The sequence below is a fragment of the Neoarius graeffei genome, chromosome 3 (assembly GCF_027579695.1).
Source record: "Neoarius graeffei isolate fNeoGra1 chromosome 3, fNeoGra1.pri, whole genome shotgun sequence".
NCBI lineage: Eukaryota > Metazoa > Chordata > Actinopteri > Siluriformes > Ariidae > Neoarius > Neoarius graeffei.
This window is the reverse complement of record NC_083571.1, coordinates 62,957,030-63,029,118: the sequence shown is the minus strand read 5'-3', so window position 1 is coordinate 63,029,118 and position 72,089 is coordinate 62,957,030. Positions and strand designations below refer to the sequence as shown.

At 41.9% G+C, this 72,089-nt stretch overlaps 2 protein-coding genes across 2 annotated transcripts; both read left to right on the top strand.

The window, feature by feature from the left end:
• The first annotated feature begins 174 nt into the window (after window positions 1–174).
• Window positions 175–16,355, top strand: plrg1 (pleiotropic regulator 1). The gene is made up of 15 exons (XM_060917107.1): window positions 175–280; window positions 4,414–4,520; window positions 10,085–10,221; window positions 11,592–11,645; window positions 11,730–11,823; window positions 11,914–12,004; window positions 12,261–12,362; window positions 12,698–12,790; window positions 13,032–13,181; window positions 13,359–13,460; window positions 13,585–13,687; window positions 14,201–14,309; window positions 15,517–15,656; window positions 15,800–15,993; window positions 16,222–16,355. The coding sequence occupies exons 1-15, from the start codon at window positions 272–274 to the stop codon at window positions 16,279–16,281; spliced, it is 1,545 nt and encodes a 514-aa protein (XP_060773090.1). The 5' UTR covers window positions 175–271; the 3' UTR covers window positions 16,282–16,355.
• A 7,982-nt stretch (window positions 16,356–24,337) lies between these two features.
• dchs2 (dachsous cadherin-related 2) lies at window positions 24,338–68,460 on the top strand. The gene is made up of 20 exons (XM_060915958.1): window positions 24,338–26,047; window positions 36,081–36,272; window positions 36,390–36,621; window positions 36,750–36,986; window positions 37,423–38,445; window positions 39,748–39,923; window positions 40,254–40,353; window positions 41,606–41,763; window positions 41,862–42,681; window positions 43,265–43,504; window positions 43,623–43,757; window positions 44,624–44,833; window positions 51,497–52,345; window positions 52,620–52,733; window positions 55,313–55,524; window positions 55,686–55,837; window positions 61,290–61,420; window positions 61,543–61,829; window positions 62,040–62,181; window positions 65,966–68,460. The coding sequence occupies exons 1-20, from the start codon at window positions 24,338–24,340 to the stop codon at window positions 68,458–68,460; spliced, it is 9,615 nt and encodes a 3,204-aa protein (XP_060771941.1).
• The last annotated feature ends 3,629 nt before the right edge of the window (window positions 68,461–72,089 follow it).

Genomic DNA, 72,089 nt, shown 5'->3' with positions numbered 1-72,089 from the left:
TTGAGCGGATACGACCGTTTAACACACAAACCAAATACACATGATGTGAGTGGTAAGATGGCGGCCAGATGGCTTCACTCAGGACTCAGTGTTGTTTACCACGTTGCCATGATTTTATACAGAGTTCAGCGGTGTCATACGAAGAAATGACGAGCGCATGCCGGAAGTAGAATACAATCACTTCCGGAGTATTGTGTTTTCTTCGCGCGGTGTGTTCCCTTTTGATTTCAGCTTCAAGTTACTGAGTTGAAGAAGGAGAACGACATCAAACATGACAGAGGTTTGATATTTCTTACATTTGAGTGTGTTTTCTTACATTTTTAAAAACGTATCTTCGTGAGTTAGTGAGTTATAGCTCTCAGGCTAACTCAGATAGCTAAGCTCATGTTGAGAGAACAGGAACGCAGTGTGCGCTGGAAATGCCTTCTGATAATCTATAGAAGAGTATTGTATGTTAATATAGATTAAAAATGATTATTCGACAACAATTTGAGTGTATTTGCGTGTCATTTATTTTGTATTATCCCTTGTTGAACCTACATTCATACACAGGTTTGTTAGTGCTCTGGTTTTAACCGAGTCTGTGCCCAAACACGCACTATTTGGACAGGATTTAGTTCCTCACACAGAGAGCTGTTGTCATGGAATTATTATAGAAATAACTACAGGTTGGGATGGATTTCACAAAGTCGTGTAGGGAAAAAGAGAGCTGCTGGGTTTTGTGTGGAAATACTGCAAGACTGGACAGGACAGGAAGTGCTCACAGTTTTGGATGGCCTGCAAAACTGAAACAAATTATTCGCCAGGTTTAAAATTCAGAACAACAATAATATAAGAATATAACTTCACGATGAAGTGTATTACAGACATATGTTTCAGATCAAGATGTTTTGTTCGCAGCATTCACAGTTCTGATGGTCCAGGGAAAGAAACTGTTTTTGAGCAAAACAAACAGACTCAAAAACAGTTTTTCCCTGGACCATCAGAGCTGTGAGTGCTGCGAACACATGGCTCGCCTCCTCATACATTAAGTGCAGTAAGAAAACAGTGCAATAACTTTTTTTTTTTAAATATATTTTTTTCTGATTGGTTTGTCTTATAAATGTTATGTCTGTCTCGTTTATGAATAATTTTTGGTAATTATTTTTGGTAACTCATGAAGATACGTTTTAAAAATTGCAATAATTATTGGTCTGATTTATTTATTTATTATAGATGATTACTTTTCAGCTATTTCATTCTTTTAAACACTCTTGAGTGCTAATGTATTTTTTTTAATAACTTGGTTTTCTTTTCTTTTGTTTTTACAAAATGTAGTGCTTGAGTGCTTGATTTGTGTATTGTGATTTTAATGTTTAATTGTTTGAATGTTTCTGGTGAAACTGAAGACAAATTTCCACATTGTGGACAATAAAGTATTCGTATTTTTTTTTTTTTTATCAAATGAAGCACTTCAATTTTGTTGTACTGTGCACAATGACGACAAAGGGATTCTAATTCAGATACAAGATTCAAAAACGATTTCTATCCCAAATCTATCGCCATACTCAACTCTGCTCTGAAGAGAGACAAACGCAAATAACACGCCAATCTACCCACATTTTGTGCAATATTTATATTATGGTTATTCATCTGTTTACTTCTTCCCAAGTGCAATATCCTTCACAAGTGCTCAGTTTGACTTTCCTCAAGCATATGTTGAGTTATGTAAATGTTGTTTTGTACATTTTTATAAATTTTGAATCTTATGTAGAGCTCTAGTCTGTTATGTCTATATCATCTGAGGACCCTTTTGTGGGCTGAATTTCGTTGTGTGTCTTACACAATGACGACAAAGCAATCTTGGATCTTCCAGTAGTAGAATGCAATCCACGTCATATTGAGGTTTTTCACCCACGTGACCAAGTCATGTGATGCATCGTTAGGCTGCCATTTTGGACGTCACGGCTCGAATTAGGTGGTGTTTACATTAGACCGTATCAGCGGATCATCAGATTAACGTTTTTAAAACGATTCGCCTGCACACAGCAACGCCAATACACGATTCACGTGCACACAGCAACGCCAATACACGGATACGCTAATCACATGACTAATTAGACGGCACGTCACATGATCCCAGTGCATATCGGGCATGCGCAAGTCACTCACCACTTGCAAGTGGAAGGATGGCAAGCGAACACCTTCTCCAGCAGATAAACACACCTGGCTGTGATGTTCATGTTCTCACTGAGTTTAAGCGCCTGAAGGAGGTAAATAAGTTGAAATGTGTAAATAAACCTCAGTGCGGCTCAGCGCTTCCTCCTGCGCTCCAAATCACTCCGCCCTGAACAGCGAGTGCCCTCTGGAGGGTGCGCACTCCGGCCCTGCGCAGCTCACAGAGCACGCGAGTGAAGCGCACGAGCAGTGATTCGGGACTGAGCCGCTGTGTGTCGTTTCCTGTAGTCCGCATCGTTTTTCAGCAGTCGCGTCACATGACCAATGCCAGCGAATCAGGAAGGTGGATGTCACAGTGACGTTGTCCAATGACGACGTCAGCTAGAGCTCAGCACTGCGTTTCCTCATTCCTCAATGTTTACACAGCACCGGATCAGATACGAACTGGGTTGAATACATGGGCCCTGGCGGATTCAAGTTGTTCCGCCTGTGGAGTCGTTTCCCGGCGTTTTAATGTGCACGGACAGTGCATCCGCGACGAAAACGAGACGGATACGGTCTAATGTAAACACCACCTCAGTTTGAATGCGAGGAAGGCGACAAACGAAAAACATAAAAGAAAAAGGAGCGAGATGCAGAAAACACCTTCACTATCCAGCGACGTAGGGCATTTACAGGGCGAGCAGAGGGAGAGGTATTTGCAAAAATTGAGGTTAGCAGGCTTAGAGAACAACGTTTACCTGCTTCCACCAGGATTGTTCACTGACGTACGGAAGTACACGAAGCCCTCGTCTTTACCTGACTTCGGCCCACATGATCTGTATACCTATGTCGTTAAAAACCCATCGCCATACACAGGTATTGATCTGAAAGCGTATAAGAGTTTGGATGCCTACAAATATTTTGTGTCAGGCTGGGTAACATGCCTACATCAGCGGGTCGTCCCTGGAGCCGGTGGTCGCCATCTGATTACAGCTAAGGTTTGTTCACATTTTCATTTACTTTCGGTCCTCAGGATAAACAAAATGTTATTAAATGTCATTGAAATAACTTCTTAGTCTGTTGAGACATGGCCCGTTATAAATTTGCTGTTACCAGGCAATGACCAAGAACTGTATTATTAGGGTCGGTGTCTGTGTTGTAGCAGTGTACTAGCAGCTAGCTGTTAGCACTAGCTAATGTCAACAACATAGTAGCTAATATGTTACTGTAGCAATGTTTACGTTCGGTCATTTGGATGACTGTTAAAACCTTTCAGTCTCAAGTTTTTCCTTTACTGTATTTAGTAGTTTACTGTAATTATGATCCGGCAGCTATTTACACCGGATCCAGTGTAAATAGCTGCCGGAGCGCGCTCCGGCTTGCTCCCCCTCAAATTAAGCAGCGCGCTCCGGGAGCAAGCCGGAGCGCGCTGCTTAATTTGAGGGGCAGCAAGCCGGAGCGCGCTCCGGAACCTCAGCCAGAGCACTCCGGGAGCAAGCCGGAGCGCGCTGCTTAATTTGAGGGGGAGCAAGCCGGGGCGCGCTCCGGCAGCTATTTACACTGGATCCGGTGTAAATAGCTGCTGGATCATAATTACAGTAAACCAGTAAATACAGTAAAGGAAAAACTTGAGACTGAAAGGTTTTAACAGTCATCCAAATGACTGAACGTAAACATTGCTACAGTAACATACTAGCTACTATGTTGTTGACATTAGCTAGCTTGACCTTCAAAATGGCGGACACTGGGGCGTCACGTGACCTGTGACGTCAGGTGAAATACCTCAATACATACAGTACTGTGCAAAACTCTTAGGTGTACCTTTTTTTTTTCCCTAAGTACAAATCTTGGTATAGAGGTTTATTTTATGACTTCTGCATTACTGAGTCAGTACAAAAACATTTTACGTTTCCAAACATTACTTTTCCAGCATAAAAAAAGAAGCAAGTGCAGCAGTCAGAATCTCCAGAAGACCTGAGTCAGATTCTTTAATGTGCTCAATAAACGTTCCAGCAAATTCTCATAAAACTTCACAAAGTTTACTTGAGACTACTAATTAAAAAAAAAAAAAAATGCACAACAAATGGTTGTCGCATCAGATGTTGATTTTGTGTTTAGTTTATTACTTTACGAAAAAGAAATGTTTAATTTCATCATCTTTAAAGGTCTCTTTGCTTGACAGCATTTCTTTGCATGCGCTTAAGACTTTTACACAGAACTGTATAAATCTGGAAAACTCATCCTGTCGGTCTAATTTTTTTTCCTCTCATTCAGGAGGTGCAGAAGCACTCGGTGCACACGCTGGTGTTCAGGTCTCTGAAGCGCAGCCATGACATGTTTGTGTCTGATCACGCCAAACAGGTCTCTTTGGACGAGGAGAGGTGGGATACAATACAATGATGTGTATAAAGTAATATTTATCTTGCCAAATAACAGACTTGGAGAATTCATATACAGTATATACGAGTCAGTATTACTAATCAGCTGACTGCTTGGACAAATGTAGAAACGCACAGGAGAATTTCAGATTTTCTGAATGTATTTACAGTTGAACTTTATGCTATACAGATAGCAATACAGTGGACCGAGCAGTTTGAAAATCAAAATGTTGGTGTGCAGTGACTGTCAGCTATTAATAGTATTGGGGCGGGTTCATCTAGGAGTCGGCAAGACCTTGCTTAGGATGCTCTTTTGGCAATCAGGGCTGTGTTGAGATATCATTGATGTGGGTCCTAGCACACACAGGTATTCCAACAAATGAAAAGATTGATAAGTTGGCCAAAAAAGCAGCTAAAAGAGAAAAATACAGATGTCAGTATAAACCTTTCCAAGACTGGGGGCAAATGTATTGTGTGGAAGGAAGGGAATTAATGTGAAATGGCAACAGCCCTGGGAACAGGAAAGTAAAGGGAGGCATTTATTTTCATTAACTAGTAGAGTGATTGATTCAGTAAATATCTGCAGAAGAGGAGTTTGGAAAAGAAAGGAGCAAGTCTTTATTTCTAGAATGAGAATTGGTCATGTATATCTCCTCAATAGTACACTTTACATTTTGGGAAACCATCAAGATCGACTATGCTTGGAGTGCCTATGGATCGACTGCTTGGTGCAGTAGTTAGCACTGTCGCCTCACAGCAAGAAGGTTCTGGGTTTGAGCCCAGTGGCCGACAGGGGGGCTTTCTATGTGGAGTTTGCATGTTCTCCCGGTGTCTGTGTGCTTTTGCTCTAAATCTGGAGCTTAAACTGTGCTTAGGTTAACATGGGTCAGCCTGGGCCTGAAGGTTGGGCTGAAGTGCCCTTGAGCAAAGCACCGAACCCCCAGCTGCTCCCCAGGTGCTGTCACATAGCTGCTTATTGCTCACTTGTGTGTGTGCACGTGTGTTCACTGCTTTAGATGGGTTAAATGCAGAGGAGGAATTTCACTGTGTGCTTGAGTGTATGTGTGTGTGATAACTTGTTCTTATTTCGTGCAGGAAGTATATCCGAGAAAGAGAAGTACTGTATTTAGAGCTCAGAGAAATAGGTTTGGAAGAAATATCAGTTAATAGTATTTTAGAAGTTGGGTCAAGTGGAAGGGGGAAATGTTGGCTTTTTAAATTTCTGAAAGACACCGGGCCAATAAATAGGATTTAGTGATGTAATTATGGACTGAGCCAGAAGGTGGCAGCAATGCAACTGTTATGGCCCTTTTCCACTACCCTTTTTCAGCTCACTTCAGCCCGACACGGCTCGCGTTTCGACTACCTCATAACAGCACGACTCAGCTCGCTTCAGCCCTACCCAGCACCCAAAACTCGCACGGTTTTGGAGTGGGGCTGAAGCGAGCCAAACCGAGCCGAGTGGGGCTAGGGGCGTGAGGAGACACTCCCCTGTGCACTGATTGGTGAGGAGGAGTGTACTCACATGCCCACACACGCCCCGCGAGCACGCTGGGATCTGTAAACACCGTAAACCCGGAAGAAGAAGAATTACGAGAATTTCTGAAGCCTTATGCGCCTCGCCTCATCTATACGCTCTTGCCAGTATCTGTTGGCGTTGTCGGTGACAACAAGCCACAGCACCAAGACCAGCAACACTAACGACTCCATGTCCTCCATGTTTATTGTTTATTATCCGGGTCGTGAGACTACCGCTTAAAAGCTCACTGATGTCACTGTTTGCGCCGCTTAACGACATCACGTGACGTCCACCCACTTTCGCTAACTCCACCCAATGTGTCCACCCACTTCCAGCCAGCACAGTTCAGCGTGGTTGTAGTCGAAATGCAACTCCAACAGCCCCACTCAGCCCAACTCAGCACAGCACGGCACGGCTCAGCCCGACTCAGCCGCGTTTGTAGTGGAAAAGCGGCATAAGGATACCGGCTGCCGTAAAACCTCGAAAAAGAAGACCAAATGCACGTGAAGGTTTTGACCAATCGCAGTGTGTCTTAATTGGCCTGGTGTGGCGGTGGTGGTATAATTATCTCTGTGTGAACCAAACAGTGGCGCAGTCTAAGCTGGTGAAGTTTTTTGGGCAGTCTTCTTCAAGCACTAAGGATGATTTAAGGAGTGAAACAGCCACGGGGGAGGCACACTCAGAGCCCCTACCGTCCCCGAGCACATCAGACAGTGTCAGTAATACAGGGGTTGGTATAAAAACACGCCAAAGTGAAAGTGCTGTCAGCTGGCAAGCAACTGTAGGGAGCTATGTTTCAGGGGGCGTAGCGTGTTGAGCTCACGTGCCGAACGCATGATGAAAAATGTGGTGTCATTCTGTGTGCGGTTTGTAAATCGACAGGACATTCGGATTCCGTCACTGCTGGTTGTTCCAAGATTCTTTTCAGCTCTGTTCAGTTTAAATCAAGTTTTGTGTTGGAGTCAAAGGTCAAGGGAGTCCTAATACTGCTTTTGAATAATTCCATTTGCCCCCTTCCCAAATCCCAGCATGCATTGTGCACTGGGAACTTCTAGTGGCCAGGCTCATGTTGCTGATAAGGGTACAGAAAGGAGTATTGGGCTATATAATCAGTTACAGTGTTCAAATATCGGATGCAAACTGAAATGTGATTGCCTTTATTTTGTCTAGTTACTGCTTCCATGGTATTTTTCATCAGCACAGAAGCTTTTAATCGGTCGTTCTTGTATTATCGCGTTGTCTTTGGCTCTGACTGGCTGCATTGCCACTGCATTCTGCCGACTCCACTCACTGACTGACAGTCCAGCTTTCACCCGTCTGTTCAGTCAATGTCACTGATGAAATTTCTTTGAACATTTCTACGTCAGACCAGCAGACTGATAAACATCTGATGTCGGTGGGGTGACGGGTGTAATGGTATCCAAGAATAAATGTCTGAATTCCGGTCTGCTTTACACCCATACAAATGGATGAGATCTCTTCAGTTCATGAAGTGAATCATCAGTAATTACTTTCCAAGTATTTTATTCACCACCGTGGATCACTGGGATAAATGCAGAATGTTCCTGGTTGCACTGGAAAGCAGAAGCGGTAAAAGGCGTTAAATTGGAGTCAATTGTACAAGCAGCTAGTGGCTAAGAGGATTGTTGCTCAGCCTCAAGCATGCCATGTCAAAGGCAAACCTAGGTTAAGCATTAAATGTTTAATAAAATCTACATCATAGGATTTATTTCTCACTTGATGCCTGCTGGTGCAGTTGGACTATAATAGTGAGCACCACAGAATGCAGTGGCAGTGCAGTTAGTCAGAGCCAAGGACAATGCGATAATATAAGAATGAAGAAGCTTCTGTGCTGACGAAAAATACCATGGCTCCAGTAACTAGACAAATAAAGGCAATCTAATAAGATCACATTTCAGTTTGCATCCGATATTCGAACATCGAAAATGATTATCTCATCTCATTATCTGTAGCCGCTTTATCCTGTTCTACAGGGTCGCAGGCAAGCTGGAGCCTATCCCAGCTGACTACGGGCGAAAGGCGGGGTACACCCTGGACAAGTCGCCAGGTCATCACAGGGCTGACACATAGACACAGACAACCATTCACACTCACATTCACACCTACGGTCAATTTAGAGTCACCAGTTAACCTAACCTGCATGTCTTTGGACTGTGGGGGAAACCGGAGCACCCGGAGGAAACCCACGCGGACACGGGGAGAACATGCAAACTCCACACAGAAAGGCCCTCGCCGGCCACGGGGCTCGAACCCGGACCTTCTTGCTGTGAGGTGACAGCGCTAACCACTAGGGTATTAGGCAGAAAAAGAAATTTACCAGTCAAAAATAATATTTTATATAATCCTGATAAGCGCCGCAGGTGCGAAGACGAGCGCTGCAGGCGCGAAGTCCCTCTAGGGGGGTCTGGGGGCATGCCCCCCCAGAAAATTTTTGAAATTTAGACTTCATTTCCTGCATTCTAGGACATTTTCAGGGTGAAATGGCGTGTAATTTTTGATCAGAAATATTGCATATTTTTACTTTGTATTTTTTTCAGTTTCACTCCTGAATGTATCAGATGTATGTATGGTGTTTGATTTGGTAACAAAAGTGAAAAGAAAATAAACAACAATGAATTGTATATAATCTTTTGATCTAGTTACAGTATTTAATAAAAAAAAAAACCAACAGTATTCTTTTACCATACCCCAATGAACCCCCCTTGTTAATCAATGTATCACACATACCTTTTCTGTCTTTTTGTGGAAAAACGAATCAGTTTTTGTCACATTCAATTTGGGGCGTTTGTTGGGATTCATCTTGATCCAGAAGAGTGAGTCAGCAAAAAAAAATGCGGTTCTCCCGCCAAGAAAGAGGAAACTACAACGCAGGGTGTTTGGCAATTTTCGACCAATCAGAATTCGCGATTTATTCAGTCCGCATGTTACAAGATTCAGTGCGGGCCAAAATGGCGGAAACGATGAAATATTCTGATTTTTCATTTCAAGTTTTCAGTATTTTTCGTATTAAACTGTGTTTCTTACGATTTGTAAATGACGGCGGAACCACACACGGACTGGCCATCGGGAGTAGCGGGAGTTTTCCCGGTGGGCTGGTGGTTCAGTGTGGGCCAGCGGAGAAAAAAAAAAAAAACAGTTGCGCGCTGGCCTTTAATATGATAAGCAATGTTAACAGTTTCTTTAACAAACTGTTAACATTGCTTATCATATTAAAGGCCAGCGCGCAACTGTAATAAGCAATGTTAACAGTTTGTTAAAGAAACTGTTAACATTGCTTATCATATTAAAGGCCAGCGCGCAACTGTTTTTTTTTTTTTTTTTTTTTTTTTCTCCACCGGCCCACACTGAACCACCGGCCCACCGGGAAAACTCCCGCTACTCCCGATGGCCAGTCCGTGTGTGGGCGGAACATAACTGGATTTATCGGATGACATGTGGGAGTATTCATGTGCGAAAATTTTCGGCATTATCGTCCGTTTCAGTATCCGTCTGTGTGTATACTTGCCCGTTGAAATCGGCAATCACCCGTCAAATTTACGGGTGGACGGGTCTCTGCCTAATACCTTACTAACCACTACACCACCGTGACGCCCGAAAATTATTATATAGCCCAATATTTGTTTTTGTCATGTTATTAGCAATGTGAGCCTAGCCACCGGAAGTTCCCAGCGCGCAGTGCATGCTGGGATTTGGGAAAGGGGCGAATGCTAAAATAACCTTCAGTAAGCTCGAACGAAAGAGGTTTATTTTAGCCTTCTTATTAGAATCAAGTCTTTCTTATTGGAGCCTGGAGTGGAGCCCAAATTTTGTGTGTTGTAATAGAGGCGCCTGTATAAATATTTGAATTGTGCCAGTTTGGTTAGAATAAACCTGTATTAAGTCCACTTTGGTAAGTCAGTAACTAAGAAAAAATACAGACCAAGTGAAGATGACTTTGACTTTTCAAGGAAAAAAAAAAGTGGAGAATATTTTTCAGAACCCATGGGTAACGCTGACCGTGTGTGTATTATGTGTTGCTGTTTCGCAGCCATAAGCTGAAGATGGCCGCTAAGCTGAGAGCGGAGTACGGCCCAGTGTTGCACATGCCAGTCCTCAAAGAAGGGAAAAGCAAAGTGCCTCCAAACGCCATGGATCCATACAGCACATTGGGCTACACGTCAGCCGGTGAGTGCTAATCGCTGAGCTCTATATAAAATCTGGAGAGCTCATAGCCTATTTCCCGCTGTAGAGATGAGTGAAGCCATCTGGCCACCATCTTACCACTCGCATCGTGTGTATTTGGCTTGGGCGTTAAACTGTCGTATCCGATCAAACCTGCCCCAAGAAAAGTATTTCTTGACTTTTTTTTTTTAAATCTCCTCATCTTTTTAGTGCTCCCCTTCACTGTTGTGTGTTTTATTTTTTTTTTTTTTTTTTTTTTTTTTTTTTTTTTTAAATTATTCCTTTTTCCAGTCCAGTGTCTGATCATTTTTTCTGAACGGTTCTTTTACTCCTATAATTGTTTCAGTGGAGGTTATTTCAGCTGTACAATACTTTTCTTTCTATTTTAGACAGTTGTTGAAACAGAATTATTTTCTCATGTTACTTGCTATTTTCATTTCATTCTTAGTCACGTCTTAACAGTATTTATTGGTTGCAAGCTGCATGAATATTGAGACAGTGAATTATGTGACCAATAAACACTGTTAGGACATGACTATGAGAATGAAGTGAAAATGGCAAATATGAGGAAATAATCCTGTTTCAACAACTGTCCTAAACAGAAAGGAAGTATTGTACAGCCGTTGTGGTGGTGGTAATAATAATAAATAGATGGATAGATAAAGGAAGAAGAACTATATGAAAGAGAAAGTTACACTATATAAGAGAGAAATAAATCTCCATTGAAATTATTATAGTAGTAAAAGTGCCGTTCCAAAAAAAAAAAAAAAAAGATCAGAGACTGGACTGGGGGGGAAAGTGAAGGACAGTGCTATAAAGATATGTAAGTAATGGGGGTAAAGTTGAGAAAATAAAGGGGGGGGGTTAGGAGAGACTTTACTTGGGGCAAGTTTGATCGGATACGATGGTTTAACACTTAAGCCCAAACACATGCGATATGAGTGGTAAGATGGCGGCCAGATGGCTTCATCCGTCTCTACAGCAGGGAATAGGCTACGAGTTCTCCAGATTTTATATAGAGCTCAGTGGTGCTAATCTTTTTACCTGCTTCTCACAAACACAGCACGACGTAACTGCTGTAAAGGCCCGTGACAGAGATGGGAAGTTCTTCAGTTAATTAGCATAATTGTGCTAATTAACTTTTTTTTTTTTTTTTGTCCTGTTGGGCTCGTTATAGTTCAGCACTGGATTGTTTTTGCTTCAGTCTTTTTAAATCTGCTGTCCTGTTTGTAAAGTCTGTGTTGGGTTAAAAATCAATATGCAGCAGTGCATTTCTGCCCACTGTGCTGTCACTGCTGGCGCAGCATGTCTACTGTAAAACACAGGAATGTTACAAAGAGTCTTACTGTGGGTGTCATGTCATTTCCCCCCAGAGACTGATCCAGAGTATCTCATCACAGGAACACACCCATACCCATCTGCCCCAGGTGTGTTCTTAACTCTGAGTCTAGTGGCTAAGCCTTACAGTGTAATCTCCTTCATTAACTGAACAGTGTGCTTATGATGTTCAGGAGTTGCCCTCACCACTGACACTCAGCTGCAGAAGATGCCCAGCGAAGCCGCAGTTCACTCCATGGCGCTGGCTCTGCCTCCGTCTCAAGCAAGGTACACACACAGACTTCTAGAAACTTCCCATGGGTGGAAAACCTGCTTTTTCTTACTATTGTGCGTGTGTGTGTGTATTGCATGTTGCAGGCAGGACATGGCTCGAACTGCAGCAAGCGTTGGAGATATCCACAGACACGCCGGGGCAGCAGAGCGATCCCAACCACCACAACACACACTGGTGAGCAGATCGCATTCATTTCCATGTCATCCATTCATTTTTATACACACACACTGTAGAGACGGGTGAAACCATACTTTATGTAAATAAATGTGCGTGTGTGTGTGTATGCAACGTGTGTGTGCGTGCACTTTTTTAAAAAAATAATTTATTTATAAATTATTAAGATGCACACATGGGCAAAATAAATAGAAAATAATACTTGGGATTCTTCACGATGATGCTCCAGGAATTTGATTTCTTTGTTTGTGTGCAGGCATTAATGGAAGGGGGAGGGACAAAGAATTCAACGCTGATTCCTCGAAAAGCTCCAACAATGCCCAAACCGCAGTGGCACCCACCATGGAAACTCTACCGGGTAAAGGGAGGGAGAGGGCGGGAGAGCTTTGAGTGGATGACAATCTAAAACTTGCATCTTTTATGATTTTTAAACTGCTCAACAAAGTAGAAGTAAAGTATGTTCTTTGCAGATTTTGAGTCTGTGCCTTCAAGAAAAGGAGCAAACATTAATGTGAATTGTATTATACTGGGAGTATATTCTGTTATTTAGGTGGCCTAAATAGTGCACACTTTGTCCCCGTGTAGAACACTAATACGAATGTCTGTGACAAAATTCACTTAAAATTTCCTCTTTAATCTTTATGGGTTAATGCAGGATGTTGTGTAGACATTTGGTGTGTGTGTGTGTTGCAGGTGATCAGTGGCCATCTGGGCTGGGTCAGGTGTTTAGCAGTGGAGCCTGGAAACCAGTGGTTTGTTACTGGATCTGCAGACAGGACCATAAAGGTATGGATTATGAATCATGATTAAAAAAAGCACTGTGGGTTTTGAATTTATTAAAAAATCTATACTTGTACCTTGAAGAGACTAAGTGAATGTTTAGAATGTGTCTTTGGGATGTTACGTGGTTATCATATTTTCCTGCATCAAGTAACGCAAGATTTTGGAGGTGTGTTATGTTGGGCTTCTTAAGCATTGAAGGTGTTTGAACAGGGAAGGATGGATAATGCTGTGTGTGTGTGTGTAGATCTGGGATCTGGCGAGTGGGAAGCTGAAGCTCTCACTAACAGGTCACATCAGTACAGTAAGAGGGGTGGCTGTGAGCTCACGCAGCCCATATCTGTTCTCCTGTGGAGAGGACAAACAGGTCAAGTGCTGGGATCTGGAGTACAACAAGGTGTGTATATACATACGTACGTACGTACATACACACATTTTATATATATATATATATATATATATATATATATATATATATATATATAAATAAAAATACACACACACAGTAGGTACAGAGCAGATGTCATTCCCGCATCAAGAAAAAAAGGTGACCTCTTATTAACTGTTTCTGCAGGTTATCCGTCACTACCACGGTCACCTGAGCGCTGTTTATGACCTGGACCTCCATCCCACTATTGACGTCCTGGTGACGTGCAGTCGTGATGCTACAGCCAGAGTGAGTCTCCTACACACTGAACATCATGTAGTCATTGAGTGATTGTGAAATGAGCTCTTAACAGGTAAAGAAAAGCATATTTTAAAACAGGACATTAATATAGTGTCATTTGTGTGTTTTGTAGGTTTGGGACATTAGAACCAAAGCTAACGCCCACACTCTGACTGGCCACACCAACACGGTTGCCACGGTGAAGTGTCAGAGTGTCGAGCCTCAAATAATCACAGGTGAACATGTACTACTTTTTCGTTTTACATACGTCTCTTTTCATCCGAGGACGTGGCTGTTTGTATTCAAATGTAGACTTTAGAGCAGGGCTGTATGATGATTGAGACATTGTCGTCATGCATATCGCTAGTATTCAGTAGTAATTTTTCTGCAAATATCATGCTTGTGGCTGTTAGATAACGGGTTGCCACTGCTTTGGTTCTGTTACGAAAATGGCTAAGCTTGTTCTGTGACTGCTTTTAAGGATAAATTATGTGTAAAGATACTGAGAAATTGAATGGTAAAGTAGAAATATGTAAGTCTTTCACTTAAAGTGGTGAAAATGTGGGTTAATAGTTCAAAACGTCGGTTGGTATCGTCTCTGTGGTGTAAAGAGTCAAGAACATGCTGTGCTAAACCCGTCTAAGTGAAGTCTTGTTTGTTAGACGTTTTAAGGGGTGTGTGGTCCCCCCTTACATTTATTTATTTAAATACTCATTAAACTGGTTGTTTTTGTTGCCGTGGTGTCCCAGGGAGCCACGACACCACAATCAGACTGTGGGATCTGATTGCTGGGAAGACGAGAGCCACGCTGACCAATCACAAGAAGTCTGTCCGAGCACTGGTGCTGCATCCGCGACAGTAAGTATCACGTTAATGAGACCGAAAAACCTGGATATATCAGTAATAATGTTATCGGTTTATCAGATATTATCAGAATATCTGTATATTGGCAGTTACTACTGTGTGGAAAAGATTTATCTCAGCAAAACAATTGTGAATGAATTATTCACAGCTGCTATTTTTTTATTATTATTATTGGACCGCTTGTGTCTGAGGTAGAGCCCTGCACTCCCGCGGGACCCGACACAAAGCAGTGCGGCGTGGGACAAATTTTGAAAGCTCATTGTGGGCGCGGCCGGGAGGGGGAGTGCACAATGTGGGCGCGGGCGGGAGAGGTGATAAGCTGCAGTCCCGCTAACTAAAAACGTGTTTAAAATAAAATTTATAAATTATTAATTTATGTCTATCGTATATAATTTGTGCTGGATATTTTATTTGGCATTAATAAAAACATTTTAAGATGCCTAAATTTCCGGATGTGGTCTAATCTCGCGTACGTTTCCGATTCCTTTCCGCTCTTCCGTGTTTGAGATCTCCGATCATGGCAGAAGAGCAGAGCTCCTCTAGTGAAGCTCACAGTGCTTCAGAAGTAAGTGCTGCTTTAAAAAGAGGTACATTTACCGTTGTTAAGTCAAGAGTATTAGTCCTAAGTATTAAAAAGTATTTAAAAAAAGTATTAAAAAGTATTAACTAGTATTAAAAAGGACTGTGTATCGCACAGATTGTTCAATTTAAAGCTAGAAATAGACAGTGTATAATCTGAGGAGCTGGTTGTGGTTGCGCAGCACTTCATATGAGAGTGAATGAAATCGCGGTTGGAATCATAACGCCACAGACTCGGAAGTGGGAGTGCGAGTGCGCAAAGCGAGAGCTGTCATTCAAAGCGAGAGCTGTCAATCATGAGTGCATGCAGCGCTCAACTTGGAATGTGTCAGCAGAATGTCAGAGTCTAAACAATAAACTTACACTAAATGAAGGATCGGTCAGTGGAGAGCTCAGCTAAGCTCAGCATGTTTAATTCCCCAAGCCAATGACAAGAACTTTCGTGAGAAATAACGCGAACGTCTGCATCATGCGGGATTTGCGGGCGGGAGCGGGACAAAATATGGCAGGTGCGGGCGGGAGCGGGACTGAAAATCATAATTCTTTGCGGGACTGAAAATTCTGTCCCGTGCAGACCTCTAGTCTGAGGCGCTATAACTCCTTTCCTTCCTGTTTAATGTAGATACACGTTTGCCTCGGGATCCCCAGACAACATCAAGCAGTGGAAATTTCCAGATGGGAACTTCATCCAGAATCTGTCGGGACACAACGCCATTATTAACACACTCACAGTGAACTCTGATGGAGTTCTGGTTTCTGGAGGTTCGCTTCATTCGTTCATTCTCTCTCCTTCCCTCTTTGGCTTATAACTAGACATTGCGTTATGCATGATCATCTCGGGAGTGAAAAATCATTTTATAACATCATTTAAAAATTTTTTTCCCCTCCTTTTCCTCCCCGTTCAGCCGATAACGGTACGATCCACCTGTGGGACTGGAGGACGGGGTACAATTTCCAGCGGATCCATGCAGCCGTGCAGCCTGGCTCTTTGGACAGCGAGTCGGGGATTTTCTCCTGCGTGTTTGATCACTCTGAGAGCCGTTTAATCACGGCCGAGGCGGACAAAACCATCAAAGTGTACAAGGAAGATGACACAGCGGTGAGGAAGCGCTTTATTTATTGAGTCTTATAAACATTGTTTTATATATGACACAAAAATCACTAATACAAGCCAGTTACTGACCGTGTCAAACAAAATAAAATATATACAATCATCACATTCCAAAACATTCCCAGCCTTAATGGCTATTTTAAACATGTGCTTTAAATATTAACACCACATTTTGTCTTGTCAACTTATGGTGTTTATTTTTATATTGCGTTTCAGACGGAGGAAACCCACCCGGTCAGCTGGAAACCAGAAATCCTGAAGAGAAAACGATTCTAAAGTCAATTGTATTTTTAACTTTGTAGCCGCAAACTTGATTGTGAAAAATAAAAAAAAAAAAGTGTTGTACTGGGCTTGTCTTTTTTTTTTTTTTAGAAGTACATTACTTGGCTTATTTCAGGAATATCTTTTCCCCCTAGTGTTTTTTATTTCCCATTCCCTTAAACTTTTTATTTTCCTCATGAAGCATTAACAAGGGAAAAATCTCAGCCATGCTCGAAGCATGAACATGAATGGCTGACTATTTTATGCAGCTGTTAACTTTGGCAGAGTAAAGTGTGGCATGATGGGAGAAAATAGGTAGCTGGAGATCTTGTGAAAAAAATCTGTCCAGAATTCACACCATGTTCGGTCTATAGTGCGCAAGCTATGACATCATTTTCAAGTATAAAAGTGTGGAAAGGAAAAATCCAGCACACCACTAATGTCCCTTAATGTAGATGAGATGAAAACTCCCCATAATTCACTTTGTAATGAAGGGGGAGATGTGTGTTAGTGTTCAGCGTGCGCCTGTAAGTAATGGGGTCATAATATACAAGTGATTGAGGCGCGGGGCATTTTCAAGGTGCGTATTTATTAATATAATTTACATTTCTTGTTGAGGGTAAAAGTGTAGATGATTCGGAAGCTTTAATGTCACCATGATTTGGACCTTGTTAAAGAACTTAATACAGCGTTCAACATAAAGTATTCTACATTAGAGATTAATTGTAATGTTTATGTAATTCTACACTCACCGGCCACTTTAATAGGAACTTGTTAATTCTAAGATTCCTGTTGTTGGCTGGTGGGAGTGGAACCCAGTGTGGTCTTCTACTGTTGCATGTTGAGATGCTTCTGGAGTGTGGAGTGTGTTCTCCTTTGATTTTAACTTAGTTACTGAGTTGAAGGAGAACGACATCAAACATGACAGAGGTTTGATATTTCTTACATTTGAGTGTGTTTTCTTGCAGTTTCTAAAACATGTATTGGTGAGTTATAACACTCAGCAGGCTAACTCAGTTAGCTAAGCTCATGTTGAGAGAACAGGAACGCAGTGTGCGCTGGAAATGCCTTCTGATAATCTATAGAAGAGTATTGTATGTTAATATAGATTAAAAATGATTATTCAACAACAATTTGAGTGTATTTACGTTTCATTTATTTTGTATTATCCCTTGTTGAACCTACATTCATACACAGGTTTGTTAGTGCTCTGGTTTTAACCGAGTCTGTGCCCAAACACGCACTATTTGGACAGGATTTAGTTCCTCACACAGAGAGCTGTTGTCATGGAATTATTATAGAAATAACTACAGGTTGGGATGGATATTTGGAAATAGGGAAACGAGAGCTGCTGTGCTTTGTCTGGAAATACTCCAGGACAGGAAGTGCTCACAGTTTTGGATGGTCTGCAAAACTGAAACAAATTATTCGCCAGGTTTAAAATTCAGAACAGTAATAGAATATACAGTGCCTTGAAAAAGTATTCATACCCCTTGAACTTTTTCACATTTTTCCACCTTATAACCACGAACTCAAAAGTTTTTTTTTTTTTTTTTTTAAAGATATTTTTTTGGGCTTTTTGCACCTTTATTGGATAGGACAGTGTAGAGACAGGAAATGAGCGGGAGAGAGAGAGACGGGAAGGGATCGGGAAATGACCTCGGGCCGGAATCGAACCCGGGTCGCCCGCATTCATGGTATGGCGCCTTAACCACCTGAGCCACGACGCCCCCACTCAAAAGTTTTTTTATTGAGATTTTATGTGATAGACCAACACAGAGTAGCACATAATTGTGAAGTGAAACGAAAATGATAAATGGTCTTCAAAATTTTAAACAAATAAAAATCTGAAAAATGTGATGTGCATTAGTATTCAGCCCCCTGTCCTCTGATACCTCTAAATACAATCCAGTGCAATCAATTGCCTTCAGAAGTCATCTAATTAGTTAATAGAGTCCTACTGTGTGTAATTTACTCTCAGCATAAATACACTTGTTCTGTGAAGGCCTCAGTGGTTTGTTAGAGAGCACTGAAGAACAAACAGCATCATGAAGACCAAAGAACTCACCAGACAGGTCAGGGATAAAGTTCTAGAGAAGTTTAAAGCAGAGTTAGGTTATAAAAAAATATCCCAAGCTCTGAACATCTCAAGAAGCACTGTTCAATCCATCATTCAAAAATGGAAAAAGTATGGCACAACTGCAAACCTACCAAGACATGGCCGTCCACCTAAACTGACAGAGCGAGCAAGGAGAGCATTGGTCAGAGAAGCAGCCAAGAGGCCCATGATCACTCTGGAGGAGCTGCAGAAATCCACAGCTCAGGTGGGAGAATCTGTGCACGGGACAACTATAAGTCGTACACTCCACAAATCTGGCCTTTTTGGAAGAGTGGCAAGAAGAAAGCCATTGTTGAAAGACAGGCATAAGAAGTCCTGTTTGCAGTTTGCCAGAAGCCATGTAGGGGACACAGCAAACATGTGGAAGAAGGTGCTTTGGTCAGATGAGACCAAAGTTGAACTTTTTGGCCTAAATGCAAAGCGCTATGTGTGGTGGAAAACTAACACTGCTCATCACCCTGCACACACCATCCCCACTGTGAAACATGGTGGTGGCAGCATCGTGCTATGGGGATGCTTTTCTTCAGCAGGGACAGGGAAGCTGGCCAGAGTTGATGGGAAGATGGATGGAGCTAAATACAGGGCAATCTTGGAAGAAAACCTGTTGGAGGCTGCAAAAGACTTGAGACTGGGAAGGAGATTCACCTTCCAGCAAGACAATGACCCTAAACATACAGCCAGAGCTACAATGGAATGGTTTAGCTCAAAGAATATTCAAGTGTTAGAATGACCCAGTCAAAGTCCAGACCTAAATCCCATTGAGCATCTGTGGCAAGACTTGAAAATTGCTGTTCACAAACGCTGTCCATCCAATCTAGCTGAGCTTGAGCTATTTTACAAAGAAGAATGGGCAAAAATTTCAGTGTCTAGATGTGCAAAGCTGGTAGAGACATACCACAAAAGACTTGCAGCTGTAATTGCAGCAAAAGGTGGCTCTACAAAGTATTGACATGGGGGGGCTGAATACTAATGCACATCACATTTTTCAGATTTTTATTTGTTTAAAATTTTGAAGACCATTTATCATTTTCGTTTCACTTCACAATTATGTGCTACTCTGTGTTGGTCTATCACATAAAATCTCAATAAAAAAACTTTTGAGTTCGTGGTTGCAAGGTGGAAAAATGTGAAAAAGTTCAAGGGGTATGAATACTTTTTCAAGGCACTGTAACTTCAGAATGAAGTGTAAGTCTCATCTCATCTCATTATCTCTAGCCGCTTTATCCTTCTACAGGGTCGCAGGCAAGCTGGAGCCTATCCCAGCTGACTACGGGCGAAAGGCGGGGTACACCCTGGACAAGTCGCCAGGTCATCACAGGGCTGACACATAGACACAGACAACCATGCACACTCACATTCACACCTACGGTCAATTAAGAGCCACCAGTTAACCTAACCTGCATGTCTTTGGACTGTGGGGGAAACCGGAGCACCCGGAGGAAACCCACGCGGACACGGGGAGAACATGCAAACTCCACACAGAAAGGCCCTCGCCGGCCATGGGGCTCGAACCCGGACCTTCTTGCTGTGAGGCAACAGCGCTAACCACTACACCACCGTGCCGCCTTGAAGTGTAAGTATTACAGACAAATGTTCCAGACCAATCAAAGCATGCTGCATAAGATTCAAAAACAGTTCCTATCCCAAGTCCATCACCACACTCAACTCTGGTCTGAAGTCCCACACACTGATGCAAAAGCTAATTACACCCGCATGTGTGGTGACCACTTTATATCTGGTAAGATATAATTCATTACTGATTAAATTGAACTTTTGAGCTTTAGCGTGAACACTGCTTCTCAACTTGCAGGAGCACCAGCAAACCTACACAATAAAAAAAATCCAGATTGGGCATCAACACTCAAATTAGGACATGATAAAGATCAAGACGAAAACTCATCTTGCAGTATGAAGCAGCAACAGGAGAAGTGAAAGATCTGCCAAGAAAGCCAGATTAGAAGCAACGCTAACCTTAGTGAGTTTAGATACACAAGGAGAACAATGTGGGCCAACTTTGCCAGTTGAGATATTAGCGATGCCATTCCAGTAACCCGGGAGCTTTGGTTTACTTATGCACTTTTTATTTGGTAGTATGAGACAGTTCACAATATCAGGGTATTCAGTCACTGATAATGAGGCCAAATCCTCTGTATATCAACTTTGTCTCTGAATCTTGACTTGCCAGAGGACTCCAGAGAATCATAATATTTCGAGAAAGTTGGAGATGCATCACGGTTATTATTTCACTGGATATGAGCAATCGCATGCTCCGATTGGCTACTCTACTACTAGGAAATCAGCTCATGTACTGTGAGTAGCTAAAAACAAAATGGCAGAGCGTGTTGCTGAACCAACCAAGGACGAAGTAAAAACTCTACTCGAAAACAAAAAATTACTAAAAAAAAAAGCAACAAAATATGGAATAAAAGTATTTGATGGTAAGAACATATTTTTTAAATTTTCAATAATTATAGCATTTTTCACAAATCGCTATTGTCATTTCACTGATTTGTTTACATTCCAAGTGGAGATGATTTTGTCAGACGTTTTGTATAAAGTTTTTATTTATTGGATTTACAAAAAATAAAAACGCTCGGTTGCTCAAAATCCAGTGATTGTGGATAGAATAAAACAATTATTCCTCTCAGTCTTGTCGTACATGGCTTATAGCCTACTCGGTGCGACACACCTCGTCAGCTATCAGCTCATGTACAACTAGAGTTCGTTGAATAACTGTTAATTGTTCGCACGAGACGGCATTTGGGATTTGTATATCATCCAACATGGTGATGGGTGCATACGTCACACTGTTATGTCAACATTTTGTCATGTCAACTTGTGGTGTTAGATATTTTATTAAAAGTCTATTTAAGATGCAGATCATATTTATCTAAAATCTTGTCGTCCACCTCTGCTTATTGTGCTGCTGATTATTTTTATATTGTGTTTCAGACTGAGGAATCCCACCCTGTCAACTGGAAGCCAGAGATTTTCAAGAGAAAAAGATTTTAAAGTGGTCAATTGTATTTTATCTTTCTCTAATGTTTTATTTTTACATCACACCTTGCAATTTCTTTCCCCCATAAACATCACCAATGAATGTTGCAGTAACAAGTCGAATTGAAAGCTCTTCATCTCATGCTGTAAAATCACTTTTGTTATTGATTTGATTTGTTAATCAGTAGTAGTGATGGAAATGGAAATAATACAAATAAAAATGAGCCACTCAGAACTGTTGTATGTGGTTTGAATGTGAAACAAAATGTCTCTTACTTTTGTAAATAAGTTTTGCTTGCATCAGCATTCACAAGTTGTCCCCCCCCCCCCCCCCCAGGAAGGCCATTAAATCTCAATTCGCCAGACGTTAAAATTGAATTGGTTGAGTTCTTTATCATGAATGCAGCATTTTTGTAGAATAAAGCAAAACGAAGCACTGTCCACTGCTTGTATAAATCAGATCTGAAGTTTTCATCTGTTTATAATTGGCAGACTGTCATGACCAACCATGAAAGAAAGAAATATTGAGTAATCAGGAGTCAACAGGGGGCGGCACAGTGGTGTAGTGGTTAGCACTGTCGTCTCACAGCAGCCGATGAAGGCCTTTCTGTGTGGAGTTTGCATGTTCTCCCCGTGTCTGCATAGGTTTCCCCCACAGTCCAAAGACATGCAGGTTAGGTTAACTGGTGGCTCTAAATTGACCGTAGGTGTGAATGAGTGTGAATGGTTGTTTGTCTCTGTGTCAGCCCTGTGATGACCTGGCGACTTGTCCAGGGTGTACCCCGCCTCTCGCCCATAATCAGCTGGGATAGGCTCCAGCTCGCCTGCAACCCTGTAGAACAGGATAAGTGGCTACAGATAATGGATGGATGGAGTCTCATCTCATTATCTCTAGCTGCTTTATCCTTCTACAGGGTCACAGGCAAGCTGGAGCCTATCCCAGCTGACTACGGGCGAAAGATGGGGTACACCCTGGACAAGTCGCCAGGTCATAACAGGATGGATGGAGTCGATAGGGAGTAAAGCAGAATAAATCATACACACTAAGTGAGAATATAATGAAATACAGGTATGAAAGAGGACTGAATATGTAGATTTGCAAAATTCTGAGTGTGATAATGTCATTATGTACTAAATAAATATCACTCAACATTTGCACCTCTGGGCGGCACGGTGGTGTAGTGGTTAGCGCTGTCGCCTCACAGCAAGAAGGTCCTGGGTTCGAGCCCCGGGGCCGGCGAGGGCCTTTCTGTGTGGAGTTTGCATGTTCTCCCCGTGTCCGCGTGGGTTTCCTCCGGGTGCTCCGGTTTCCCCCACAGTCCAAAGACATGCAGGTTAGGTTAACTGGTGACTCTAAATTGACCGTAGGTGTGAATGTGAGTGTGAATGGTTGTCTGTGTCTATGTGTCAGCCCTGTGATGACCTGGCGACTTGTCCAGGGTGTACCCCGCCTTTCGCCCATAGTCAGCTGGGATAGGCTCCAGCTTGCCTGCGACCCTGTAGAAGGATAAAGCGGCTAGAGATAATGAGATGAGATGAGATTTGCACCTCTAGATGATAAGAATTATATCTGGTTAAGGATTTTCCACAGAGAAGTGCAGATTTGGAATCCAGTCCGTCTGTAGTACCATCACTGTCCACTAGGGGGAGGTTATGACATCATACAATTCATGCACTCGGCTGAATAAATATTATGCACACGTAATAATAATAATAATAATAATAATAATTGCTTTATCATTTGTTATCTTTCTTTTTGTAAAGAGTTTTGTTTTTAATTGTTTGAGCTCCTGCTTTGTTGTAAATGAACATCAGGGATTTTGGAGTAACTACATTGTAGGAGAAAATGAAGGACGCGTCGCGCATGCGCGCGGCAATTGATTGCAAAAAAGCTGTTGGGACTCTATTCCAGAGTCGACTCTAAGAGTCGGTTCTGCATGGTTTTTTTTCGTCAAATATGAATGAATGAATGAATGAATGAATGAATGAATGAATGCTTTATTTCAAACATGTCAAAGTATTACAAAACAGAAGAGAAAAAACAAACAAAAAACAAAAACAAAAGAACAAATAAAAACACTTAATTCAATTAAAAACAATGGAAACAATATTAACTTAACATGTTTGAAAAGGAGTAGGAAGAAGCATTAGCTTATTTAATCCTACCCCCCTTTCCAATTAATTAATAATACTATTTACTATTTACTTCCTGTGTGTGTTTATTAGTATGTTAGTATTATTAGTATGTTATTAGTATTACATACATACATTTATTACATACATAATTACATACGTTATTAATATTACAAATATTAGTATGTATGTATGTATAAATAAATAAATAGCAGCTATAAATGACTTCTAGGTCATGTTAGTGACAAGAGAACTTGACAGGTTAATTGATTAACCATGATGTTAGCACTGATGCTAACTGGGAGAGCTAACGCAAGCTGGATTACAAAATAGGTGACGTTTTTTGGTTGAAAGGCACAAATTTTAAAATAAAATAGTCATAATTTATATTATTTATGGTCCCTTTTCTCATATAGTAACAACTGAAGAAATGTACAACTTTTTCATTCATAAGGTTTGTATTGAACTTAAACTGAATCGTTTTCAATGAATAGAATCAACTCCACAACTGAAGACTCGACTCATGAATAAAAGATTCGACTCCCATCCCATCCCAGAGCAGAGCAGAGCAGAGCAGAAGGAAGGTGTTTCTCTGATCATGTGTGGATTATTCGGTTTGTACTGGAATTAGAGCACTAAAAGTCAACTTGGAGCTGGAAAACAATTCAGTAACATGCTAGAATGAAAAATATTAGAGTTAATTGTGCAGGCTTTATTAATGTAAGCTTTGAAAATACATGATTGACGTTGAACTTTCAAAGTTTTGTCCTTTGAAAAGCTCAAATTAAGACCTTTGTGAATTATTTAATATGTGACATAAAAATGGAGAATTGTTTAAGAATTTTATTGCAGTTTCTGATTATTTCATTACTATTATGTGTAAAGTCATGGGCACAGGTGTATAATCTCAGTGTCTCTGTCGAAGAGGGTTTACCTGTAGGAACCATAGTAGGGGACATAAGGGCTGCTTTTCCTCCAGGTGTCCAAAACAGTGGGTTCTTCATATCTGAGAGCACAGACTCGGATGTTTTCCGTGATCTGAAAATCGACACAGAGACAGGAGTCATTTCTACATTGACAGTTCTGGACCGGGAACGCAGAGACAGATATGAATTTTCCACTACAAGTTTGACGGGACAGGTGATTAGGGTTCAGTTGGAGGTGAAAGATGTGAATGATCATGCACCTGTGTTTCCTGAAGGAATTGTGATGCTAAACACATCTGAATGGACTCCAACTGGGACAATGTTTCACTTGGATGCTGCAGGAGATCAAGATGAAGGCAGGTTTGGTGTTCAAGGGTACAGAATTTTGGAAAGTAGTGCAGATGGAGTTTTCAAACTGGATGTCCAGAGTATGGATTTAGTTCTTCTCAAAGAACTGGATCGGGAAAGTGTGGATTTCTACAATCTGACCATTGAGGCTTTTGATGGTGGGGTACCACCAAAAACTGGGTGCTTACAAGTCAACATTAATGTTTTGGATGAAAACGACAACCAACCTGTGTTCAATCAGACTGACTATCAAGCTTTTATTTGGGAAAACACCCCTTTTTTGACACCTGTGTGCCAGGTAAATGCTTACGATCCGGATTTTGACTCTAACGGCCTTGTCAGCTATGAAATCAACAGAACCCAGAGCAACTCATCTGAGTTTTTCATCATTGACAAAAATACAGGTATCATTCGGGTGAATAAGATTTTGGACTACGAAACCAGGTCGTCTTTTGAGCTGGTTGTGATGGCACAGGATCATGGATCTCCTCCGAAATCCAGCAGTACGTTTGTGAAAATCAGGATTCTGGATGTCAATGATAACAGCCCCAACATTAGTATCGTGTTTTTGAGCGAAAGTGGAGATCCAGAGGTTTCTGAAGGTGCTGGTTATGGAGATTACGTGGCCAGTATCACTATTTCAGACCCAGATTTGGGAGAACTGAACAAAGTCAGCTTGCTCCTAGAAGGTGGAGAGGGGAAATTCAACTTAAAGTCTATAGATGAGTTTGTGTATGCTTTATACGTAGATGGCGTGCTTGACAGGGAGGAGAAGAATCAATACAAGCTCACCATCATTGCATCAGACTTTGGTTCTCCTCCTTTGAGAAGCGAGAGGACGTTTGTTCTACGAATTTCCGATGTAAATGATAATGCACCGGTTTTTGAGCAAGAACTCTATCAATCAAACATTTTTGAGGATGCTCCTGAAGGAAGCTCAGTTATACAGGTCAAGGCTAATGATGATGACGAGGATTCTGGGATATTATACTCAATTTTACAGTCAAATCAAAGCTTTCTGGTGAATATTGACCCCCTGACTGGTATCATCAGCACAGCTGCAGGTTTGGACCGAGAGCGAGAGTCAGATCTGGTGTTTTTGGTGGTGGCAGTGGACTCTGGGTTTCCTCCTTTAACCTCCACAGCTACCATTAGTGTCTGCGTAGAGGATGTCAATGATAACGGACCTGTATTCCAGCAGCAGATCTATACCACCACCATTCGGGAGCATCTAGCCATCGGAAGTTGCTTTATTCAGGTAAATATACTTTAACTTGCGTGTTTCAAGACAAGCATTTGTTCTCTTGAGAAAGTGACCATCACTTTGCAGACTTAATTTGGGTCCTATAAGTGGACACAGTATTCAGACCCCAACAACGCTGCTGGAACTGATACACTCATATCAGCACCACACACACTATCAATGTTATTGTCACTGCTATAAACCCACACACAGAAAGTAGTTCTTTATGAATTAGGAGACAGCGCTAACTGACAGCGAAAGAGCCAGAGTGTTTACTCTTCTCAGTACAAAGACTGTAGTGTTACTGCAAGGTGGAAAGTGTGCATGTGTGTGTGTGTGTGTGGGGGGGGGGGGGGGGGGGGGGATGACTGACTGTGAACGAAACCGCAAAACAATGCCTGAATAATCACGTCACACCATGTTTCTTACAATATAGGTGTCTATACAACAGTGTATGTCTATGTATGTTTATACAGTACTGTGCAAAAGACTTAGGCCCCCTGTTTTTTTCATACAAACTTTGTTATAGATTTCTATTTTATGACTTTTACATTATCGAGTCAGTACAAAAATATTTGAGTTCCAAATGTTTGTTTTCCAGCACAAAATTAAATGTTACAGAAAAAACATTTTGTATCTGAGCAGTATATTCCATAAGAGAGCACTTTTCAGATGAAAAAAGAAAACTTAATGAAGGCTGCTGGGTTTTGGTGCAAAATGAAGAAGCGAGTGTGACATAAAGTGTCCAGAAGAACTGTGGCTGGTTCTGTAAGATGCTCAGTAAAACCTACAGCTCATTTCCTTATAAAACTGCACTCATTGTACCTGAGACTACTATTTTTTTTAAAGCAAAGGGTCGTCTCACACCAAATATTAACTTGGTTTCATGTATTATGGCTTACTGCTGTTTATATTTTTTTTCCATGTTAAAACATTTCATTTCATTATTTTTTAAGCCATTTTTGGTCAACAGCATTTCTTTACATGTGCCTAAGACTATTGTACAGCACTGTGTGTAAACAATAAAATAAAAAAAAGGAGAGAAATAGAGTTCTCATCTCATCTCATTATCTCTAGCCGCTTTATCCTGTTCTACAGGGTCGCAGGCAAGCTGGAGCCTATCCCAGCTGACTACGGGCGAAAGGCGGGGTACACCCTGGACAAGTCGCCAGGTCATCACAGGGCTGACACATAGACACAGACAACCATTCACACTCACATTCACACCTACGGTCAATTTAGAGTCACCAGTTAACCTAACCTGCATGTCTTTGGACTGTGGGGGAAACCGGAGCACCCGGAGGAAACCCACGCGGACACGGGGAGAACATGCAAACTCCGCACAGAAAGGCCCTCGCTGGCCACGGGGCTCGAACCCGGACCTTCTTGCTGTGAGGCAACAGCGCTAACCACTACACCACCGTGCCACCCTGATTATATTATTACTTGAAATATTTTTAGTACTTTTATATGGTGACTTGAATAATAAAGTAGTAATTAGATTAAATAATATTATTAATCCTAATTATTACTACTACTTTTTTTTTGTTACCTGTGACAATTAAACATCTCCAAAACTTTTCACATTGCTGAACCACTTATTTTCTGTCTAGCTCTGTTATAAAAGTATTAGTATCACATATTATGTGATTACAGTACCATAGCGTGCAGACTTTGACCAACGGTTTCATTCACACACTCACGCACACAGGCCATAAAATCCAGTATATCACATTTATTGCAGGAAAGAATTGATCAAATGCTGCCGAACGCAGGGCTAAATGACATGGCACAGTGAAGTGGGAAAGACAAACAGCCATAAACTGTACAATGCCCTCCGCAATTATTGGCATCCCTTGTAAAGATTAGTAGTAAGGGTTAGGAAGGAAATCCACCTTTTGGTGAAGTCGCTTCATTTCATACTGAAAAAAAAGAGAAAAATCCAACCTTTAATTGACGTAAATTTAAATTATATATGTTTTTGAGTTGATTGGACTGTGTAGGAACTTTCAAGCTGTAATCCATGACTTCCTAATTAACTTGAGGACAAATATGAGGTGACACAGATGCCAAATTCCCTTAGTCAACATGGGAAAGATAAGAGAAAACACACAAACCACATGGAGAAGTGTTTTGACCTTCATAAATCAGGGGATGGTTATTAAAAAAAAAGCTCCTTGCCTGAAAATGTCCATTTCTACTGTTAGGGCAATAATCAAGTCAAGTTTATTTTTTATAGCGCTTTTAACAGTAGACATTGTCACAAAGCAGCTTTACAGAATTTGAATGACTTTAAACATGAACTAATTTTATCCCCAATGAGCAAGCCTGTGGCGACAGTGGCAAGGAAAAACTTCCTCAGACGTCATGAGGAAGAAACCTCAAGAGGAACCAGACTCAAAAGGGAACCCATCCTCATCTGGGTGATAACAGACAATGTGATTATAACATTTTTAACAGTTTTAACATGAAGTCTGTTTCATTGATGTTATAATTCTTCATTGATGGAAACTTCAGTGCAAAACTGTTCATGACAACTGCAGTCTTAAAGTTAGCAAGTCAGCTGTAGTCCTCAGCCATAAAAGCATTACTGTAAGTGTCCAGAGCGTCTTCCAAGTGTGGCTTTCAACTGTCCATATGGGGCCGTCCTCCACAGGAGCGATGTGATGAGACTCCAGCCAGACATAGGGCATCAGAATGGATCAGGCAGGTCTGAGGAGCAGAAGAGGTCAGCATCTCAATCTCAGGATTGACATGTAACGCGGAGGGACAGACAGAGTGGGTGGGGGGGGGAGAAAGAGAGAGAAAACACAGGTTATTAGGTATTGCCCAATGTCACCTGATGAGTAAGAACAGTATACATTTTGCGCTGAGTGCAAGCAGGGACTCCGGCAAAACTAACTATGACAGCATAACTAAAAGAGGAGAGCCAGAAGGTAACACAGGCATGAGGGAGCCCCGGGACATAAAGCAGCAGCCACTACACCGTCAACAAACTCGAGTGAGCGAGCGAGTGGGGACTGACAGCATCCATACATCCCAGTTTACCAAAACACACTATGTCTGAGGACCCTCCAGATCTACTCCTTTACCTCACTATTAACAAAAGGTTTGACTAAACAGATGTCTTCAGCCTAGACTTAAACGCTGAGACTGTGTCTGATTCCCAAACACTACTTGGAAGGCTGTTCCATAATTGTGGGGCTTTGTAAGAAAAGGCTCTGCCCCCTGATGTAGCCTTCACTATATGAGGTACCAGCAGATAGCCTGCACCTTTTGATCTAAGTAGGCGTGACGGGTCATAAAGGACCAGAAGCTCGCTCAGGTACTGTGGCGCAAGACCATTCAGTGCTATAAAGATCATTAGTAGTATTTTATAAACAATATGAAATTTGATTGGGAGCCAATGCAGTGTGGATTAGACAGGACTGATGTGGTCATATTTTCTAGTTCTAATAAGGACTCTTGCTGCTGCATTTTGAACTAACTGGAGCTTGTTTATGCACTTATTGGAACATCCAGACAGTAAGGCATTACAATAATCCAACCTGGAAGTACCAAAAACATGAACTAGCTTTTCTGCATCATGTAGTGACATTACCTTTCTTATCTTAGCAATATTTCTGAGATGAAAGAAAGCTATCTGGGTGATGTTATCGATATGAGTTTCAAATGAAAGACTGGGGTCAATAATCACCTTGAGGTCTTTGACTGCTGCACGTGAAGAAACAGAAAGGCCATCCAGAGTTACTGTGTAATCAGAAAACCTACTTCTAGCTGCATGTAGTCCAAGTACTTCAGTCTTGTCAGAGTGAAGCAGAAGGAAGTTAATAAGCATCCAATGTCTAATGTCCTTTACACATTCCTCAGTTCTATTACACTGGTGTCTCTCATCTTGTTTTGCAGAAACATACAACTATATGTCATCAGTATAACAGTGGAAACTAATACCATGCTTCCGAATATCACCCATATATATATAGACCATTCAGTGCTATAAAGATCATTAGTAGTATTATATTTATTAGTAGTATTATATATATATATATATATATATATATATATATATATATATATATATATATATATATATAAATGGTGATTTTTCTAGACATACTGAAGTAAAGTTTGGTGTTCCACAAGGTTCTGTCTTAGGCTCACTGCTTTTTTCTTATATATATAAGAAAAAAGCAGTGAGCCTAAGACAGAACCTTGTGGAACACCAAACTTTACTTCAGTATGTCTAGAAAAATCACCATTTACATCAACATACTGATAGCGATCAGTTAAATAAAAGTTGAGCTAGGAGAGGGCCGTTCCCTTAACTCCCACAACATTTTCTAGTCTATCCAAAAGAACAGAATGATCAATGATATCAAATGCTACACTAAGGTCAAGCAACACAAGCAGCGAGACACAGCCCTGATCAGACGCCAATAGTATGTCATTTACTACTTTAACTAAAAATAAAAAAGTGGACACCAGCTGGAACTGTTACAAATTCAACTGAAAGAGGAGCCAAGTTTATTTTGCCCCCATGTACAATGAGGAGGAGGGTAAGAGAGGAGAAAAGAAATCTCCATGGATCACTGTTGGTGAATTACAAGAAAAAGTAAAATCTTAGGGTTTTCAAGTCTCCAAAACTACCATCAAATGCCACCTCCATGCCAACAGGTTATTTGGAAGGTGCCAGAAAAAAGCCTTTTCTGTCAGTTAACCACAAATGTGCACCTAAAGTTTGTGAAGCACTACTATAACTTAGACTGGAACCATGTTCTATGGTCTGATGAAACAAAAATGGAGCTTTTTGGCAATAAACACTTAAGGTGGGTTCGGCGTAAAAAAGAAGGATGGCTACAGTATCATGAAAAGAACCTGATCCTGACTGTAAAATATGTTGGAGATTCTGTGATGTTTCGTGGCTGTTTTTCCTCCAGAGCATTGTTAGGGTACACGGCATCATGGTCTCCATGAAATACCAGGACATTTTAAATCTAAATCAGTCTGCCTCTGCCAGGAAACTAAACCTGATGCACCTGTAGCGCCTCCCTGAGGGCAACAGGTCGAACAGATCAAAGCCAGGGTGGGAGCTATCCTTGATAATGTTCTTAGCTCTGCTAAGGCAGCGGGAGGTGTAAATGTCCATCAGGGAGGGGAGAGGGCAGCCAATGATCTTCTGTGCTGCCTTAACTACCCTCTGGAGCCTCTCCCTGTCTACAGTAGTGCAGCTGACGTACCATACTGTAATACAGTAGGTCAGCAGGCTCTCGATGGATGAGCGGTAGAAGGTCAGCAGCAGGTTGGAGTTTAGGTTGTACTTCCTGAGGACTCTCAGGAAGTGTAGCTGCTGCTGAGCCTTCTTAATGACTGCTGTAATATTTACTGACCAGGAAATGTCGGCGGAGATGAGGACGCCGAGAAACCGGAAGGTGTGGACCCTCTCCACATACACGTTGTTGATGTAGAGGGGGGCTAGGTCGGTGCTGTGCTTCCTGAAGTCAACAATGAGCTCTTTGGTTTTCTTGGTGTTCAGTGCGAGGTTATTTTCTGAACACCAGGCTGCCAACTTCAGGACCTCCTCTCTGTAGGCTGCCTCGTCTCCCTTTGAGATGAGTCCGACCACTGTGGTGTCGTCAGCAAACTTGACGACGAGGTTGTTGTTGTGGGTCAAACTACAGTCGTGGGTGTAGAGGCAGTATAGGAGGGGGCTCAGCACACAGCCCTGTGGAGAGCCGGTGCTCAACGTGCGGGTGGAGGAGAAGTGGGGGCCAAGTCTCACAGACTGGGGCCGGTGAGTAAGAAAGTCCTTTATCCAGGCACATGTGAGAGGGCCGAGAGTGTCCAGTTTTCTAATAAGGATGTCCAGGATTCTTGTATTAAAAGCTGAACTGTAATCCACAAAGAGTATGCGGACGTAGCTGTGCTGCTGCTCCAGGTGGTTTAGCGCAGAGTGGAGAGCTACGGCGATGGTGTCCTCTGTGGATCTGTTTGTGCGATATGCGAACTGGTAGGGGTCGAAGTCTGGGGGGAGGTGGTCCTTGATGTGCTGAAGAACTAGTCTCTCGAAGCACTTTATGATTACCGGGGTGAGGGCCACAGGACGGTAATCATTCAGGCTGGTGATGGGAGACTTCTTCGGCACTGGGATTATTATTGCAGATTTTAGGCAGGGCGGGATGACTGCCTGAGCCAGGGAGAGGTTAAAGATCCTGGTGAAGGTAGGGGCGAGCTGGTGGGTGCGCGCTCTGAGCACCTTACCAGGTACACCATCTGGGCCGGCAGCTTTCTTGGGGTTCACTGCCAGGAGCACCCGTCTGACATCGTGCTCCTGTACAGTGAAAGGAGTGGTGTAGGAACTTTGTGGTGGTGGGGGCAGGGCAGGAGCAGATGAGTGCTGCTGAGATGTTTCAAAGCGAGCAAAGAAGCGATTTAGCTCCTCTGCTAGCGGTGCACTCCAGTCTCCTGTTGGCGCATCACAGTCTCTGAAGTTTGTGATGTCCTGAATGCCCTGCCACACCTCCCGTGTGTTGTTGCTGGACAGGTGGGACTCTATGCGCAGCCTGTGGTCCGCCTTGGCTTTATTTATTCCTCTTTTCAGATCAGCTCGAGCGGCTCTGTACAGAGCTCTATCACCTGACCTGAAGGCAGCATCGCGAACCCTGAGGAGTGAGCGGACCTGGCTGGTCATCCAGGGTTTCTGGTTTGGGAAGACCTGGATGTTTTTATCCACAGTCACATTCCCGATGCAGAACTTTATATAATCCAGCACCGTTCCTGTGAATGTCTCCAGCTCCTGGTGTTCAAATAAGTCCCAGTCTGTCTGTTTAAAGCAGTCCTGTAGTTTGGAGAGTGCACTGTCAGACCAGGTTGTGATAGTCCTTGTGGTGGGCCTGGCTCTGCGTCTGAGGGGAGTGTAGGCTGGGGAGAGCAGGAGGGAAAGATGGTCTGACTGGCCGAGGTGGGGGAGGGGTATGGCTCTGTACGTGTGCTTGTTGTTGGAGTAAACATGATCCAAAGTGTTCTCCTCTCTAGTAGAACACTTAACATGTTAGTAAAATTTCGGCAGTACAGTCTTCAAGTTGGCCTTATTAAAGTCTCCTGCGATTATGTGAACACCGTCAGGGTGGGCCCACTGCTGTTTGTTAACGGTGTTCAGCAGGAGAGAGAGTGCTGTGTTTACACTGGCGTCAGGTGGAATATACACAGCTGTGACAATCACTACAGTTAGCTCTCTCGGTAGAAAAAAAGGCTGGCATCTTACAGACATGTACTTGAGGTCTGGGGAACAGTGTTCATCTATAATTGTTCCGTTGTTACACCAATTATCATGCACGTAAATACAGAGCCCTCCTCCTCTGCTCTTACCAGAGTCCTCATTCCTATCCCAGCGGAGCAGAGTGCGGCCTGCTAGCTGCAAGCTAGCATCGGGTATTTCCGGATGAAGCCAGGTTTCTGTGATAATTAAAACACAGCAGTCCTGAACGTAGCAATTTCCAGTGAGTTGTAATTCCAGATCATCCGTTTTATGCACCAGGGATCTGGCATTGGAGAGATACAGGCTCGGTAGAGGTGGCTTGTGTGGTTGTTTTCTTAGCCTTAGCATAGCACCAGACCTGTGGCCCCGCTTCTGCTTCCTTTCCCTCCTCCATCTGCGCCGCCTCCTAGACCCGACAACAATCCACGGAGAGCCCGGCGGTCTCGCTATGTCATCTGGGATGTTGTGCGTGAAGAGAAAGTCGCTCAAAACAGATATCTGGTGTTGGTCACCGATGGCTAAAAGTGTCTGGTGGGTATACTGGATGTTCGCAGAACCGATGGTGCACAAACAAGCAAGAAAGAAATACAAAAACAAACAAAAAAAAGAGCACTGAAAAGGAGAGCCGTAAGCCGCTGCAACCATGCACACCACCATCTTTTTTTTATCCTGTCCTACAGGGATAGCCTGGAGCCTATCCCAGCTGATGATGGGCAAGAGGCGGGGTACACCCTGGACAAGTCGCCAGGTTATTGCAGGGCTGACACAGAGACAAACAACCATTCACACTCACATTCACACCTATGGTCAATTTAGAGCCACCAATTAGCCTAACCTGCATGTCTTTGGACTGTGGGGGAAACTGGAGCACCCAGAGGAAACCCATGCAGACACAGGGAGAACATGCAAACTCCACACAGAAAGGCCCTTGCTGGCCACTGGGCTCGAACCCAGAACCTTCTTGTTGTGAGGCGACAGTGCTAACCACTACACCACCGTGCTGCCAGATAGGAACTTAGTTGATATTATTAACCATGGAAGTATTATATTCTTTTCCCTTTGTCATCAGATTCCAGACAAATGGCTTGATTTCTCTCAGTTCTGTGACCTTGACCTTTGTCCCAAGGCCTCAGGTGTGGAAATGGGATACCACTGTGTCCCTGGCACAGTACCTCTAGTCATTGTTATTATTATTATTATTAATCTCATCTCTCATCTCATTATCTCTAGCCGCTTTATCCTTCTACAGGGTCGCAGGCAAGCTGGAGCCTATCCCAGCTGACTACGGGCGAAAGGCGGGGTACACCTAGTCTGGCTAACGCAACTTCAAAGCTCTGCGAGCATTGGTCTGGCAAAGATATTAAGCCCAACCGTTTCCCAAAGCGCGTGGTTGACCCGCCTCCCTGAAATGCCTCAGTTTGCTACTGGTCGAAGCCAGAAAAGGCTGTGACGAAGCTTAAACCAATCACATCACTCTTTCCTCTGATGTATGTGATGCGACGGAAACTGCTTGAGTAACAGGAAGAAGATAAATACCTCCAGGGCTGCTCTTTGCTCCATTTTCAATGAGAACTTCCCGTTGAATGCTTTCAATACAGCATCTGCCGCTGTGTCAAAGGCTTGCCGCTGCTCCATGTTCGTAATGTTTCTAGTGAATGAAGCGCTTCCGGCATAGATTCTGTAAACAATCTATGGCTTGCGGTCGCAGTTCTACTACGTCACTGCCTTGAACACGCCTCTACCCAGGGCCGTTGGAAATGCTCAAAGTTGATTGGCTCCCGATTTTTCGGGAGCTTGGAAGAGCTGGAGATAGCTTGCCTTGCCAGACTAAGTTCGCAACAGGCCCCCGTGTTGCGTCACACTTAGGATGGGCGGGCCCAGGCTAGGGTACACCCTGGACAAGTCGCCAGGTCATCACAGGGCTGACACAGAGACACAGACAACCATTCACACTCACATTCACACCTATGGTCAATTTAGAGCCACCAATTAGCCTAATCTGCATGTCTTTGGACTGTGGGGGAAACCGGAGCACCCGGAGGAAACCCACGCGGACACGGGGAGAACACGCAAACTCCGCACAGAAAGGCCGTCACCGGCCACGGGGCTCGAACCCGGACCTTCTTGCTGTGAGGCGACAGCGCTAACCACTACACCACCGTGCCGCCCTATTATTATTATTATTATTATTATTATTATTATTATTATTATTATTCAATATAGCTTCAAGAAGTCAAATTCAGGTTTGTGACATTGATTACTTTCCAATCACAACACATCCTAAAGTGTTCTAGTGTTCTTCCGCCACAGCAATTTCCCAACGGTTATGTTTATTATTTTTTATTTATTTTATAAACAAACCCCAGATCATATTTTTTTTATCAATTTCGAGTTACATTTCCACAAAACAGTGTCCTTCACCAGCATCACTTTTTTCTCTCTCGAAGTTGAAAGAAAAACTCAACTTGTCATATTACAGAGAAACTGGAAAGCAGTTTCCTGTTTCTGAAAACTCACTGACACTGGAGACTCCTTTCATCAACGTTAAATTGTCTCCTCTGAGAAAACTTTGCAGTATCATTGATCATACGTTTTTCTTTGTTAAATAACACATTTTTAAAATTTGTTTATTATTAGATTTAGCTGTACAAGTGAATGTGTTGTTACCATAGAAACAGTAACATATTAGAATGAGCACATTAATATAAACCTGTGATTGAATTACAGCTGGTGCTCCATCTTAAATACTAAGATTGCATTAATGTTCTATTGATTTATAAAATTCTTGTCTAGGTAACTGCCGAGGATGCTGACGGTGGTGAATTTGGAAGGGTGCGTTACGATTTTTCTGACGCGTTTAACACTGAATACACACGCAAACTGTTTCACATGAACCCCTTTACTGGAGAGATCTGCGTGTCTCTTGACATTGATCGTGATGCAGGTCTGGTGAATTTTGACCTTTTAGTAAAAGCTGAAGATCAAGTGAGTATGTTCTTTAACAATAATATTTAAATAAATAACCTAAATGAGGCAGTCTATTTATTTTTAAAAGTGAGCGACAGTGTTTGAACTCATTTCATTTCATCTCCTCCTCTTCAGGGGGGCCTGAGCTCACAAACATATCTTCACATCGATGTGGAGGATGTGAATGATAACGCTCCTGTATTTAATCCAGAGAAATACATCACGAACTTAAGTAGAAACACTCAACCAGGAGCTGAAATCCTCACTGTTTTTGCTACTGACCGAGACTTGCATAACTACGGCCGAGTCTCATATGACCTGCTCCCTGGAGACCATGCCTCTTTTTTCTCTGTGAATGCATCATCAGGTGAAACTGACCCACTTGATATTTATGTGTAAACTCAGAGAGTGAATTACGTGATGTGAAAAAAACCCCAGCTTGGTTAATATTGTTTTGCCGACTGAAAAACATGCTTATTTGATTTGTGTCTGCAGGTACACTGTCTGTTTCCTCCATTCTCTCTGAACTGGGCACCAGCAGCGTGCGACTCACAGTCTCCGCTCATGATGGAGCAGGTGTGGCCTCTCCGAGACCTGCTGACATCATCATCCACATTCTGAACATCGACTACGCCCCTGTGTGCTTCCAAAAGTCCTACTATAGCTTCTCGGTGTCTGAGGATTCTCCTCCCGGTACCTCGGTGGGGAAAGTGCATGCTGAAAAACCTCATGGTGAGTTTTCCTTCACTGAATTACGTTGGGTTTACATTTCACAATTTTCCCACAAAAATTGCATGGATTTAATGTCATTGCAGCCAAAGGTGACAAAGTTCTGGCTTTGTCAGAAATTGTTGATTAAAATCTCAAGGGTGAGTGCTGCTGGTCGAAAAGCTGATAATAGGAGGTCAGGAGGTCGTAGGCATCTGGTAAGCTCATGTATGCAGAAGAGGGTAGATAGCGCTAGCAGTTATAAAAGATGAGGTGGCAAGTGGGAAAAAATTGGGAGGAAAATTGTGCAAGGTACAGCCTTGTAACAGTTCTTAAGTGTGAATGTGTATACTACTTGCATTAAGCATATTTGATTTGAGACACAGCCAACAAGATCTTTGGAGAGTTTGTTTCTTGTTAATGAATATTAGTGCATTGAGAAAGGTGTTATTCCTTGCAGATCTGGCGGATGCTCTTGTGTATGACATCTCCTCTGGTGACCCCGAGGGATTTTTCTCTCTACATTCCCTTTCTGGTGTGATTTATACCAACATTCCCCTGGACCGTGAGTCCCTACCAAGTGCACTTCTCACTGTTCAGGCTCACACTGGTACTCCGCCCTTTTATAGCACCACTCATGTCCGCATAATCATCACTGACATCAACGACAACCCACCTGTCTTTCCAGTGACCTTTGATCTCATCACCATATCCCAAAAAACTCTTCCTGGGACAACGCTCTACGTGGCACATGCTCATGACAGCGATAGTGCTGCTAACGGACAGATTCGCTACTCTCTGCATCCAGAGAACCAGTTATTCACCATCCATCCCCATTTTGGGATTCTAATGCTAAAGAGCAGTGTTACAAAAGAGACTCCACAGAGATGTGAGCTCAACGTGGTGGCCCAGGATGAAGGAAATCCATCTTTAAGTTCCTCAATGAGCCTTATGGTGGAGCTTGACTCTTTAATGAACACGAAGAATGTACTAGCCTTCGAGACACTAATTTATCAAGTCGAGATTGGAGAAAATGCTCAAAGTGGCACTCGTGTGATCCAAGTGCGTGCCCATGGGATCAAATTACAGCATGGATCACATTTACCCAGAATCCTCTACTCTATGGAGCCTGTGTCCACAATGTTGCCGTTCCTTATCCAGCCTGATAATGGATGGATCTTTGTGGCTCGCAGTCTTGATTACGAGTCCGAGAGGATGTACAGATTTAACATTCATGCCACAGCTCAAGACAGTGACGAGGAAATGAGCGCTTTAGCCACAGTAATCATCTCAGTGCAGGATGAAAACGATAACACTCCAGTTTTTAGTAGAGACAGATACTTTTTCAGTATTCCAGAGAGTCTGAAACCACACGGCTTGATTGGAAAGTTGAACGCTACAGATAGAGACTCGGGGAAAAACCAACAGCTGTCTTACATCCTGCTGTCGGATACCAAACACTTCCGCATCAACTCTAAAACAGGTGAGAGAGAGCAGAGTTCATCCTTTAATAAATTGTTTGAGCTTTACCCAATGGCAGCCATTTTTAATAATTTAAACATGATGATGTTCCTTAAATTCATTTGCCATAAGGATATATCAGTGTTTATTCTATCCACATTCACCGGATATGAGCAATCGTGTGCTCTGATTGGCTACTCTAGTACTAGGATATCAGCTCATATACTGTGAGTAGAGAAAAACAAAATAGCAGAGCACATCAAGTCAGATATATCACTTTATCAAGTATTTAAAATAAGCAGAAATAACTAAAATAATATAGTTTCTTCCCCCCAATACCTCCTGTTCCACATGCCAGCCCAGTTGGTGGTGGTAATGCACCTTTAATTTGATTTGCCAACCGCCAAAAATCTCTAAAGAAGAAGAAGAAAATGGCGGAGCATGTTGCTGAACTAACCGAGGACGAAATAAAAACTCTACTCGAAAACAAAACCCCCAAAAATACAAAAAAAAAAAGCAACAAAATATGGGATGAAAGTATTTCATGGTAAGAACGTATCTTTTTTTTTTAATTTTCAGGAATTATAATAATAGCATTTTTCACAAATTGCTATTGTCATTTCACTGGTTTGTTTACATTCTAAGTGGAAATGATTTTGTCGGATGTTTTGTATAAAGTTTTTATTTATCCAATTTGCAAAAAATAAAAATGCTTTGTTTCTCAAAATCCAGTGAATGTGGATAGAATAAAACAGTTATTCCACTCAATCTCGTTGTATATGGCTTATAGCCGACTTGGCGCTACGTGCCTCGTCGGCTGTCAGCTCTTGTACGACTTGAGTTCATGGAATAACTGTTATATATTTTTACCTCCGCCAACTTTGTTGGAAGAGGTTATGTCTTTACCTCTGTTTGTTTTTTTTGTTTGTTTATCTGTTCCCTTTGTAACTCAAAAAGTAGTGAACAGGTTTTGATGAAATTTGGTGGAAAGGTGAGCCATGGGCCAAGGAAGAATTGATTAGATTTTGATGCAAATCCGGATGTGTGTGGATTCAGGATTTTTTTTTTCCTGTTCCCAACGTAACTCAAAAAGTAGTGAACGGATTTGGATAAAATTTGATGTCCAGCTTTAGTATTTAGGGTCAAGTCAATTTATTTTGATGTTGAAAATACGCGGCTTGGCGGAGGTATGCGCTGTACCATTTGTCCTTTGAGTTTAAATATGTTTATGGATTGAATGTATTCAGTATACTGTTTAGGACTCTCGGGTTGAGTGTTAGATGATATTCATTCCAGTCCTGTGTTATCTTCTTGCTTTTGGCAGGAGAGCTGATTAACTGGGTGGCTCTGGATCGGGAGCATCAACCTCATCACACTCTGAAAGTATTGGTGACTGATCACGGTCATCCTCGCCTTAACTCCACCACAAGCGTCCATATAACCGTGACTGATATCAATGACAGTCCACCTCGGTTCACACACCAGGAGCTCACCGTGCAGGTTCACAATGTTTAACTCAGTTTAACTCAGCTCTCATATGAAATCATGGTTTCGGAAGAAGTAGTAGAGTCTGAATCATTTTACTTTGCAAATGAACATAAATCGTACATCATTATATATATGATTGGTTTGAAAGTAATGTAAAGAAGGTGTTTTGTGTGTTACATGCGGTAAACTTGTCATATCGTACATGGAATATCAATATATTCAATATGAATATTAAATACACAATATTTGTAATTATTATAAATAATAGCTCAGGGGTGTCCAGTCTTATCTGCGAAGCGTATTGATCATAAAAATGTTTTGTTTTGTTTTTTTCGTTGACAGATATGTGCCAACCTCCCTGTCCGTTCAGTGATAATGAGCATGTTTGCTCAGGACCTGGATGCAGGAGAAAATGGGACAGTCACATTCTCTCTAAGAGAAGGTAAACCCATAGTACATCCATGCCTCATATTTTGGTGTTTATTGGTTTATTTTAAGTTGAGCTGAGTGCATGAAGTGGGAATTTATTACATCAGTTTTCACATCTCAGACAAAACCACAGACTGAAGGAATTGTGGGAATTATGCATGTAGGTTATTGAACATTTGATGTGACCACATTGTATCATGCTGAAATTTATGTTTTGGGCTGTAAGTACACAGAAAAATCTATGGAATGCCATTTGGGGCCAATATTAAACACATAAACATGACACAATTAATTAACAAACAGTATTGCTTTTTAAAAGTCAATATAAAGGACAGCATCAGAAACATTGTTTATCTCAAGGAACAACTATTTTACGGATATAATTATGAGCTGCATTTAAAGTGAGCTGTAAATGTTCATAAAATCATAGAGTTTAAAAAATTGCCATTATTTTATTAATTTGACAAATCAACATAATGAATTAAAAGTATACTAAAATCCTACATCCTGTGCACATACCCACACTGGCCACTTTAATAGGAACTTGTTCTTGATTCTAAGATCCCTGTTCTTGGCTGCAGGAGTGGAACCCAATGTGATCTTCTGCTGTTGCATGCTGAGATGCTTTTCTGCTCAGCATGGTTATAAAGAGTGATTATATGAGTTATTATATCCTTCCTGGCAAAAAAGCTTGAATCAGTCTGGCTATTTTCCTCTGACCTTTCTTATCGATAAGGCGTTTCCACCCACAGAACTGTCTCTCACTCAGTGTTTTTCGCACCAATCTGTGTAAACTCTAGAGACTGTTGTGTGTGAAAACCCCAGGAGATCAGCAGTTTCTGAAATACTCAAACCGGTCCATCTGGCTCAAACCAACACCCATGCCACAGTGAAAGTCACACTTTGAGATCACAATTTTTCCCATTCTGATGTTTGAAGTGAACATTAACTGAAGCGCTTGATTTGTACCTGCATGATTTGATGCATTGTACTGCTGTCAAGGGATTGGCTGATTAGAAAACTGCATCAAACAGCAGGTGTATGTATGGGTGTTCTTAATAAAGTGGTCAGTGAGTGTATAATTTAGTATCTTGTGGCACATTAAGTTGTGTGGATGGATTAACTACTGGAGCACAATATAAAAAATAAAATGGAAAATAATAGGACGTGCTGGATCAAGTGCTATTTTACAAGCTGTTGAAATTGATTGTGGAAGCCATTTTGTTTAATCTTTTCAACCTAATCTTGTTTTATGGTTCCTGTAGCTGATCAGAAAGGTCACTTTGAGATTGATAGTCAGAGTGGAGAAGTCAAGGTTACAGCAAGATTTGTCCAAAACCACCACATGAACTACACCATCAGGGTGGTTGCGACGGACAACGGGGCAGCACCTATAGAGCAGACAGCACTTGTACACATCCAGGTGACACTTCAGGGTTCACATCAAATATCAAAATAATTACTTTTAATAATGTTAATGTTACTCATAAAAATAAAATTTTTAACAATGTTTAATTTCAGGTCCACACTTGCACTGAGGTGCAAGGACGTAAAGCGGGCAGTCGTGATTTTCTGGGTCTCCGACATTTAACTGTCAGAGAGGATGCCAGTGTGGGATCTCTGATTGGCTCACTTGGATTTTCCAGGGGAGCCAATCAGCTGTTGCGCTACACTGTCACTAATGGAGAAGAGAGTTCACACTTTACTACTGATGCAGCGAATGGCAATATTTACACAGCAAAGCCTTTAGATTATGAGACTAATCAGCAGTACTGTTTTGAAGTTCATCCCAATGTTAACACCACTATTCTAGTGGCTGTCAGCGTCGATGATGTTAATGACCACACCCCCAGTTTCCCTGGCAACAACAACATTGTGGTGTTTGGTGTTCAGGAAGATGTTCCTGTGGGAACTGTAGTGTATGTCTTTAAAGCAGTTGACGGTGACGCGACTTTTCATAACAGTGCTATTCGTTACACGATGACCTTTGACCCAACCCTTGCTATGGAGAAACTGTCGTTCAGGATTGACCCTGATTCTGGGGTTGTCTTAACAACTTTGCCATTGGATCGTGAGCGCAATCAAAGTTTTGCCTTTATCGTCACCGCCAGCGACGGAAGCCACGTCAATTCAGTGATGGCTCAAGTGTTCCTATTGGACGTCAACGACAACAGCCCTGCCTTTGTTTCAAAAGAAACAGTTCATGTAGCAGAGGACACAGAGGTCGGGAGTCTTCTGCATCATTTCCTGGCAAGAGATGAAGATGAAGGTGTGAACAGTCACGTGACCTTCAGTCTCATCTCTGGAAATGAAGCTGGGGTGTTTCGTTTAGAGAACTCAGGTAAACTTCTGTGGTGTGGTACGTGCTATAAAGTCACAGAATATTATTCACAGAGAAGAATGTTTACTTTTGCTCATATACATATCGTTGTGTTTATTAATAGACTAAGACTGTGTCCCAAATCATACCCTTACTCCTTATTCCGTACAAATGCTTAAATGCATTATGGGTATTTTGTACCATTTCATATACATTTTTCAGGCAAAAAGCTGTGCATTTTGGGATTTAATCAGCACGCTGGATTTTTAAAGAGAACCTTTTTCAGATGCAAAAAGAAAAAAAAAACAATTGAATGCACTAAATAGGGTGCGTTATAAAGGGGTTTGATTTAGGACATACATAAGTACGAACGTATGCAAAACCAACCCGATACGAGTTTCTTCTTGAACATCATTGCTGGCTTTTGTTTTCTTATTAGCAGCAGATATATATTTTATTATTGTATCAATGAATAGTTTGACTTGTTCAGTCAGTAATTTTTATAGTAAGTACATCATCATGCAATATTTCCTAAATCTGGTTTTGACCAGTTTGCTGATAATCAGCATGCTTGCCACCTTCTTTTCCACTTATTTCTTCCAAGGTCATTTGTATTTGAACTCCTCTGTGGATTACGAATCCCAGGATGCCTTTGGGCTCACGGTGCAGGTCTCAGATGGTGGGACACCGTCTCTGTCCTCGACTCAGACTCTGACTGTGCTGCTGATGGATGTGAATGACGAGATGCCACTGTTTGAACAGAATCTTTACCAAGCCAGTGTGATGGAGAACAGAGATCTGGGGGAAGCAGTGATTACAGTGAGAGCACTGGACCTGGACTCAGGTACAGTGCAGGAGGAAAGCGACCTGATGGATGGATGGATGGATGGATGGATGGATGGAAAGGTGGAAAACTATGAGTTCCTGTATAACTTTATGTGAATGTCTTCTCTTCCTCCTAGGTGAAAATGCTAATGTAAGCTACAGCCTCTTGCCTGGTGCTGGTTATGAGTTTTTCACCATCGACTCACATGCTGGTCTTATTCGCACCTCTATAAAGCTGGACAGGGAACTGCAGCACAGTTTCACTCTCAGAGGTGAGATATTCTGGGTCATTAGAGCGTTAAGGATTAACCAGGTTAAAATTCCAGTAGTCCAGTTTAATATTAATATTAAAATCCATCTTAGAAATGTTTGCAGCTCTGTATGTAATTTACATTTCCAACTGAAAAAATGTACTCTCTGAAAATTCATATAATATGTATAGATCTGCCATTCATTCTTCACCTCAACAGAAACAAACACTCACTGGCCACTTTATTAGGAATACCCATATACCTGCTCTTTTGTGCAGGTCTCTAATCAGCCAATCCCTTGGCAGCAGCACAATGCATGAAATAGTGTAGATACAAATCAGAGCTTCAGTTAATGTTCACTTCAAACATCAGAATGGGAAAAATTGTGATCTCTGTGACCTTTCTTGGTGCCAGATGGACTGGTTTGAGTATTTCAGAAACTGCTGATCTCTTGGGGTTTTCACAAACAACAGTCTCTGGAGTTTACACAGAATGGTGCAAAAAATATTGAGTTGAGTGAGGGACAGTTCTGTGGGTGGAAATGTCTCGTTGATGAGAGGTCCGAGGTAAATGGTCAGATTGGTTCGAGCTGCCAGGAAAGATATAGCAAGTCATAGCAACTCTTTACAACTGCGGTGAGCAGAAAAGCTTCTCAGCATGCAGCAGCAGAAGACCACATTGGTTTCTACTCCTGCAGCCAAGAACAGGAATCTTAGAATCAAGAACAAGTTCCTGTAAAAGTATCTGATGAATGTATAATACTAAGGATGCAGTTTCTGTATTTTACTATCTATGTCCTACATTTCTACTTAACTCTGACTCTAAAAGTGTTGTATCTGCTCAAAAACTTTATAATTATTCACTGCACCTGATTGGCTGATCTGCAGTTCAGGCAGAGGATGCTGGGATTCCTGCGCTCTCCAGCACAACTACAGTCTTCTGCTCGGTGCTCGATGACAATGATAATCCTCCTGAATTCTCCCAGTCATTCCTCCACATCATTATACCAGAGAATCTCCCTCCAGCGGTCGTTCACACTGCTGTGACCTTTGACCCTGATGATGGGATCAATGGAATGGTGACCTACTCTATAGAGAGTGAGTAAGCTATGTTTATGAATGGCGTTCAAAAAATGTTAATGCATTTTTTTTGAAAGACAATTGACCAAGATGATGTTAACATATTTCTTCTCCAGTCATCTGATTAAATTACAGGAAGGTAATCTAAGCTTTAATCCTGACCCTTTACCTAAGTCTAAATGTAAGACTGTGAAGCAAAGTTGGATTGAAAATCCCCTTGCACAGTAAAATGGTACATTTAACACTGTCACACTGCTCTACCCACATTCATATAAACTGTCAACTGCTAGTCTTATATCTTAGACTGGTTATCAGAGGTGGAAAGTAACGAATTACATTACTCGCGTTACTGTACTTGAGTAGCTTTTTTGTGTACTTATACTTTTTCAAGTAATTTTTAAAGAGTGTACTTTTACTTTTACTTAAGTATGTTTTCTTTTAAGTAGTGTACTTCGGTACATTTTACATCACAACCGTTACTGAGTAAAAAATAAATAAATAAAAAATAAAAAAGGCTAAAACGGAGAAGGGGAAATGCGTTCTGGAAATGAATCACGGGAAGGACAGTTGTCGCGCGCGCGAGTCTCACACAGACGATGGCGGACATGCACCGGCGCTTTAAGGGGGGGCTCAAGCCCCTGGGCCACAGCCAATCAGGGGCCTTGTAATATTAATAAAATAATAAACTGTCGGAATCGTGGGCCTACATTAATGTACGGATAGAAATAAGCAGTGGTGTAGTGGAGATTTTTAAAGTGGGGGTACGCGATTCGTGACGTCATCGATTTGATATCATGTCAGAAGCAGTAGCCTTTGTTTGGTCGCCTATGTTTGGTATGAATGATTTGTATAAATGTTACGTTCTTTTAACAACACAAGAGGGCACAAGAAGACACTTTTTTTCAGACGTTTTTATGTGTGCAATTTTCATTCGTGTTTGTCAGTACAGCCCAACTGTTATGGCGAAAAGCCGCAGTTTATTTTGTCTCCAATAAATATGCCGAAATGGCTAAAGAGGAACAAATTCGCCTTCTCCTTCCGAATGCATCGTTGTAGACAGCACCACTCTGCTGCTGGAACGCAACATAAACCTTGCAGAGGTTTAACATGGACTATCAGGCGTGAAGCCAAAATATTGGAAATTATGATACACAAACACCTTTGTTCATGTTCGATTCATGTTCATTTGAGCTGAGCTGCATTCAGAATTTGATATTTTTACTAGCCTACTTACTGCCGTGGCAACAGCTACAGCATGTGTCCAGAAGTTCAAAAAAAGTCACGTCACTCACTCACATCGCATACAAACCAGCAATGGGATGAAATTTATTATAAAAGGCACCAATCGAATAAATCAAGCATTTAGTCTGGCGCGATTGAGGCACCTGCGTATACAAAATACATGACATGCAGCCATTAAAATGGCGGAGTCAACCGTTTACATAATTCTAATATCTCGGCTGCGTTTAGAATGCATTCTACTTTGCGTCGCTACGTTTTACGTAACGTTCGATTGGGGGGGGCATTGATGATGAGCACAAAGGCACGTGTCACTTACTGTAGAGCGTATAAACTCAGGCCATTGAATGACAGTTTTTTTTTTTTTTGAATCTCACCTCGGGAGAAGTGGGTGGACGGCGTACCCCCGCGTACCACGCCCACTACACCCCTGGCTATGATCTGTCCAACAGTAAAATAAATCAGTTGTGATTTGAATACGTGTCGTGTGATTTGAGTTATAATCCTGTTAGTATAATAGCATATTTCGATGGGGATAATAAAATGTCTAAAACGGCATCTACTGAAGAAATTGATGAAAAGATTGTAGCCTATAATTGTCACAGTTCGGGCAGCAGACAGAGTAAGCATACTGAGGGGAATAGCAATACAAAGCTAGCGCAGATCCACATTTCTCGCTAGCTGTGTTGGGTGTGTTGTTAACCCGTGTGGATTTAAGTGAAATACTTGAGAAGTTCTGTGGTCAAGACAGCGTTTTAAGGTAAGGACGCTTGATTATTAATGTTTGCCCGCCATGGCTTGTTGTTGATGGAAGGCCCACATGATTTTGCCTTATGCAGCTACTGCTAGCGTCATGCTTTGAACTAGGTTAAGCTCATTTGCGCTAAAGGATGGGTTTATTGAAGGACTTTGATGTAGCTAGTTTCTTTTTAAAAAATCGTATGCTCAAAACAGTATGCCCGTGTTCATCATGTTTAACTTTTTTCTTGATGGAGTGTGTGAAATATTGTTGCAAGTGGTATTTCGATGCAGTCATGTCAAAAAGGCAGTTAAATGCACGGTCTTATTCAAGGAGAAGGAAGACTTGCATGATGCTTGAACATAGATCGGTAGAATAGACCCTAGTAGGACTTGGTTTCATGTATTTCGGTCTGTAGAGTTATGAGTTTGGCCGCTGTCCATGGTGTTTATGTTTCATGTGGCCGCCGAGCCAAGTACCTTCATCATCATCATCATGTTCCCCTGTCAAAAGTTAAACTCTCTAGGGGTGCTTCTGCTGTAGCAGTTGCAGCAGTTGCTCAAAGTTTGATTTGTCCATCATCATATGTCTTATCTGTTGGGTGTCTATGCCCAGCAGATTTTCTCATTTTGTCCATTTGTAACCATTTTTGTCAAACAGGAGCTGCTTTTGCACTTGGTTATTGCCCATCCGGCAAACGTGAGCAATATATTTTAGTTGTTGTACGTAGCAGGATAGTTTTATATCCTGGGTTCCTGTCAGTTTCCAGAGGTCAGCATTGGACATCTTGTAGCTCCAGTCTATATCTTCATTTGTAGTGTTCTTTTGGTCAGGGGCATTCTTTCGTTTATATCCATCTTTAATCAGTTTCCTTAGGAAGCCGTGCCACACTACCTCAATTTTGTGAATTTCACTGGATGATAGTTGCCATGCCTGTGTGCTGTACAGGAGACGAGATCGAACGCATGCCACTAGGAACTTTATACGGGTTTTTAGTAGTATTCGGTGGTCGGTTAGAACGTGTTTCAGTTCATTCCATTTCATGAATGCAACACTTATCCTAGCATGCAGGAAGTGTGAGGATTCATCACAGTTGCTGACATTATAACCAAAATATTTAAAGGTGCGGACGTTTTTAATATTAGTGCCGCCAAGGGAAATGATACTTGGTTTACATTTGATATCCTCATTGACGTTAAAAGCCATTGTTTCTGTTTTGACATATGATATTTGTAAACCAAAGCGGGTGTAGGTCTTATCATACAACTGAAGAATATTCTGAAGCTCCTCGATGGATCCAGCGAGTATGGCCTCATACTCATCTGCGTATAGAATATACACTCATCTGCGTATAGAATCTCTGTTATGCAACCCTCTCCTGATGCTCGTGCTTTCGTACGCATTTCTCTTGTGGATACCTCATTTGGAATGCAATATCTGAACTTGAAGCCTGTATCTGGGTACAGTTTTGATGTCTCATGCTGTGCAATCCTGACAACAAAGTCCATATAGATATTAAAAACTGATGGCGATTCTAGGGAACCTTGTCTTGCAGTGAATGTTTGTTTTCATGCCGCTGAGCTATTTTTATGTATTTTATTTTTTAAAAGGACTTGTCTGTAGGTGTGTGTGTTTTATGTTTACAACACATAGGTCTACATTAGCGCACGCGCGCTTGTGTGGTTATCTCTGGTCATGCCCCTGCGTGAAAGTTACGCAGTATCACTGTCCTGTCCGTGGTAATAATCAGAACCGGCTCTGTAATGATAATGCCTGCGTTCTTCTCTCCCTCTGTGGTCGGATGTTTTGAGTGATGTGAGAGTGGGCCTTGCGCAGCTACACTGAGCCAAACGTAACCTATCGTAGGCTTCTAGGCTAATTACGTGCTTACACTGTAAATGTTTGACACGTATTGCAAATAAAATAAGAGTGTTTTCCTGGCCAACGGTAAGGGTAGGGTTGACAGGTAGCCTATGAGGGGCCTAGCCCCTGGGCCACGGGTGTTGATAAAGCGCCCCTGCGGACAGGGAGGAGACCGAGGAACCTGTGGTGGACGACCCTGCAGAAAACGCAATTTCTTCCAGTAATGAAGTGCACCCCTGGCCCTACATACGTGATCACTTCAGCTTCGTAGAGAAAAGGGGTGACAGTTTCATTATGCAATGCAGATTATGTGTGCCCAAGAAGACAACCATTGCGGCATACAAAAATTTGACGTCTAATCTGCGCAAGCATGTTGAGGTAAGTATTGTCATTGGCATCATAATCACAGGTGCAGATAGAGGGTGGGATGGGTGGGATTCGTCCCACCCAGATTTAAATTCACCTCGTTCGGTCCCCCCCACTTATAGGGAGGAAAAAACGTCTATGCTGTCTTTCTTTGCATAAGGCAAACCTCACGGAAAAATCAAAAGACTAATTACCATTCGGTTTATTGAGGTGCACAGCAGTGTATACATAGTTGCAACAACTCACATAAAACAAAACAAAGACTGATATTCGGTTGGTTGAGCTGCGCAGACTGCACAGGTTGCGAGCTCGAGCTTGGTTGCTATGGTTACCCACAACAAGTTTGACAGGCATATCGGGGTTGGGGTTGGTTTGCTGGCAGCTTTGTTCCCCCCAGTTTTTTGTCCCCCCCCAGTTTTTTGTCCCCCCCCAGTTCAAAAAACGTATCTGCGCCCCTGATCATAATGTTTCCTTTCCATAGTAAAACCGACAATAGGCTGGTTATATTCCAAAAATAGTGGATGGCATTGCTAATGTTGAAGTAGCAACCTGTTGGTACTGTAACATAACGGTAACTAGTCTGTTATTCGGTTGGCTAATCATGCAAGCAAGTTAGCTCGCCAACCTGACGTGATCAGTCCTCCTACCATTCTACATCCAACAGGCCAGAAAGGAATACTAAGCAAAACAAATAATGTTTGAATTGAATTGTTTAATAACACACAGTGCACACAGGCAAGCTACGAGATTTCGGTGCAACATTTCACTTTCATATTTCGTGTACAATGCTTTGTGTGTGGTCAGGGCGATGTAAACGACATGACTGTGTGTATTGACCTTTTTTGTTTGTCTCAGTTTTAATGCAGCATTATCCTAAGCATTCAATTTGATGCACTTCCTTTAAATAAAACATCTGGGTTGAGATGTACATATATCCTTGTTTCCTCTTCTTTTTCATTTTTGCACAACACAGTGGAGGCAGAAAACACCCATTGTTAAAAGTAACGTTTTACTTTTACTCAAAGTACATTTTAAATGATCTACTTTTTACTTTTACTTGAGTAGATTTTTTGTCTGGTAACTTTACTTGTACTTAAGTAAAATTTCATCAGAGTAACAGTACTTGTACTTGAGTATAATATTTTAGTACTCTTTCCACCTCTGCTGGTTATTGATATCTTTTGTACACTTTTCTGGCCACAATCTTCAGAATCGTGACTTCATTAATATGGTTTCTAAAGAGGAAAACACTAATTGCTGGATTAAAAATGTTTACAGCAAAAAGTTATGACAGTTTTGTTTGACTGTAAGCATGGTAGTTAGCATGAAATATCAGTCATTTTCCCTTTCAAAAATATGGTGGACAGGGTTTGAATGCAAATGCAGGATTTATTGAACAAAACAGACAAGCAAAGAGATTTAACTGGGCTACAGAACTAAAAAAAATTATATATATATAATTTATTCTATCTACATTTACTGGATATGAGAAATTGCGTACTCTGATTGGCTACTCTACTACTAGGATATCAGCTCATATACCGTGAGTAGAGAAAAACAAAATGGCAGAGCACATCAAGTCAGATATATCACTTTATAAAGTATTTAAAAAACAGAAATAGCTAAAAGAATAGTTTTTTTTAAACCCCCAATAGCTCCTGTTCCACACTCCAGCCCAGTCGGTGGTGGTAATGCACCTTTAAGTTGGTTTGTCAACTGCCAAAAAACCCTAAAGAAGAAGAACAAAATGGCGGCACGTGTTGCTGATCCAACCGAGGACCAAATAAAAACTGCTCGAAAACAAAACCCCCAAAAATAAAAAAAACAAAAAACAAAATATGGAATAGAAGTATTTGATGGTAAGAACTTTTTTTCAAGAATTCTTATTATCGCATTTTCCACAAATTGCTACTGTCATTTTGCCAGTTTGTTTACATTCTAAGCGGAAATGATTTTGTCAGACGTTTTGTATAAAGTTTTTATTGATCGAATTTGCAAAAAATAAAAATGCTCTGTTTCTCACAATCCAGTGAATGTGGATGGAATAAAACAGTTATTCCACTCAGTCTCATCGTACGTGGCTTACAGCCAACTCGGTGCTATGTGCCTCATTGGCTATCAGTGCATATATGACTCAATTTTGTGGAATAACTGTTAAACACACACACACACACACACACACACACACACACACACACACACACACACACACACACAGGGTTAATACCTGAAAAGTGTATACAAAAAAGATTTAGCAACGACTCAGGGAAAGGCAGAGTTATTTATAGAGTATGTGCTGATTGGGAACATACGTCCATGATTAGAAGTTCGTGGAACTAGAAAAACCTAGCGTATCATGTGAGGGATTGCGTGACTGGGTTTGGTGTTTGTAGTTTATTTGGCCAAGAATCATCTTAATTCCTAAATTTATATATGTTAAATGCCTGTTTGGTTTTTCCTCTTGTTCTGATTAGATACTTTTGGAGATTTCTTTATCAACTCGGAGACTGGAGCCGTCAGCACTGCAAACTCTCTGGATAGAGAGAAACGTTCGAATTACACACTCATCATTAAGGCTGCTGATCAGGGCTCCACTCCTTTCACCTCCACTGCCACGCTTTCTCTAAGCCTTTCAGACGAGAATGACAACAATCCTACTTTTGAGCGAACTACCTACCACACCATCGTTAGCGAAGACCTTCCTGTTGGCAGTGAGATTCTCCGTCTTAATGCTCAAGACCCAGATGAGGGTCCAAATGCTGAGGTCACCTTTTCCCTGATCGAGGACGCATCTGGGACGTTTTCTGTGGATGCCTCTACAGGAGTTGTGCGTTTAACAAAACCTCTGGACCGAGAAATTCAATCACAGTACAATCTCCGTGCTGGAGCGACAGATGGCTGTAGTCAAGGTCCACGTAGTTCTGTTGTAACCGTCAACGTTCAGGTGGAGGATGTTAATGATAACGTGCCTCACTGCGTTAATGACCCAATCAGAGCATCAGTTAATGCAGGAAATAACCACAGTGTCGCCATGGTGACAGCACATGATCCAGATCAAGGTGAAAATGGGACAGTGGTGTTCAGGTTAATGGAGGAGGATGAGCAATTTCTTATTGACCAATTAACCGGAGTGGTGCAGATGAGCTCCCCCATGACAGCCAGTGTGTCAGGGGCAAAGGTGTTGAATATTCAGGCTGTCGACAAAGGCTCACCTGCTCTCACTTCCACCTGCCTCGTCATAATTACCCTCAACGGAGATGAGCCTCTGCTGCAGTTTACCGAAGAACACTATGAAGTGAGCTTACCTGAGAATAGTGAGACAGGTACTGAATTATTTATTCAATGAAATCATTAAAAATGTTAATAAACTGATTGCAATTAAATCATTAAATCTGGAATTCCAATATACAGTACAGACAGTATGTGCTTGAATATACTGACAGTATGTCTATCTATATGTCTCTCCTAGACATTTCTAGATCCTTGAGTTCATGTTGAAAAAAAAATCAATCACATTCATTAGCTTAACAAATTTTCAATATTGTAAGTATTGTACTTTAAAGTGATAATACTTTTAAATATTTTTTTGTCGTAAAGGCTGCTGGGTGGGAAATGTCATAGCTCATGATCAAAGCGCTACAGAATTCACAGTGAAATACAGTATATTTAGCGGCAATGAGAATGGAGCATTCAACATCGATTCTAACACAGGTGAGACTGAAACCTTGAACGCATATATAACTATCCTTGTTCTAACTTGTCATCAAGCATAAATCTAATAATAATTCATAAAAATCCAACAGTTTTTCTACAACCCCGATTCCAAAAAAGTTGGGACAAAGTACAAATTGTAAATAAAAACGGAATGCAATAATTTACAAATCTCAAAAACTGATATTGTATTCACAATAGAACATAGACAACATATCAAATGTCGAAAGTGAGACATTTTGAAATTTCATGCCAAATATTGGCTCATTTGAAATTTCATGACAGCAACACATCTCAAAACAGTTGGGACAGGGGCAATAAGAGGCTGGAAAAGTTAAAGGTACAAAAAAGGAACAGCTGGAGGACCAAATTGCAACTCATTAGGCCAATTGGCAATAGGTCATTAACATGACTGGGTATAAAAAGAGCATCTTGGAGTGGCAGCGGCTCTCAGGTGGGGTTTACATTAGACCGTATCAGCGGATCATCAGATTAACGTTTTTAAAACGATTAGCGTGCACACAGCAACACCAATACACGATTCGCGTGCACACAGCAACGCCAATACACGGATACGCTCGGCTCCGCAGGCATCCTGCGCTCCAAATCACTCCGCCCTGAACAGCGAGTGCCCTCTGGAGGGTGCGCACTCCGGCCCTGCGCAGCTCACAGAGCGTGCGAGTATAGCGCACGAGCAGTGATTCGGGACTGAGCCGCTGTGAGTGTGATCTCAGTGCATATCACTTACCACTTGCAAGTGGAAGGATGGCAAGCCTAAAGACAATCATAACTACACAATGGGCAGTATTTGCATCAGTATTTGCAGTATTTTCATACTTTTATACTCTTTAATGAGAGGTGATACAAGGTGGAAGTCCGCGCCGTTTTTCAGCAGTCGCGTCACATGACCAACGCCAGCGAATCAGGAAGGTGGATGTCACAGTGACGTTGTCCAATGACAACGCCAGCTAGAGCTCAGCACAGCGTATCCGCGTATTCTCAATATGCGGTTTATACTGTGTTTACACAGCACCGGACCAGACACGATCTGGATTGAATACATGGACGCTGGCGGATTCCCGTTTCCCGGCGTTTCCAGGCGTTTTAATGTAAACGGACAGTGCATCCGCGAAGAAAACGAGACAGATATGGTCTAATGTAAACTTGGCCTCAGAAGTAAAGATGGGAAGATGATCACCAATCCCCCTAATTCTGCGCTGACAAATAGTGGAGCAATATCAGAAAGGAGATTCATCAAATATATCAAGATAAGATAATATCATCAAAAGATTCAGAGAATCTGGAAGAATCTCTGTGCGTAAGGGTCAAGGCCGGAAAACCATACTGGGTGCCCATGATCTTCGGGCCCTTAGACGGCACTGCATCACATACAGGCATGCTTCTGTATTGGAAATCACAAAATGGGCTCAGGAATATTTCCAGAGAACATTATCTGTGAACACAATTCACCGTGCCATCCGCCGTTGCCAGCTAAAACTCTATAGTTCAAAGAAGAAGCCGTATCTAAACATGATCCAGAAGTGCAGATGTCTTCTCTGGGCCAAGGCTCATTTAAAATGGACTGTGGCAAAGTGGAAAACTGTTCTGTGGTCAGACGAATCAAAATTTGAAGTTCTTTATGGAAATCAGGGACGCCGTGTCATTCGGACTAAAGAGGAGAAGGACGACCCAAGTTGTTATCAGCGCTCAGTTCAGAAGCCTGCATCTCTGATGGTATGGGGTTGCATTAGTGCGTGTGGCATGGGCAGCTTACACATCTGGAAAGACACCATCAATGCTGAAAGGTATATCCAGGTTCTAGAGCAACATATGCTCCCATCCAGATGACGTCTCTTTCAGGGAAGACCTTGCATTTTCCAATATGACAATGCCAAACCACATACTGCATCAATTACAGCATCATGGCTGCGTAGAAGAAGGGTCCGGGTACTGAACTGGCCAGCCTGCAGTCCAGATCTTTCACCCATAGAAAACATTTGGCGCATCATAAAACGGAAGATACGACAAAAAAGACCTAAGACAGTTGAGCAACTAGAATCCTACATTAGACAAGAATGGGTTACCATTCCTATCCCTAAACTTGAGCAACTTGTCTCCTCAGTCCCCAGACGTTTACAGACTGTTGTAAAGAGAAAAGGGGATGTCTCACAGTGGTAAACATGGCCTTGTCCCAACTTTTTTGAGATGTGTTGTTGTCATGAAATTTAAAATCACCTAATTTTTCTCTTTAAATGATATATTTTCTCAGTTTAAACATTTGATATGTCATCTATGTTCTATTCTGAATAAAATATGGAATTTTGAAACTTCCACATCATTGCATTCCGTTTTTATTTACAATTTGTACTTTGTCCCAACTTTTTTGGAATCGGGGTTGTACACCGTTTGATAGCTGTAATCTACTTCATGAATAATCTTTGATCTACTCTCCAGATATAGATGATACTTTGATGATACTAAAATCCCCGTCACACTTCTGTTCAGTTCCCTAAGATGACATTTGACTACTGCTTTTGACTAATGATGAGCAAAATCAACTTCCTCTTATCCTCCCAAAGGTGATATAACCGTTAGAAATCAGCTCCTGCTGGACTTTGAGAGGGACCCTGAGGTTCATCTGGTGGTTTTGGCAGAAAATGGTCGCAATTCCGACCACGCCAGAGTGACCGTGACTCTACAGGATTTAAACGACAACGCTCCAGTGTTTAAACAAAGTTACTACAAAACTGCAGTCTGGGAGGGACAGATTCCTAACACGTATGTCATGCAGGTACGTGTGTTTGGCTTGCTGTTGTTATTAAGTGATGGAGAAATTTTTTTTATTGCAGATTATAACTATATTCCAAATGCTAGTGCATGAGTCGAGAACATAATCCATGGATGCAGAGTCAGAAAGAGTCACTCAGATAGTCACTGCAACTTTTTTCTCAGGTGTTTGCAACGGATGCCGACAGTGGTGTGAATGGGCAGATAGATTACACCATCGTGGATGGAAATCAAAACAATGCCTTTGTTATCGACTCCGTACGTGGGATTCTTGTGACCAGTGCAGTCCTTGACCGAGAAATCATCTACTCTTACAAGTATGTTCAAGAATTACTCATAAAGGGACATACAGTGTGTATGGTGAATGATTCTTGGTGTAATTTATCTAAGCTTAAGTCTAGAAGTACCAGATAAACTTTTTTGTGTAAAGGTAAATTGTGCTCAGCCGAGGCATAACAGTCCATCCCTTAAAGAGTTAGAACAGGAAATGTGTTCTTATGCCTCGACTGAGCATTTAATTTACCTTTACACTGAGAAATTTATCTGGTATTACTAGACTTAAACTTGGATAAATTCCACTGAGGATCATTCATGGCACCCAATGTGGGGCTTTTTTCAATTGATTCCTGATCTCCACTAGTTTCCTCTGGTTGTCTTCACAAAGCCGTCTAAGAGCCTTCCTGCTTCAGTTTCTGCGATGCTTCTTGCTTTGGCTTCTCTTTTTTTCCCCTTTCTTCCTGCTTTTGGATCTAAATGCACACAATTTATGACTGATTTGGTTTGTATGAGCTGTATGGGCCAGAGATGTGCTGTTTGGTTTTCAATCTCATTGGGGTTGTTTAGAGGCTTTTGGCTGCAAACTAAGTTAAACACATTTTTTGTTCTAATGCAAGACAAATAATTGGTTTCTGCAGATGTCTGTATGGAATTTAAAAGCATTTATTTCTCAACCTAGACAATTCTGGAAATTTAGGAAATATTTTGGGCAAAGTATGGATATTCTTTTGTCAATGTAATGTAGACTCAAGCCACCACCACCACCATCATCATCATCATCATCATCATCAATGCGGCCTCAGCTGAGCTATATGCCTGGTGGCCAACTTATCATGATTGTTGATGCAAGATGTTTGTTCAGAGAGACTCTGAGCCCCATTGTCCCTCATTGGTGTATCTAGAAAGGTGGCTGGAGGGCAGCCCCTCCTTAGATGACCATGGGTTGGGTGTCACAGCACCAGCTGACTTGCGGGAAGGTCAGGGTGGCGATAGCAATGACCAGTAAGGCCAAGCCTCCTGTAGCCAATCTTGTCCGAGATACAGGGGCTGTCACCGTACAGCTCAGAATTGGTGATATGGTCTCTCCAGCTGATGAATACCCTACGGAACATGTGCGTGCAGGTGCCATTTAGGGATTGCTCCAATGCAGTTGTGAGGGCCCAGCCCTCACAACCATAAAGCAAAGCAGATTTAACAGTAGCTGAAAAGAAACAAAGCTATAGCTGTCTAGATAGATTTGATCGCCAAACATCCGTCATGCTGGTGAGTGCTTTCCAAGCTAGGCCTTTCCTGACCTAAGTGTCCGTCCCAGATGAGTTCACCCACGAGCCAAGGTACTTGAAATCGGAAACCTCATCAAGACATTGACCTTGGTGGGAGCAAAGTGGTATGTTGCTTGGACCATTACAGACTAAAACTTTTAGCCTTCGCAGCATTAAGCTCAAGACCAATGTGGCTGCATTCCTCTTCCATATGTTCCAGAAGACTTTGTGCCTGGGAAATACAATGGTGCTTGAAAGTTTGTGAACCCTTTAGAATTTTCTATATTTCTGCATAAATATGACCTAAAACATCATCAGATTTTCACACAAGTCCTAAAAGTAGATAAAGAGAACCCAGTTAAACAAATGAGACAAAATATTATACTTGGTCATTTATTTATTGAGGAAAATGATCCAATATTACATATCTGTGAGTGGCAAAAGTATGTGAACCTCTAGGATTAGCAGTTAATTTGAAGGTGAAATTAGAGTCAGGTGTTTTCAATCAATGGGATGACAATCAGGTGTGAGCGGGCACCCTCTCTCACATTGGCTAATGTTAATGTTCATGAGTCCACCATCAGGAGAACACTAAACAACAATGGTGTGCATGGCAGAGTTGCAAGGAGAAAGCCACTGCTCTCCAAAAAGAACATTGCTGCTTGTCTGCAGTTTGCTAAAGACCACATGGACAAGCCAGAAGTCTATTGGAAAATGTTTTGTGGACAGATGAGACCAAAATAGACCTTTTTGGTTTAAATGAGAAGCATTGTTTGGAGAAAGGAAAACACTGCATTCCAGCATAAGAACCTTATCCCATCTGTGAAACCTGGTGTTGGTAGTATCATGGTTTGGGCCTGTTTTGCTGTATCTGGGCCAGGACAGCTTGCCATCATTGATGGAACAATGAATTCTGAATTATACCAGTGAATCCCCTCCTTGAATTGCCACCTTAATGTGGTGGAGGGGTTTGAGTACCTCAGGAATTCTAGGAGCTATGTTGTCAGGGCATTTGCCCCTGGTAGGGTCTCCCAAGGCAAACAGGTCCTAGATGAGAGGTCAGACAAAGAGCGGTTCAGAATGACCCTTATGAAAAGAAAAACAGGTATTCAAGTACCCTCGCCCGGACCAGGGATACCAGGGCCCCACCCTGGAGCCAGGTGGGGGAGGGGCTCATCGGTGAACACCCGGTGGCCGGGCCTATGTCTGTGGGGCCCGGCCAGGCCCAGCCCGAATGAGCGACACGGAACCACTCTCCTGTGGACCCACCACCCGCAGGAGGTGCTGTAAGGGTCCGGTGCACTGTGGATCAGGTGGCAGCCAAAGGCAGAGGCCCTGGCATACTGATCCCCAGCTGACAAAACTGGCTTTTGGGACACCTCTCTGGTGAGAAAGGAGCCTGAGCTTGTGCGTGAGGTTGAGCGGTACTGAGTAGATATAGTTGGGCTCACCTCAACGCATAGCTTGGGCCCAGTGAATGAGAGGGTTGTTTCCCTGCACCTTTGGGTTGGGGAATGGTCTCTGACTGTCATTTGCGCCTATGCAGAGTTCAGAGTACCCGGCCTTCTTGGAGTCCTTGAGTGGGGTGCTAGACAGTGCACCATGAGGGGACTCCATTGTTTTACTGCGGGACTTCAACTCTCACATGGGCAATAACAGTGAGACCTGGAGGGGGGGTGATTGGGTGGAACGGCCTGCCCAATCTGAACCCGAGTGGTGTTCAATTGTTGGACTTCTGTGCCATGCACGGTTTGGCCATAATGAACACCATGTTCGAGCATAAGGGTGCCCATAAGTGCACGTGGCATGAGGACACCCTAGGCCATAGATCGATGATTGACTTTGTAGTCATTTCATCTGATCTATGACCGTATGTCTTGGACACTTGGGTGAAGAGTGGAGCAGAGCTGTCAACTGATCACTACCTGGTGGTGAGCTGGATCAGATGGTGAGGGAGGAGGCCGGACAAACCTGGTAGGCCCAAACGTGTAGTGAGGGTATGCTGGGAACGTCTGGCGGAGGCTCCCGTCCGTCAGATCTTCAACTGCCATGTCCAGCAGAGCTTCAATTGCATACATGCAGAGTTGTGGCTGCAAGGTTGTTGGTGCCTGTTGTGGCGGTAATCCCTGAACCCGGTGGTGGGCACCTGCGGTGAGGGGAGTTGTCAGGCTGAAGAAGGAGTCCTATCAGGCTTGGTTAGCCTGTGGGTCTCCAGAGGCAGCTGACAGATACCGATGGGCCAAGTGGAACGTGGCTCAGGCAGTCACTGAAGCAAAAACTCAGGTGTGGGAGGAGTTCAGTGAGGCCATGGAAAGTGACTTTCGGTCTGCTTCGAAGAGATTCTGGCAAACTGTCCAGTGGCTCAGGAAGGGGAAGCAGTGCTCTGTCCCTACTGTTTACAGTGAGGATGGAGAGCTGTTGACCTCAACTGGGGACATTGTCCGATGGTGGAAGGAATACTTTGAGGATCTCCTCAATCCCACCTTCATGTTATCCTAGGAGGATGCCGAGTCTGAGGGTGCTTGGGAGGACTTGCCCATCACAGGAGCTGAGGTTGCTGAGGTGGTTAAAAAGCTCCTCAGTGGCCGGGCTCCGGGGGTGGATGAGATTCATCCTGAGTTCCTGAAGGTGCTGGATGTTGGGCTGTCTTGGCTGACATGCCTCTTCAACATTGCATGGAGGTTAGGGACAGTGCCTCTGGATTGGCAGACTGGAGTGGTGGTCTCCCTTTTTAAAAAGGGGGACCGGAGAGTGTGTTCCAACTCTAGGGGGATCACACTTCTCAGCCTCCCTGGGAAAGCCTGTGCTGGGGTGCTGGAGAGGAGAGTCCAGTCGATAGTTGAACCTCAGATTCAGAAGGAACAATGCAGTTTTTGTCCTGGTTGTGGAACACTGGATCAGCTCTTTACCCTGGCAAGGGTACTGGAGGGCGCATGGGAATTTGCCCAACCGGTGTACATGTGTTGTGTGGACCTGGAGAAGGCTTATGACCGTGTCCCTTGCGGTGCCCTGTGGGGGGTGCTTCGGGAGTATGGGGTCCAGGGCCCACTACTGCGGGCCATTTGGACCCTGTATGACCGGAGCAGGAGTTTGGCTCGCATTGCCGGCAGTAAGTCAGACTCGTTCCTTGTGCATGTGGGACTCCGCCAGGGCTGCCCTTTGTCACCGGTTCTGTTCATAACTTTTATGGACATAATTTCTAGATGCAGCCAAGGGGCAGAGGGTGCTACCCCGGTGATCCAGATAAGTGGTAGAAGATGGATGGATGGACCAGCGAATTCTAAAGGAAAATGTCAGGACATCTGTTCATGAACTGAATCTCAAGAGAAGGTGGGTCATGCAGCAAGACAACAACCCTAAGCACACAAGTTGTTCTACCAAAGAGTGGTTAAAAAAGAATAAAAGTTAATGGTTTGGAATGGCCAAGTCAAAGTCCTGACCTTAATCCAATGGAAATGTTGTGGAAGGACCTGAAGCAGGCAGTTCATGTGAGGAAACCCACCAACATCCCAGAGTTGAAGCTGTTCTGTACAGAGGAATGGGCTAAAATTCCTCCAAGCTGGTGTGCAGGACTGATCAACAGTTACTGGAAATGTTTAGTTGCAGTTATTGCTGCACAAGGGGGTCACACCAGGTATTGAAAGCAAAGATTCACATACTTTTGCCACTCACAGAGATGTAATATTGGATCATTTTCCTCAATAAATAAATGACCAAGTATAATATTTTTGTCTCGTTTGTTTAACTGGGTTCTTTTTATCTACTTTTAGGACTTGTGTGAAAATCTGATGATGTTTTAGGTCATGTTTATGCAGAAATATAGAAAATTCTAAAGGGTTCACAAACTTTCAAGCACGACTGTATCATTCAAAAGCAGTGCAATGTCATCTACATGGTTCCACGGTTCTACAGAAATTCCTCTTTAATGCTAAACACATACTGTTCATGGTGGTTTTCTGAACATCGAAAAATCTGAAACCTGAAATATGAGTCCTGATATATGAATATGAATATCCTTTTGTTCTTTTAGTAAATGTCTTTGTTTTAATTTAGTGGTTTTCAGTTTATTGTTCAATTCACATCTATCTATCTATCTATCTATCTATCTATCTATCTATCTATCTATCTATCTATCTATCTATCTATCTATCTATCTATCTATCTATCTATCTATCTATCTATCTATCTATCTATCTTTTCCACTATTTTAATATATCTTTCTCACTAACAGGTTGCTTGTTGAGGCTAAAGACAGAGGAAATCCTGCTCTGATGGAGACATGCATTGTTCAGGTTCAGGTTGTGGATGTTAATGACAACAGACCAGTGATACCATCAGTGGAACCTCTAGTGGTCCCTGAGAGTAAGATATCAACCAGCTATCAGAAGACATAAACCACACAAAGTTTGTAGTGTCTTTTGTATTACTATATGGGTAAGCTTAATTCTTTACACAAATTCTCTTCTATTCTGTTGTTGATTTAGATTATCCACCTGGCCATACTGTCATCCAAGTAAAGGCCAATGATATCGATCTTGGTTCTTCAATCACCTACAGTTTAGCACAAACAGCGGAGGTAAATGGGAGTTTTGCCGTTGACTCCTATTCTGGAATAATCACATCTGTCAAAAGTCTGGATTATGAGGAGCAAACCCTGCATATGCTGACAATAGTGGCATCAGATTCAGTACATCAGACAGAGGCACAGATAACTGTTGAAGTTTTGGATGTAAATGATAATGCCCCAGTGTTCTCTCAGGAGTTTTACCAGGTTGGTCAGATATTTCATATCATGCACTTATCTGATATTGTAAGCTATTGTGCATGGTTAGAGCTTATTATTGTCTTTTTTTTCCATGTATATTTTGTCTTTTGTAACTGTATGATAAACTTTACTGTCTTGTGATATATATAGACAACAAAAATACACTGTAAATACCTTTAATAGATTTATATACTAAATTACATGTTTGTCTCGCAGGTAGTGTTGCCAGAACTAACACCTGCAGATGTGTTTGTGGTGGCCGTATCAGCTACAGATAGAGACTCAAATTTGAATGGCAAGATTTCCTACAGACTTCTCTCCTCCGTAAAGAGTGGCTTCTATATCGATAATGAAAATGGTAATATTTGTGTAAAGTTCATGCTTATAGTGAATTCATACAGAGTTACATCTGTGTAGTGGGAGCATCACATTACAACCATCCATCCACTCAATCCACACTGCATGCTTTCCACACTTCTGTGTACCATGCTTCTGTCTGTAGAAACATTTGTTGAACTGGAAATAGGTGGTGGTCAGGCAGAGGTCAAGCAAGGTGCAAATGTGGTCCATGGTAAGGTTCATTCTGTCCGGTAAGGTGCTGTCTTGAAGAAGTTGTTTCCTAAATGATTCAACTGCTTCTGTGGTGGGAATGTAGGTGAAAAGAGAAGTGACATCATAGGAAACCATGGTTTCATCTGAGTCTAACTTTAGGTCTGCAACTTTAGTGGCAAAATCTTGGGTGTTATTGATGTGATGTGGCATGTAAAGTGGACCACATTTGCAACCTGCTTGACCTCTGCCTGACCACCACCTATTACCAGTTCAATGAATGTTTCTACAGACAGAAGCATGGATGCACCATGGACTCACCAGTGTCCCCTGTAGTGGCCAATCTATACATGGAGGAAGTGGAAAACAAAACTGACCACTTTTTCAGGAGTTACTCCCAGCCACTGGTTCAGGTATGTGGATGACACCTGGGTTAAAATCAAAACCCATGAGGTAGAAGCCTTCACAGAACACATCAATGCAGTGGATATCAACATCAAATTCACTCGGGAGGACATCAGTGGAAACAACCTAGCCTTTTTGGACTGCAGCGTGCACATCAAACAAGACAGAAGTCTTAACATCGAGGTCTACCGGAAAAACACACACACACACAGACCAGTACCTACTGTTTGACTCTCACCACCCACTGGAACATAATTGGGGGTCATTAGGACCTTACATCACAGGGCTCAAAACATTCCTACAGTGGTAGAGGGAAAAGAGAAGGAGCAAAAACACATCAAGAAAGCACTTCAGAAGTGCGTGTTTGCCAACTGGGCTTTCGTCAAGATCAGAAAAAGAAACATAATGGACAGGGAAGAAAACAGCAACAAAAGCAAGAACATTGTCATTCCCTACATTTCTGGACTATCTGAGAAACTCAGGAGGATCTTCTACAAACACAATATCCTGTACACTTCAGACCCAGTAACACTCTGAGGAAGAAACTGGTCCACACTAAGGACAGGATACCCAGACACAAACAGGACAACGTAGTGTACACAATTCAGTGCAGTGAGGAAAGCACAGACCTGTACATTGGGGAAACAAAACAACTGCTTCACAAGCGCATGGCTCAACACAGGAGAGCCAGTTCCTCTGGCCAGGACTCTGCAGTCTATCTTCATCTCAATCACAAAGGATACTCGTTTCAGGACTGCAATGTATGCATTTTAGCCAGAGAAGACCGGTGGTTTGAAAGAGGAGTAAAAGAAGCCATCTTTGTCACCATCACTAACCATCACTGAACAGAAGAGGTGGTGGTCTGAGACACCACTTATTAGCCACATATAATGCAGTCCTTGGCACTTTCCAGAAAACTGAATACACATCCACACCAATATTCAGCTGACTTCAATGACTCACATGATGGCAGAGAGAGCCAGCGACCCACAGATCACCCTAACGACCCTCTAGGCTGCTAACACCATTCACACCTGGCCTCCAGTGATCCTAACAGTTACAGGATGACTGAGGCCTTGTCCACACGGCAGCGGATTCAGGTGAATCTGATAAAATTGTTTATCGTTTCGGCCTGGCGTCCACATGGCACTGGCGTTTTGGGTGCCCCAAAACGAAATCTTTTGAGAACGGGTTCCAGAGTGGAAAGATCTGGCAACGGCGCCGTCGCGAAGTCGTCTGGATGAGTAGAACGGATTTGTTTACGATGATGTCACAACCACATGACTGTGAGTGCTTAACGCCGGGTAGAAGTGTAATGAACTCGGTGCGAGTTGTCAACAAATCAAACAATCCTGCCAGCAAAAATAGGGAAAAAAAGGAGCGATCTCACCTCTTCAGATGTTGGTTTAAGTCCGACAATACATTCCTCAAAAGGGGCGTAGAAGAACAAAGTAATCCATCAACATGTAGCATTCAATTTATTCCGGACCATTAAAGAATTCTGGAGGATATCAGAATGTTGGCGGCTTCCATCTATCCCCATTCATTCCTCTTTCCGCGTCTCCATTCAAAAACGAGCACGTGATTTAAAGGGATAGGATAGGGAGTGAGAAGGTGTGTGCGTGTGACAGTGACAGGGAAGAACCTTCCGCGCATGCGTCATACTTCTTCTATTGTTCTGGTGTCTCCGATGGGACCGTCTTACAGTGAACGTAGCGGTGTGGCATCTGTATTGCATCGTTTTCAGCAAGCGTTGCGTTGCCATATGTACCTGATATTTTACTGATCCGTTGCCCATGTGGACGCGATATTTAAAAAAAAAAACTCGTTGCCGTTGTCGTGTGGATGTAGCCTGAGAGGGTCAACGAGTCTCCTTAGGGTTGCTTTTGGTCCACTAGAGGATAAATACCTAGAACTCCACACTAGTCAGACAGAACTGAAGAAGCCTTTTGGATGAGAGGTGAAACATCTTCAAGAATTTCAAGCAAGTCCAATTGCCTTCTTTAGCACCTATGGTTTACCAGCATGAAAATGTGCTCCATGTTTATCAAGAAAGCTAATGTGCAATTGTTAAACTCTCAACAAAATATAGGTGATGAGGATATCGCAGGTGAATAAACAGTGTAAACACTTTTCATGAACATCAGTGTCATACAAACACTTTACCATGTAACTATAGGCTACACAGATTATGAAACGTATAGAAAATGTGACTGTGATTTAACTGGATTTCTATAAAGTGTGTGCTTCACTCATCTGTAAAAGGTGATGTAGAAGGACAGTGTTAGACCTGAGCATGTGTTTTTACACGCACCTCTGGTGTGGATTAAAACACTTTGCTGTTCATAAACTTTAATTATTATAAACACAATTTGTTATACAGCTACTTTGTGTAATATATGTTAAAAAAAAACTTCAGAAATGCATCTGCTGTGGCCTGTATTTGGGTTATGGTTAAATAATTGATGGTGAACTGTCAACAAAGTGTTTTTAAAATGGTTACCAAACCTTGCAATCAGTCTCGAATAGTTTTATTAAAGGCACTGTTAAGCATGCATGAAAACAACTGCTTTTTGCCCTGTGATTAACATTGCAATTAATTTGCGCTAACAGTGGTAGCACAAATTGTTACTCTCACTCAGTATCTTTCTACTTTATTATTATTATTATTATTATCCTAACATTTTTTAGGATGATATTTTTCCCTCAGTTTTCAACCAGTCATCACCAAATTTCACATGAATACCTCTGGGCTGAATTACGTTGCTATGATTTTTGGTGCTGATCCAGATCACTGATCCAGAATGACCCATGAAAAACAGCTTTTTTTCAATCACTTATAACTCTGTCGATTTTTATCAGTTTTTTAAATTTTGTTCAGCAAAATGACCTTCACCTTGACCTTCAATTGACAAAGGTCAGCTTGCGTAAATTACTGTGACTTTAATCACAGTCTCTATCTAGTTGTTACACTGAATTAAATGAGCATCCCATTTCCAAAAACTTTCATTAATTTTACTTGATTATTTGTAAAACTGATTGACCAAGCAGATTTTATTGATGATAACTAATTAGAAAGCAAGCTATTACAAAACTACTTGGGTGATGCATAAAACCATAACTTAAAATGCCAGTTCCAGGTGTTTTAAAAAAGCATATATTTGACTTAATGCCTTTTCTATGCCCAGGTTCTATATATACCAACAGACCTCTGAAGTACATCGCCAACAGCAACATAATTCGGCTTCTGGTGGAAGCTCGGGACGGAGGCGATCCTAGTCTTTCTAGTGTCACATCTGTAGATATAGAGGTTTTGGACTCCAATGACCATGCACCTTTTTTCCAGCACAACACATATCAGGTGAGTGTGTGTGAGGACACACCTGTTGGAAGTGTACTCCTTCCCCTGCTGGCTCAGGACCAGGATTATTCTGAGGAAAACACCCACTTAGACTATACCATTACTGGGGGAAATGATGAGAGGCATTTCTGCATTGAAGCTCGTGCAGTGCTTACAGAATTCCAGAAAAGTACTGTGGGTTATTTAGTGCTGTGTGAGACTCTGGATAGAGAGACCACAGAGACATACTCGTTGACTGTTACCGTGATGGATAGAGGAGTGCCTCGGCTAAACAGCTCAACGATAGTCTCAGTCACAGTGCTTGATGTCAATGACAATGAACCAGTTTTTAGAAGCTTAGAATACTACGTGCAGGTCAGTGAGAACAACCAATTAAATGCTTTCTTGCTCTTGGTGTCTGCTCAAGATCTAGACCTTGGACCAAATGGCACCATAAGGTACGACATCATCTCTGGTAACAGCAAAGGTTTGTTCCGATTGAACTATCAAACAGGTATTCTGGAAGCCAATGGCACCCTGGATTATGAAGATGAAACTAAACACATCTTAACTGTCCAAGCATCAGACAGTGGTGGTCCAGATGACAGGAAGGTGTCTTTTGCAGTGATATTCATCACAGTGCTTGACGAGAATGATCATTTGCCCTTCTTTAGGTTCCCTACCATCAATTGTTCGGTAGCAGAAAACCTACCTGCTTTTACTCCAGTATGCATGGTCCATGCTGTTGATCAGGATGCAGGAGGTTTTGGCTTGCTTACCTACTCCATCCTAACCTCCTGTTTCATGGACTATGGCAGTGGAAACCAGGATACGAATGAGGCCTTCACCATTGACCCTCTGACTGGAGAAATCCATACCAGACAAATATTTGACTATGAGAGATCAAGTGAATACTGTTTTGTGGTAGAAGCCATAGACAAAGGAGAGCAAGCTGCTACTGTGAGGGTTCAGGTGGACATTGAAGGTGTGGATGAGTTCAGTCCAACATTTACCCAGAAGCTCTACTATTTCACTTTACCAGACAATGCCATCGTGGGCCAAAGCATTGGTCATGTGACAGCTATGGATTATGATAAGGGTCTGGATGGTATTGTGGAGTACAATTTAGTGAAGCCATCCAGCTTTTTCAGTGTCAACAAAAACAGTGGCAGTATCTATATCTCCAACCCAGTGTATCAGAGAAAAGGTAACATAGATATGAGTGAGGCTGTTGAAGCCTTCTTGATTCTGGCAAGTAGTCCAAAACTTGATTCCAGGTCAACAGCTTGCCGTGTTGTTGTGAATATTTCCAATTCAGCAGAGGCTTTAACCAGCGTTGCTGTTCGTGTCCAGACTGTCACCCTTAGTGTTTCATTAGCAGTGTTCCTCTTGCTCTTTATAAGTATAATTGCTCTCATATTGAGGTACAAATCTAAAAAGAATGATCTTAAGAAGACTGTTTTATTAGCTGCTAATATCAAGCGAGGACCTGTTACATGTAATGATACCCATGGCCTAAGTCAAGACATGCAAGAAAAGAGTGACCTGTTCAGGAACTCTGGCTCAAGTGGACGAGGTTCTGCAGAAGGTGAGACTGTTGAAGAAGCAATGATGATAAGTGAGTACCAGTATCTCAAGCAGCCTAATGCAGTCATACCTGAACCAGAATTGGGGATTCCTCTTGACTCATACCAGATTCCCTGCAATTCTCTTGATGCATATCAAGGAAAATGCCAAATGGTGGGAATGCCTAGTGTTGAGAGTCTCTATAATTTTAAAGAAGAAGGAGGAGGTGAAGGGATGTTGCCTCGCATGGTCAACGTGATGGAGATGGATGAGGTCATAAGAAGCTGCATGTCTTTATCTGAGCACCAAAATATGATTAAGGGATCCCTCACTAATCTGATTTGCCCAGAGAAGCACCTGTGTGGGAGCTACAACTGGGACAAACTTTCAAACTGGAAGCCTTATTTCCAGTTCCAGCCAACTATGTTTACCAGCAAAAGCGTGGAAAAGGAACCTAGGGAAGGTGATATTAACATGGAGCTTCATAGCCTTTTGTGCCTGCCTTCCCAGCCAAACCGTTGCACCATACCTTCTAGGATACCACAAAGAATGGAATCCTTTGGTAGAAAGCCCTCCAACCCAAAGTATAAATATTCATGTTTGGCAAAAAACCCAGGACTAAATAATTTTGCCATGACCTCTGACCTTTCTCCTTCTCCATCTCTTCTAACTCTGAGGACAACTAATGCTTCTCCTGTGGTCTCAGAAACTGGACTGAGTAGCTTTACCAAAATTGGATCCCTGCCAGTGGACGTCTTGGACGATGAAGAGATATGAATGTAAGATTTGCTGTGCAATGTAATTAATTTAACTACTCTTTAAGAACATTTTAGTTTTGAATATTAAACTGGATAACGAAAGGAAATTCATATTTTGATATTGCATTGCATTTGGTTTCTGTTGGGTTATAACTTCTCGTTTATCTTCTATCATTTCTCATTAGATATAGAAATTGCTACAGTGTTGGAAAAACTACATATGTATATTATGCAAATTAATTAAATTAATAATTTAATTGATTACTGAAACCAGACTTGACATAAAGTAGAGAAACCTTGTATATTTGGGACTTAAATATTTTATAAGAGGTAAAATGTTCATAAGGCACATCATTAGATCCCAGATACCAAAATATAATCTTTTTCTTTAATTTGAATATACAACAAATGATTAAAATAATATTACAGTGGAATATACAGTGTTTTAATCTATTCACCATGGTGTATTTCTAAGCATCATTATTGCAAAATGACAGTCACATTAGAAGATCAGCTTATTGTACAGTGATTGTTCTGTGAAATTGATGTCAAAGTTTGTTTCACAAGAAGAGTCTGAATATTTGGTAATTCTAACTTGCATTATTTTGTATTTTTTAAAAATGCAATATATTAATAAATGGTTCTAATCTGAATTGTGTGGTTTGATTTAGCTTACTTATACATGGGAAATGACAAACTGAAGGCAAAAATCTGCAGCACAAATTTGATCAAAATGCATCAAACACCTAATAAAACTAGAAGGGTGCTTGATAGCGTGTATACCTCTGCCAAGTCACATATTATTAACATCAAAATCAAATCACTTGAACCTAGGATAATAATAAAGCGGTACACCAAATTTCATCAAAATCTGTTCACTACTTTTTGAGTTGTGTTTGGAAAAGACAAAAAAAAAAAATCCTAGATCCACACACACATCCAGATTTGCATCAAAATCTAATCAATTGGTCCTTGGCCCATGGCTCACCTTTCCTCAAAAGTTCATGAAAATATGTTTACTACTTTCTGAGTTATGTTGGGAACAGGTGTGGCACAGTGGTGTAGTGGTTAGCACTATTGCCTCACAGCAAGAAGGTACTGGGTTCGAGCCCAATGGCTGACAGGGGCCTTTCTGTGTGGAGTTTGCATGTTCTCCCCATGTCTGTGTGGGTTTCCTCTGGGTGCTCCGGTTTCCCCCACAGCCCAAAGACATGCAGGTTAGGCTAACGAGTGTGGATGGTTGTTTGTCTCTATGTGTCAGCCCTGCAATGACCTGGTGACTTGTCCAGGGTGTAGCCTGCCTCTTGCTCATAGTCAGCTGGGATAGTCTCCAGCTTGCCTGTGAATCTGTACATTATAAGCAGCTATAGATAATGGATGGATGGAGGCAAAAACACAACCTCCTCCAACACAGTTGGTGGAGTTAAAAACAGCTCCTTCAGTATACAGTAGCATAAGGAGATATAAGCAAGACTATGGAGTCTTGCTTATATGCTCACCTTTGTGTAGCAGAGCATGAGACTTATTGCTGCTTGTTATGATGTAAGTGAAAAGACAAAAATATTCTTTAATTTCTTAAATAAAATTAAGAAATTTATGAAATTAAATGAGCAATTAATAGGCCTTTTTTGTTGAACCTAGGATAATACTAAAGCTGTACACCAAATTTCTTTAAAGGTGTTAATACATTTTAAAAATTATGTATTTAAATGGAATTAAATTAAGTGAAAAACAATTCATCCATTTTTTTTATTTTCCATGTTTGGCTTTATTTAAGTGGAAGTATTTGCCATGAAGGATTTGAAATTCATGGATGACATTCCAATTTAAATTAAATTATACCATCACCAGGATTCATATCAAGGCAGTGACCAGTTTTAGCTGAAAAATAGACGGTTCCTTACACAAGTTTAAAATGATTTGTAGAATAATAACATGCAATAATACTTAAATTGTCCACTTTTTCTGGCTCATCTAAACAGAATGATCAGTGCTGTTCTGCATGTAGAATTAGGAAGTTTATGATTACAGGGATAATCATTATGCACTTCATTCCCTCGACTTCAGACCACTTATATTATTCCAGAATGTAAATGTTATAGGCTGAATAGTACGAATGAGTTCTGAGGATCCTGGTGATCATTGCTTTTTTCCTTGTGAAAGATGATTCCACTCAGCTGCACCCTCTGGGTCATTGTTATCTCCCTACATGTGCAGTGTTCCTTCAATTTCTGCACAATCTGAAGAACAGAATCAGGATTTTATGATTCTGAATATAAAATACACCTTCATTTATTTTAATTTATACCTAATATATTTATTGATATGCTGAATATTTCTGAATGGAATTAAAAAAAAATTATGGATAAAGCTTCTAGTGTCAGCTCTTTGGAAGGGTAAGTCTTCCTCCACACCACAGGACTGTCTTCAGGATGGAGGGCTTTGTGGTTTCTTGATAACAGGACAAGCTGCATTTTTTTTTTTTGCCTAATTAACTTAAAGCTGCAGTAGGTAACCCAGATAAAAGTAAATTTGTCATATTTGCTAAAACTGTCACTATGTCCTGACAGCAGTACATGAGATGGATAATCTGTGAAAATCTGTGAAAATAATTGGTTCCTCTGGTGACGCCTAGTGATCCTAATGACATTTGACAGAATCCACCATGCCTGACTCAAAACAACCAATCAGAGCCAGGAGGAGTGTTTGATGGAATGTCAATCACCTGGACGGATTCAAAACTGATGCAGAGTTAGCCACATTTCTGCTTTACAGGCAATTACACCTACTTTATTTATGTTTGAGATGATTTTTGAAAAACAACAGCAAAAGAACACCCCATCTTAACAAAGCTAAGATGGTCATAGTTACAATAACACTCAGTAGTGCACATCTCATATTACTGTGATGTTGCATTCAGGCTAACATTAGCTTGTTTCCAATGCTAAGGCAGAAATACTCTTGGAGCATCTCTGGCTAAGGTGACTGGTTAGCATTATTTAATTTCAAAGTTGCTGAAAATATCTTTGTGAAGTGTGCAGGCGGTCATATCGGTTTGGTGTTTGTCCTGATATTTAAATGTTGAATGTGCATCCAGCTAAATGTTCTCATAAGTAGATTACTGGTTATTTAGCATGATTATTTACAGGTTCTGTTCTAAGAGTGTGCTAGTTTTAGGGTGTCGCCTCACATCAAGAAGGTTCTTGACATAATATGGATTACTACAGTTGTGGTGTTGAATAGGGCTATTTACAGTATTTTTTATTTTTTACTGTTTGATTTCAAATGCAATAAGAAGGCAAGAAACTTGTCCACTAATTAACTTTTGACGAGGCACACCTATTAATAGAGTGCTTCGAGGTCAGCGCGAACCCAGCGGCGGCCATATTGGAAGTCAAAGGTCGCCTGGGTCAGGCTGTGTCAGTGCATTGTTGTTGTTCAGCGAAGCAAAAAGGGGTGACAATGCCAAATACGTGTGTCATTGTTGGCTGTAGTAGCCGGGGGGAAAAGGGTGGCAAAAGCTTCTACAGACTCCCTAAAGTCCTGACTAACCAGGGAATTGCAGCACAGGAGAAAAGCGAACGGAGGAGACGACAGTGGCTGGCTGCCATCAACCGATCAAATTTAGGACAACTTGACTGTATCCGG

Excerpts from the sequence above, each read along its gene's own strand:
- plrg1 (XM_060917107.1), top strand. Across the intron at positions 12,363-12,697 it reads CACCATGGAAACTCTACCGG|GTGATCAGTGGCCATCTGGG; the intron begins GTAAAGGGAGGG and ends TGTGTGTTGCAG. Across the intron at positions 13,182-13,358 it reads GGGATCTGGAGTACAACAAG|GTTATCCGTCACTACCACGG; the intron begins GTGTGTATATAC and ends CTGTTTCTGCAG.
- dchs2 (XM_060915958.1), top strand. The coding sequence starts at position 24,338 with ATGGAGAATTGTTTAAGAATTTTATTGCAGTTTCTGATTATTTCATTA. Across the intron at positions 55,838-61,289 it reads GAAATCATCTACTCTTACAA|GTTGCTTGTTGAGGCTAAAG; the intron begins GTATGTTCAAGA and ends TCTCACTAACAG. Across the intron at positions 62,182-65,965 it reads CTATATCGATAATGAAAATG|GTTCTATATATACCAACAGA; the intron begins GTAATATTTGTG and ends TTCTATGCCCAG.